Source organism: Triticum aestivum, chromosome 5B (genome assembly GCF_018294505.1).
Source record: "Triticum aestivum cultivar Chinese Spring chromosome 5B, IWGSC CS RefSeq v2.1, whole genome shotgun sequence".
Taxonomy (NCBI): domain Eukaryota; kingdom Viridiplantae; phylum Streptophyta; class Magnoliopsida; order Poales; family Poaceae; genus Triticum; species Triticum aestivum.
Genome location: NC_057807.1, coordinates 481,982,229 through 482,053,838, shown reverse-complemented (window position 1 = coordinate 482,053,838; position 71,610 = coordinate 481,982,229). Strand labels below are relative to the sequence as shown.

General features: G+C 44.8%; 2 protein-coding genes and 1 long non-coding RNA gene across 12 annotated transcripts; 2 read left to right on the top strand and 1 right to left on the bottom strand.

The window, feature by feature from the left end:
* Positions 1-16,288: 16,288 nt before the first annotated feature.
* Positions 16,289-20,051, bottom strand: LOC123112649 (uncharacterized). Of its 3 annotated transcripts, none has more exons than XR_006455623.1 (4): positions 19,701-20,051; positions 18,560-19,488; positions 17,650-17,849; positions 16,289-16,637 (listed from the first exon to the last, which is right to left on the bottom strand). It is a non-coding gene; the product is annotated as an uncharacterized lncRNA (long non-coding RNA). The 3 variants fall into 3 exon arrangements; XR_006455621.1 differs by lacking the exon at positions 19,701-20,051 and having other exon boundaries at positions 18,560-19,171; positions 19,357-19,609; XR_006455622.1 differs by lacking the exon at positions 19,701-20,051 and having other exon boundaries at positions 17,650-17,835; positions 18,560-19,171; positions 19,357-19,609.
* Positions 20,052-22,503: 2,452 nt separating this feature from the next.
* Positions 22,504-27,404, top strand: LOC123112648 (beta-glucosidase 32). 3 transcript variants are annotated; one of them, XM_044533699.1, is made up of 14 exons: positions 22,504-22,884; positions 23,151-23,472; positions 23,592-23,655; positions 23,811-23,869; positions 23,973-24,048; positions 24,280-24,351; positions 25,162-25,249; positions 25,369-25,621; positions 25,720-25,835; positions 25,932-26,149; positions 26,269-26,291; positions 26,404-26,497; positions 26,671-26,773; positions 26,960-27,404. In XM_044533699.1, exons 2-14 carry the CDS (start codon positions 23,347-23,349, stop codon positions 27,168-27,170), a joined length of 1,503 nt encoding a protein of 500 aa, XP_044389634.1. In that variant the 5' UTR covers positions 22,504-22,884; positions 23,151-23,346; the 3' UTR covers positions 27,171-27,404. The 3 variants fall into 3 exon arrangements, with proteins under 3 accessions (XP_044389634.1, XP_044389636.1, XP_044389635.1); XM_044533701.1 differs by lacking the exon at positions 22,504-22,884 and having other exon boundaries at positions 23,238-23,472; positions 23,583-23,655; positions 26,960-27,399; XM_044533700.1 differs by lacking the exon at positions 22,504-22,884 and having other exon boundaries at positions 23,314-23,472; positions 23,725-23,869; positions 26,960-27,402.
* A 243-nt stretch (positions 27,405-27,647) lies between these two features.
* Positions 27,648-36,359, top strand: LOC123112647 (beta-glucosidase 32). Of its 6 annotated transcripts, none has more exons than XM_044533692.1 (13): positions 27,648-28,095; positions 28,520-28,583; positions 28,804-28,862; positions 28,976-29,051; positions 29,124-29,195; positions 29,329-29,416; positions 29,518-29,773; positions 29,849-29,964; positions 34,990-35,222; positions 35,323-35,345; positions 35,428-35,486; positions 35,692-35,767; positions 35,955-36,359. In XM_044533692.1, exons 1-13 carry the CDS (start codon positions 27,940-27,942, stop codon positions 36,204-36,206), a joined length of 1,530 nt encoding a protein of 509 aa, XP_044389627.1. In that variant the 5' UTR covers positions 27,648-27,939; the 3' UTR covers positions 36,207-36,359. The 6 variants fall into 6 exon arrangements, with proteins under 6 accessions (XP_044389627.1, XP_044389632.1, XP_044389630.1 ...); XM_044533695.1 differs by having other exon boundaries at positions 27,650-28,095; positions 35,005-35,222; XM_044533693.1 differs by having other exon boundaries at positions 27,650-28,095; positions 35,428-35,521.
* Positions 36,360-71,610: the final 35,251 nt, after the last annotated feature.

The window sequence follows — 71,610 nt, the reverse complement described above, 5'->3', positions numbered from 1 at the left end:
ATCCATCTGCACCATTTTCATGCATGTTAGAACAACTTATAGCTGTTGTTTAGCACAAATCATATAAATGGCATTTAAACCTTCACATATGGAGTTTGAATTTGAATCCTGGATTCAAACCAACTTCATTTAACCTGCTACTAGTTGCATTAGCTCAAACCACATCATATTGCCATGTCATGAGCATGCATCATATTTTTGCATTGCATTGATTGTGTTCTTTTTCTGGTGCCCATGTTTGTCCCCCCCTCAGTAGACGTTGTTCCGACGATGAGTCCGATGGCACCGATGAAGAACTATACTATCTTCATAAGTGCCAGGCAAGCAAAACCCCCTTGTTCATTCCGATAAAATCCCACTCTCTCGCCCCTGCTCTCTTTTACTGCATTAGGACAACACCGATTCATCTGTTATTTGCTGCGGTAGCTGAACCCCTTTATCCTTTGCATGACCTGTCATTGCCACAGTAAATAGATGCAACCCACTAGCATGAGTAGGAATTGTTTGAGGCCTGATGTGCCTACTCATTCATGCTTGTTGTCATGCCTGCTATTGCTTAGAGTTGTGTCAGGTCTGATTCATCGGGGATGAATCGGAGGTGTGTGAACATGTCCTACTATTGAGAGCTAAGTGTGTGAACATGATTTGGTAAAGTTAGCGGTGAGAGGCCATGTAGGAGTACATGGTGGGTTGTCTCATTGCAGCCGTCCTCAGGAACTGAGTTCTGTGTTTGTGATCCATGAACAGCTACGACCACACATTGGGATCCTTAATTGACTCTCTCGACTTATTAATCAACTTGATCTCTGTCCAGGAGTTGCAACTAGTTTCTGGTGTTTGTAGGTAGTGTTAGTAGTCTACCAAGTGGCACCCGGTACAGGTGGGCTTGGGATAGACTAGGCACCGTGGCACGGTATACCAAGCGTAGATCCACCCATCGAGGTGGGCTTGGGAACCCTACACACATCGTTTGGGGCCGTGAGCGACACCCCGGCCGGATCTCCTTGCGGATGGAACCCGAATAGGTGATAAACCTGGACGAGACACTTGTGTGGTTAGTCAGGTCGTGGCCGACACCCTCTCTGGGCTTCCGCTTGAAGGTTGCCGAGTACATGTCGTGTAAACGGCGGTAAGTGGTGAGAGCGTGTGTGAAGAAGTACACCCCTGCAGGGTTAATATCATCTATTCGAATAGCCGTGTCCGCGGTAAAGGACTTCTGGGTTGCCTGTACAGTTCATAGACAAGTGAAAGTGGATACCCTAAAATACGCAAGATAAGTGTGAGTGCTATGGATGGCGTTCTCGTAGGGAGACGGGAGCGGATCCATAGTGGTGTATTGATATGGTGAATATGTGGACTCGTGTGCGCCACCTCAAAAGAGTTACTTGCAGTCATAGTTCAGGATAGCCACTGAGTCAAAGCTGGCTTGCTGCAGTTAAACCCCACCACCCCCTTTGTTGATAATGATGCATATGTAGTTAGTTCTGATGAAAGTCTTGTTGGGTACATTTGTACCCACGTTTGCCTATTTTATGTTTTTGCAGAGAGACTTCAGTCTCGCTAGTAGTTCCGCATGGACTTCGACGTTTAGCTTGTTACCCCAGCTACGATCTTGTGCCTTCGGCAGGATCTGGTAGATAGACAAGCTTGTCAGCCTTTTTCATTTGTAGATGTCTGTACTCAGACATGTTAAGCTTCCGCATGTGCTTTGACTTGTATGCTCTGATTGTTGGGTCATGAGACCCATGTTTGTAATATCTCGCCCCTCGGAGCCTAATGAATAAAATACTTGAGTTGTAGAGTCATGTTGTGATGCCATGTTGTATTTGCACATATCGAGCATATTGTGTGTATGTTATTGAAATGCTTGGTATGTGTGGGATCTGGCTATCTAGTTGTTTATCCTTAGTAGCCTCTCTTACCGGGAAATGTCTCCTAGTGCTTCCACTAAGCCATGGTAGCTTGCTACTGCTCCGGAACACTTAGGCTGGCCGGCATGTGTCCTTCTTCGTTCCTGTGTCTGTCCCTTCGGGGAAATGTCACGCAATGAATACCGGAGTCCTGTTAGCCCGCTACAGCCCGGTTCACCGGAGTCCTGCTAGCCCAGTGCTACAGCCTGGATTCACTTGCTGATGACCTACACGTTCGATGCTGGGTCATGGATGCCTGTCCCTGTAAGTTTGTGCCACTTGGGGTTTATGACTAGCCATGTCAGCCCGGGCTCCTTATCATATGGATGCTAGCGACACTATCATATACGTGTGCCAAAAGGCACAAACGGTCCCGGAAAAAGGTAAGGCGACACCCGTGGGAATACCGTGCGTGAGGCCGCAAAGTGATATGAGGTGTTACATGCTAGATCGATGTGGCTTTGAGTCGGGGTCCTAACAGGTTTTACCTACTGGATATTCATTGTGATTTATTTTATAAGCCCTTTATGTGGTGTCGATGAGACGCCCAACTGTGGCATTTATTTTATAAGCCCTTTATGTGGTGTCGCTGAGACGCCCGACTGTGGCATTTATTTTATAAGCCCTTTATGTGGTGTCGCTGAGACGCCCGACTGTGGCATTTATTTTATAAGCCCTTTATGTGGTGTCGCTGAGACGCCCGACTGTGGCATTTACTTTATAAGCCCTTTATGTGGTGTCGCTCAGACGCCCGACTGTGGCATGTTGCTATTTATTTATTTTATAAGCCCTTTATGTGGTGTCGCTCAGACACCCGATCGGTGCATTTTATTAATATGTTATTGCATATTCATAAATAACCTGCTTGCATGCATCAGAAATTTTACTATTTTTTTGTGACTGGCGTCATGATCATAAAATATTTCAGAACATCGTTGTTATATTATACCCGTGTTCATAATGTTTGCGAGTACATTCAAAGTACTCACTGGCTTGTCCCTGGCTATTGTCTTGGCCAGATTTCTTGCGCGGAGAGGAGCGACCGTGATGACAGCCCCGCAACCTAAGCAAAGGTGATAACAGCCTCGCGAAGATAGGAGTTAACCTGGTCAGCTGTTCCTGTGGGAAATGGAGTCCCATAGACGCTGATGATCCACAACCCGCTTCCGCCATCAACCACTAGGAACCATTTGTTGTACTCGCAGGACAGAATGGTCTTGTACTGCATATTTTGTATTTTGCTTGGAATTTCTGTATCAAGTCGGTGCCTCATCAGCTAACAGTAATCCTGGGGCTGGTGAGCACAAAGGCCATTTTTGGGAAATTAATACCCGGAAAACCGGTCGCCAAAAACTTGGTATCAGAGCTAGGCTGACCATTGGCTAATCCTATCTTAGCCAGGTCAAAAAACCTAGGTAAGCCAAACCACTAGACCTTAACCAAAACCCAGCCAAGCTTCTCGTGCAAGATAGCCACACAGTGACTCCGACACTTTTGACATTCCGTGCCCAACCTATCAACCTAGCATGTCGATCACGCGCTAGTGACTGATGCCTATAATGTCTCATTCGCAAGCGTGCGAAGGAAGACTCTGTTCCCTTTTTCTATAAAAAGGGCACGCTAGCCTCAACCCAGCACAACACAGCCTCTACCCCAAACCGAGCCATAATGCCTGGCCCCGTCATGCACAATGAAACCACAGCAACCAACCTTGGAGGTTTTGTGACCATACTCGCAAACCTCACCCATCGTGCCTATGCGTTAGAAGAGCCCCGAGAATATGTTGTGTACAAAGGACCCATGGGCAGTGAAAGCCGTCAATTCTGGGCCACTGTGCACATCTACGGTAGGGGTCTGTCGCTAGAAGGCCCCTACAGGTTCACTGGAAGGACAACTTCCTTCGAGCCACAAGCCATCCAGCTAGATGCTCGAGAGGCTATAGTTCAACTCCGGTAGTTGTCACCAGAGTTAACTATCGCTCGTTCTACTACTACCCCAGACAAGAAGGGTATGGTAGACCACCCCAAGTTTCTAACGGAGATCACGAGACGGACCCTGCATTGTTGCACCTAGTGTGCTATGTAGGTGCACTAGAGGCACTATTCGATCAAATCACCATTGATATGATCGCCGCTCGTGGAGAGTTGGTTTGTCGAGCCCCGGCGAGAGGAGAAGACGAGCCCGACGCCGACAACCCAGTCGTGCTGTTCGGACACCCGATCGAGACCCTGAGGTCAGCCCCAGCCATCAACCAAGATACTTTGATGACCCCAGAAGTGCTTCGTCGCCTTTTGGGAGCACACTCCAACGGGATTGTGGCCAACAATCCCCGCGATGGTCATCATCGCTACCCCGATCCTGTAGTCCCTCCAACATCGCCGGCTAATTCCAACGGTGAGACCCGTGGAGAAACCTCGACATCCACAAGGCACGCCCGTTTGGATATAAACGAGGTAGACTAAGTCACCCGAGTAGTGCCGAGTCTCAGTGTATCCTCGCTTTGTAATCGTGTGACCTTGTGTATTAACGCAGCCTGTTGTTGTGCCTCTGTTTTATATAGTAACATTGCATAATTATGTCAGCACGCAGTTGCATATCTTCCGAGCACAGCTACCAAGACAACCCCGACAACCCCCACAGTGATACGTCACTTTAGTGAGGTATGTAGCTGTGGCTTTGACCTCGACCCTTGGAGCTAAGCTGGCAAATTTATTACCTTTCACCATGATAAAATGACTCAGCTTCAGTGCTATAAAAAGGCCACCTTGTGACCTTACCCAGCACCCTCACCTCGTGCACCACCCTCACAACCATTTCTTGCCATGCCGAGCCCTAGTATTTATCTGAGAACCCCAGATGCAACCCCGGGTAGCTTTGTCAAAATATTGTGGGACTTTACCTGCAGTACCATGGGTTCTACCCAGCCACCCTAGTACGAGCTGTTCAAATCGAGAATCACCCCTTCCACCTTGATATATTGGGCAGCAGTACACATCTCTCCCGTAGACTCCAACCAAGACCCAACGGAGGTCTCCTTCGTGGGGAGATCTATGCCAACCCCACACATGGCCATAGAAGCTGCTGCGTACGAAGCGATTGCTCATCTTCGATTCGCAGTACCCTACGCCAGTGAACGAGGGTATTATTACTTTCCGAGCCGTGCAGCACCCGGAGGAGTAACATCTTTTCCTGGTGGACGATTTGAGAGAGACCCAATACTGGCCAACCTGGTCCAGTACGTCATCGCTCAAGAACGTTTGACCCAGCGAGTAATGGGTTACCTCCAGAGTCTCGCTGATTTGAATCCTCAGATTGCCATCGGCAGACCACTGAGGCCCGACCAGGAGAGACACATTCATCGGCTGATCAATCCACTTTCCCCGATAGAAGAGGAGTACATCCCAGCACCAAAGACGTTTTCTCGGGACCCCGTCCAGTTACCGTTTGCATTATAGACGTCGCTGTTGTGTTTATTATTGCAACATTTATTATTGCGTTGTAACTTATGCGTGGTACCCCGAGTTTGTGAGGCGAGTAAATTATTTAGTTTCTATTAATGTGAGTAGTTCTGTTGCAGTTTGACTCTAATATATTACTGTTTATCTCGCGAAAAATCCTGGAGTGAGATTTTTTTTCTTGAGTTGCTGCATCGTATATCTTCTCGCGACGTGGATTATTTTATTTCACACAGCACCTCGGCAGCAGATTCAACACCGCTCGAACACATACCCTGCTTGCAAAGACACGTAAACGTGGGGTATTTGTTTTTCAAAACCGCTCTTAGCAAATCTCGAGGACGAGATTTTTTCTTAAGGGGAGTAGTGTCGTGACACCCCAAAATTTTAACCTTGTTTTATTAATTAATTTTTTTCCTAGAAACTAAAACTTTTATTTTCTGTATTTCCTTCTGATTTCAGAACCACTCTTTTCTTCATTATTATGAAGTTTTACCCCAAGTGAAATCTTTTCAATCATTGTTGGACTTATTTTTCCTCTCAAGTAAAACAATTCTTTTATCAGTGGATTTATTTGCATAATTTTTCCCTGATGCCTTATTTCTTGAAAAATGATTTTTCTAAGCTTCAAGGCCTCTTTTACACTACAACCATTTGATAAATTTATTTAAAAATTCCACCAAAAATTGGAGATGTCATGTGATGGTTCTAAAACACTTCTATGCAAAAATATATTTCATTCCTTGGATATGTTGAGTTCTACACCAAGTTTTCAAATCTGGTCCAGAGGACAGTTTTGCACTACAACCTATTTAAATATTTATTAAAAACTTCTACCAAAATTTTGGGATGTCAGTGGTAGCATGCCATCCAACTTTATGCAAAAACCTAGTATTGTCCTTTGGAAAAATTGAGTGAAACAACCTCTTTTTCATTCTGGTCTAGCCTTGTGTTTTCTACTGCAACCCTACTTATTTTTGCTCTAGTGACCTTGTGCTTTCTCCTGCTTCTAGTAAACCCTGCAAAACCCCTAAGTCCAGGAGCATGCACCCTTTTGGATAGTTTTGGTTCATGTAATGATGCCATTTACCTTCTATCTAGAATTGAAGTTTTGCAAAACTTGCACTAGCAAGTTTCCTCTTTTGACAAACTAACCTCACCACCCTCTCTTGCATCTAAAGAGACCCCACTCTGGAAGTTTTGACCACCCCAAGAACTTCCTAAGTGCCTCTGGCATTTTGTCGAACACCCTGTTTGCATGAACAGATTTGGCATGGTTGAAGGTTTTGTGTTGTGAACTTTTCCCTTGCCCCAAACCAAGTTGTCCAGTAGCCTTATGCATGTCTCTAACCTAGTCTTGTGGTTTTGAAGTGGCTCTCTAGCAACCTTAGACGCCTTGGCATTTTGTCGAGCACGTCCCGTGTGTGCTCTGGGCGCGAGCAGAGCACGCGTTTTGCACGTGTCGCGCCCGAGCCGCCGCGCCCCTGGCCTGTTCCCCCGAGCTTATCCATTCACTCTGCCGCTCGCAGCGTAGGGCCAAGCCATCGTCACGTACACCCCCGCGAGCACCGCAGCCCTCGCCACGTCTCCGGCAAGCCAGCAGCTAGCCGCCACTGCCGCCCGACAGCCCTGCACTGGTCGGCGCCGCCCGAGCCATGCCCGCTCGCCAGCTCGCCCTTGGAGCAGTACCTGCTCGTCCGCTAGCTCCTGCCGCCATCCCTAGCCCTGCCACGATGCCCTGCAAGCTACAGAACGGCGGTCGCCGACGAACTCATCCACGGACGCCGCGAAACGACTTGGCAGCACTATAAAAGGAAGCCCCTCGAGCCCCTCCGAGCATACAGGCAGCCTCAGAATGCTCCCCTAGTTCTCCCGTGGCAGCCAATCGACCCGGGGAGGTCTTCTTCCCCACCTCCGGCAACCGCAGCCGCCGCCACTGTCCCGGCCATTCTAGCGCCACCAAAGCCCCCCCCCCCTCTCCACTCTCTTCACCAGGAGCTTCCTCTCCCCCTCGTGAGTCCATCCCCCTACTCAATTTTGATCGGGACTCGCCGCGGGAGAAAACTCACTCTTCCTGACGGCCACCATCCGCTGCGGAGCTCGCCGCCGGCAGCTCCGTCCACCCCAGAGACCAAAGCGACCACCGGAGTGACCGCCTCGACCCCCTGAGCCCGCGGGTGACCTCTGTTTCTCGAACGGTGCCGCTGTTCGCCGGCGAGCATCGCCGGAGTCCCGCCCCCTCTCGGGCAGAGGAAGAGGAGGGAAGGTGGACTAGTCAAAACTGACCAGTGGGCCAGGCGGGCCCACTGTCAGTGATTCACGCGTCGTCCACGCTGGAGTAAGTGGAAGCGTAATTTCAGAATACGCCTTCGACGTGGTCAGTTCGAATCGTTTTTATTTTTCTGTTTTATTTAAAAAAACAGATTTTGACCACAGCTTTGACTGTCTATAACCTTTTAATGATAACTCCAAATGAATTGATTCTTTTTCCTACCTCTCTCAAATTTAATCTAGTTTAATTTAAGATTTATTTCAAAAAAATTCAAACAATTTTTTGTGATGTTTTGAATTTGTGTGTTAATTCAAATTTATTTAAAATAGGACTTTGGAGAGAGAGAAGAAAACTTTCAAAAGTTTTGGAGTGCACCTTGCCTTTCCACACATTGAAGGCAAGCATTCTGAACCCTGGCATAATATTTTGCATGCATTGTTTGACACGATCATGACACCACCTCAATATTTAGAACTCGTTATTTTATGTGGTGATGTGATCATTTGCATGAATGCTTATTGGAAATTTCCTTGCTGTTGGTAATGGACATGCTTGTGATAGTGATCATCCTCGTATACCTTTCGTGCCTACCGGAAGGAAAACGGGAAAGTCTCTGTCTTGGGTAGACCCGAGCTTGTCCCTAGTTCCTCGTTGAGATGAGTGTGTCCGGCATGGCATGAGGGGTATGATGAGTGGTGATTCTATCTCTTGGATGAAATATACTCGTTATGCTAATCTTGTAGGGAATACTTAAACCTCCTGAGTCGACTATAGATCGAGTCTTGTTCCAGTAACCCCCATACTTGTTTCGTACTACCACTCGTCTCTACAACAAGTAGGGTACGGTTCAGTAAGTCGTTAACCCCTTTCTAGCACACACCATACGGAGAGGCCATGGTGGAAGATACCGGTTGTAGCTGGTAGGCAGGCCACCTGGTCCGGGGGCATGGGTGTTTCCGGTTGAGATCGAGAGGGGAGGCCACCCCTTAGAGTGCGCGATATAAATTTGATCCCATGCTACGCGAGGTTGTAGCCTCCCCACTTAGAGTTTTGCTTGACAGGCGTCTTGGGTGATTCCAGACACCGGTAAGTTAAGCTGGTGTGTGCAAGTTAGGTGTGTTTTCAACTAAAAGGCCGTAGACGGAATTAGTCCCGATGGACTAAAGGAATCCGTTACTCGTGGGTAAAGAGTACACCCTCTGCAGAGATTAAACCTATTCGAATAGCCGTGTCCGTGGTTAAGGATTATAGTCTGGGATGGGTCAAGTGTCGGTCTTAGTGTCGGTCTTCGGAGGAGAAAACTGCTAAACCAGAACATGGATCGTGATTGGTGACATATGATAATTATGATTATTATGGTCTAACCCCTTTATAATATTTGAAGTATTGAGTAACCCTGGAACGGTTTTACCTCCTGGATATTCACTGTGATTTATTTTATAAGCCGTTTATGTGGTGTCGCTGAGACGCCCGACTGTGGCATTTATTTTATAATCCCTTTATGTGGTGTCACTGAGACGCCCGACTGTGACATTTATTTTATAAGCCCTTTATGTGGTGTCGCTGAGACGCCCGACTGTGGCATTTATTTTATAAGCCCTTTATGTGGTGTCGCTGAGACGCCCGACTGTGGCATTTTTTTATAAGCCCTTTATGTGGTGTCGCTAAGACGCCCGACTGTGGCATGTTGCTATTTATTTATTTTATAAGCCCTTTATGTGGTGTCGCTCAGACACCCGATCGGTGTATTTTATTAATATGTTATTGCATATTCATAAATAACCTGCTTGCATGCATCAGAGATTTTACTATTTTTTTGTGACTGACGTCATGATCATAAAATATTTCAGAACATCGTTGTTATATTATACCCGTGTTCATAATGTTTGCGAGTACATTCAAAGTACTCACTGGCTTGTCCCTGGCTATTGTCTTGGCCAGATTTCTTGTGCGGAGAGGAGCGACCGTGATGACAGCCCCGGAACCTAAGCAACGGTGATAGCAGCCTCGCCAAGATAGGAGTTAACCTGGTCAGCTGTTCCTGTGGGAAATGGAGTCCCATAGACGCTGATTATCCACAACCCGCTTCCGCCATCAACCACTAGGAACCATTTGTTGTACTCGCAGACCAGAACGGTCTTGTACTGCATATTTTGTATTTTGCTTGGAATTTCTGTATCAAGTCGGTGCCTCATCAGCTAACAGTAATCCTGGGGCTGGTGAGCACAAAGGCCATTTTCTGGGAAATTAATACCCGGAAAACCGGTCGCCACACGCGAGCGGGTGGGGGTTAAAAGCGGGACAGGGGAGTTCTAACTTCCCCATACCCATTCATCTCTATTCCCCACCTCATCTCTCTCTCTCTCTCCTGCCCAAGAACGGCGCCGGAGGTCTTCGCCGGATCTCCGTCTCCAGCCGCTCTCCTCGGATTCCGACCGGTGGGATCGTTCCCCACCTCGCCCTATTGCCATGGACCAAGGTTTTTCCCCAAGTTCCTCTCCTTTTTGTCACTTCTTGTGCTTTTAGGTTTTGGGGAGATACATGTGGTGTTCTTGAGATTTTTGGCTAAATCTTTGCAACTGGGATTCGTAGGAGAGTGGTAGTGTAGTTTGCATGCTCTTTGGACAGTCAAAATTGTTCCGTTTGATCAACGGTAGTACCAAAGTTGTCGTGCGGAGGTTCTAGATCCAGATCCGCATCCTCTGTTGCGGTTTTCGATCCGTGCGGTACTACCGCTCCTCCTGGAGCAGTACTACCGCAACCTCACCTGGTTCTGACGCCCTGCGGTACTTCTGCACCTTGGTGCGGTACTACCGCTTGGTGTCCGGAAGTAAAAAATTACTTGCGCCCCAAGCGCGGTACTACCGTGCCACCCTGGCACGGTACTACCGCGACTGGAGCGGATGTAATTTTTTACATCCGTAACCCCACCCGGTACTACCGTAGATTCATCCTGCGCCCTTTTGTTCTGTCCAGATCTCATGCTTTGTGTTTCTTTCGATTTGGTTTTGATCCGTCTTGTTCCTGTGCGTGTTTTTGTGTCTTTGTGTCTAGGTGGTGGCTCCGGTTCCTTTGCTCGTCGCTCGAATCCTAGCCGCGACACAGGGTCAAAGCAGCTGCGCAACCCAGATGATGTTCCAGAGGGGTCCTCTATTGCTCCCCAACGCAGGACCAAGCACACCGCCAGCAAGCAGAAGGAGACCGTCATGGGCATGGATGAGATGCCCCAGGACGAGTTTGTCATTCGAAGGAAAATCAATCCCTATGTGTCTCCCCGGACTAGCTCGCGAGGCAATGATCTCTTCTGGAACAAGCAGCAGAATCTGATCTATATGGATGTGATCAAGGCCAAGCAGAATCACTATGTTGAAGTTCACTGGATTGACATGCATAACATGAGGCAGGAGAAGCACCGTGGGTACTTTGGAGAGGCTTTGGATCTTGTGGAGCAGTTCAATATTGAAAGCATGCTCACCTTCCACAAGGATTTTGATCCGGAGATCATAGCACAGTTCTTTGCTTCGGTTCACTTCGGCGTCGATGAAGCAAGGACCATGACTTGGATGACCAATGGTCGACGGATGTCTGCTACCTGGAAGGAGTTCATGGAGTTGCTTCAGGTTCCCAATGATGGGCTCGACTCGCCGGTTGTAGTTCGCCTTCATGCCAATGCTGAGTCCGCCAACAAGAACAAACTCATGCCATTCCTTGTTCAGAAGACTCTTCCAAGCATGAAGAAGGTGTGGGTGCTTAATCCCTTCCTTGACATCATGCATAGGCTCTTCCGGAACACACTCTTCCCGCGTATTGGTGACATGGGACAGGTGCATGCTTACCTCGTTGACATGATGCTCCTTTGTGAGGAGGCCCGTCAGGCTCAGACTCAGCCACTCGATGTCTCACATATCATGTGGTGTGAGCTTCAGTTTGCCGTGTTCAACCGTAAGGTCCCCATCTATGGGCCTTACCTATTTCACCTGATCTCCATGACTTGGGAGCAACTCTTCCCAACTGATGAGTTTGAAGCTCCAGGCTGGATCCATCATGAGCCCATCAAGCTCCGCATCAAGCCCCAATGGGCTAACACCACCACTGTTGCTGAGGCTGCCAGGATAGCTGTGGATGAGGAGGAGATTGAGGAGGAAGAGGCTGCTGAGGACTGTACTGCTTTCACTCCGCCCTCTGCTGAGCCTTCTTGGGCGAAGAAGCTGAAAACAAGATGAAGAGGCTGTTCTGCATGCAGGTTTAGGGTCAGTACAAGGCCCATGTTGCTCAGAAGGAGAGTCGCCGTCGCAACATTAGGATCTTAAGGGCATGCGGGGAGGACGTGGCCAGCGGCTCTGAGAAGCACATCACCCCCGAGACTGCCTGGATGGGGAAGCAGGGCTACCAGTGGACCGATTTAGAGGAGTATGTTCCTGTTGCGGAGTCTGGCGATGACGAGTCGTTTTCTGCCTGAGCTACCACCTGTGTTGTAGGTGACTCTCTGCCTTTTTGGTGTCTGGATGCCAAAGGGGGAGAGAGTGTAGGATTTGCGTGTCGTGTGTCGTGTGTTTCGTCGTTTGCTTTGCTTTCCGTCGTTGAACTTGTTTGCTTTGGTTTGGTTGTGCTCGTTAGACTAAGTTTGTCATATGGTGTAAGACATATGCACTCTATCGTACCTTATTACCTTATTGAGCTTATGCTATATCATGCTATTCATGTTATGCTCATATCTACTATCTTGTTTAGTGTTAGCCTTACCATTGCAAGATATGCTTTGTTTCTAAAATATAGGGGGAGTGGTGATCCTAGTATTCGTGCCGTGCAGTCGAAAGCACTTTACTCTCTAGCACGAATCTAGGGGGAGCTCATCTACATTTTAGAGATGTGGGGTTTGCTTATGCTTTATTCATTTCCTTGTGCAAATCCCGTATTGTCATCAATCCACCAAAAAGGGGGAGACTGTAAGGGCATTCATGTCCCTCAGTAGTTTTGGTGATTGATGACAATGCCTTTGCGGACTAATCATGTATTGAGCTTTACAGATATATCACGACTAAACACAAGACGATTTGATGCCCCTCGAAGACTATTGAAGACGGCGTTTTCTCTACGATTCGGTTCGGTGGAGTTGAGTCATAGGAAAGCCGTACTATCAAGAGGGGGTTCGCTTTGGAAAGGTTTGGGTGGAATCTCACATACACGTTCCCTTTGCACCGCCTTTCCTCGAGCTCTTTGGAGTGTTCCTCCGTCTCACCTTGTCTCTGCGAAATGAAGGTCTCGTGTTGCTCTTCTCAGGCTAGCGGTAGTACTGCTCTTCAGAGCGGTACTACCACAGGAGCCAGCGGTAGTACTGGGCTCCGGCACGGTAGTACCGTGGGCTCCCACGGTAGTACCGTGGGCTCCCACGGTAGTACCGCTCCTCAGAGCAGTAGTACCGTGAGCTCTGGACTGGCGCCGCTGCTCAAGCAGTAGTAGGCATGGATGTAATTTTTTTACATCCGCGCTCTACGCGGTAGTACCGTGCTGAGGCGCGGTAGTACCGTGGCGCCTGGCTAGGTACAGTAGCAGGAGCGAAGGTAGGGGCGGATGTAATTTTTTACATCCGCACCCTTCACAGTAGTACCACACCCTTGGTCGCGGTAGTCCCGTGTCGGATTTTCGCATGACAATTTCTCAGCGGAGGTAGTCACGGATGTAATTTTTTACATCTGTGCCTATCGGGCCTGGCCTGCGGCTGTCCTACGATAGTACCGCATGGGGCCGCGGTAGTACCGCTCCTGCGGATCTACCGCGCCCTGCCCGTGCTCCTTTATTCAGGTCTGGGCTCTGCCGCGACCATGGTAGTACCGCGGTCCGCCGCGGTAGCACCGCAGGCCCGTGCGGTAGTACCACGCCATGCCTATGCTGCGGTAGTTCCGTGGGTCGCAGGCTGAGTGGTGGGTAATGATAACCCACAAGTGTAGGGGACCGCAACAGCTTTCGAGGGTAAAGTATTCAACCCAAATTTATTGATTTGACACAAGCGGAGCCAAAGAATATTCTTGAGTATTATCAGTTGAGTTGTCAATTCAACCACACCTGGATAACTTAGTATCTGCAGCAAAGTATTTAGTAGCAAAATAGTATGATAGTAATGGTAATAGTAGCAAAAGTAAAGGTAATAGTTTTTGGGTTTTTGTAGCAGTTGTAACAGTAGCAACGGAAAAGTAAATAAACGAAGAACAATATGTGAAAAGCTCGTAGGCAATGGATCAGTGATGGATAATTATGCCGGATGTGATTCCTTGTGTAATAGCTATAACATAGGGTGACACAGAACTAGCTCCAGTTCATCAATGTAATGTAGGCATGTATTCCGTAAATAGTCATACGTGCTTAAGGAAAAGAACTTGCATGACATCTTTTGTCCTACCCTCCCGTGGCAGCGGGGTCCTAGTGGAAACTAAGGGATATTAAGGCCTCCTTTTAATAGAGAACCAGACCAAAGCATTAACACATAGTGAATACATGAACTCCTCAAACTACGGACATCACCGAGAAGTATCCCGATTATTGTCACTTCGGGGTTGTCGAATTATAACACATAATAGGTGACTATAGACTTGCAAGATAGGATCAAGAACACACATATATTAATGAAAACATAATAGGTTCAGATCTTGAATCATGGCACTCGGGCCCTGGTGACAAGCATTAAGCATAGCAAAGTCATAGCAACATCAATCTCAAAACATAATGGATACTAGGGATCAAACCCTAACAAAACTAACTTGATTACATGGTAAATCTCATCCAACCCATCACCGTCCAGCAAGCCTACGATGGAATTACTCACGCACGGCGGTGAGCATCATGAAATTGGTGATGGAGGATGGTTGATGATGACGACGGCAACGAATCCCCCTCTCCGGAGCCCCGAACGGACTCCAGATCAGCCCTCCCGAGAGAGATTAGGGCTTGGCGGCGGCTTCGTGTCGTAAAACACAATGAAACTTTCTCTCTGATTTTTTTCTCCCTGAGACGGAATATATAGAGTTGGAGTTGAGGTCGGCGGAGCCTCAGGGGGCCCACGAGATAGGGGGCGCGCCCTATAGGGGGGCGCCCCCTGTCTTGTGGACAGGGTGTGGCCCCCCTGGTGTATTTCTTTCGCCCAGAAATTCTTATTAATTCCAAAAAGTGCCTCCGTGTATTTTCAGGGCATTAGGAGAACTTTTCTTTTCTACACATAAAACAACATCATGGCAGTTTTGCTAAAAACAGCGCCAGTCCGGGTTAGTTTCATTCAAATCATGCAAGTTAAAGTCCAAAACAAGGGCAAAAGTGTTTGGAAAAGTAGATACATTGGAGACGTATCAAGTAACGGTTGGAATTGTCCCCCCACTATATAAGGGGGTCGTCTTCTCCAAGAAGACTTACCTCTTCCAACCCTAAACTCCATTGTTGCTCCAAGCTCCATTTTCGGCCGATCTCTCTCCCTAGCCAATCAAACTTGTTGATTTGCTCGGGATTGGGTGACAAGGCCCCGATCTACACTTCCACCAAGAGATATTCGATTCCCCCACTAATCCCTAGCGGATCTTGTTACTCTTGGGTGTTTGAGCACCCTAGATGGTTGAGGTCACCTCGGAACCATAGTCCATTGTGGTGAAGCTTTGTGGTGTCGTTGGGAGCCTCCAATTAAGTTGTGGATATTGCCCCAACCTTGTTTGTAAAGGTTCGGCCGCCACCTTCAAGGGCACCAATAGTGAAATCATGGCATCTCGCATTGTGTGAGGGCGTGAGAAGATTACGGTGGCCCTAGTGGCTTCTTGGGGACCATTGTGCCTCCACACCGCTCTAACGGAGACGTACTTTCCCTCAAAAGGAAGGAACTTCGGTAACACATCCTCGTCTCCACCGGCTCCACTCTTGGTTATCTCGTGCCTTTACTTGTGCAAGCTTATTTGTGTTGTTTCCCTTGCTTGCTTATGTACTAGTTGTTATTGCATCATATAGGTTGCTCACATAGTTGCATATCTAGACAACCTACTTTGATGCAAAGTTTAAATTGGTAAAAAAAAGATTAAAAAGTGTTAGTTGCCTATTCACCCCCCCCTCTAGTCAACTATATCGATCCTTTCACCTAGCATACAAGGACTTAACAGTAAATCGACCAGAAGCAGAATGGGCCACGCAAGCGGGTCCTCATTCTCCGAGAGCATAGGGATGAAGGCAACAAGACGCTGCCAATCATCAAACTCTTCAGGAGATAGAGAGCGTCGGAAAGCCAGGTCCCAATTATTAGCGGAGAGCTCAAAGATGGAGATTTTCGGGGTTCAGGCAGTAAGAAAAAAGTGTAGGGAAAGCCACAACTAGAGTAGTCTCACCACACACCAATCACGCCAAAATCGAATGGATTTACTGCTACCCACCACAAATTTAACATGTTTTTAAAAAATAGGTCGAACTTTAACAAGATCTTTTCAAAACTGGGAACCACCCAGGGACGATGCAAACATAGGGCTAGAGTTAGGGAAATACTTAGCTTTATTAAGGATGAAAAACCACAGGGAGCCATCCCATTGGTCATCATCTTCCATCACCATTTAATAATACTAGATGACCCGGTTGCGCCAATGGCGCAAGAAGCGAATTAGAAAGAATGTTAGTAGTGAGTAAGTAGGAGATATAACTCGAAATATAATGCAATGTGGATTGTATTACATCATGTATTATGAAATCAATACAAGAGAACCAAATAATGTTACCACCTCTGTACTAACAACCAACATTTTAGCATAAGGAGTGTCACAGGAGTGTTTACTTGCACATCAGGAGTATCACAATTACAACTAAAGAGGCATTGTCCTCACTGCTGTTAGAGTTCCAAGCCTCGCAACTTCTTCCTCCAGCTCTGCACATGACCCTCAGTTACGGACTCGTCCCTCAGCTATGATTATTTCAAGATGAAATCAACATGCTATTTCTCTCACATGGAACATGTTCAGAATTTAGTCAGTCTCACTAATCTTTCAGCTACAAAGGCAGAAAGAAAAATGGCATCATCAATAACTAAAAAAACCATGGAACAATAATAAGTGACTCAAGTTTGTACTAACTTCGTACTAAAGTTAGTACAAACTTGAGAACTTATTTTGAGATGGAGGGAAGAGTAGAAGATGGCACACATAAGGTGGGCTATGAAAGAACAAGTAGAATTGTTGTAAAGTGCAGCACCACAGGTAAGCAGGGCCATAATTTTAGTTCAGCAGATCAGCACTATGTTTACACAACAGAGGTTTGTAGACTGAACTTCATGGCAGCACTGCTACAGAAAAGTACATTAGACTAAAACTATGATAAATATTACCAGCTACGAAGCCTAGGTTATCTATTGTCCGAAACAATATCAAAATTTACTGATGAAAATAGAAATAGCAGTGGATATTTATGTTCTCTACTTGGACCCATATGGTCCATGTTCTACACTCCAAAATGTAGTGAAGGTAGATTTCCTAGTGATTTTTTTCATATGCATTTTCTGCGAATCCCTCCAGCTTTAGCATGGTTTTTTCTTGTCTTCTTACTCATGAGCTTCAAGCACAGCGCCTGTGTTATAGGTTGTCATGACTATCATCTCAACAACTTCTCCTTTTGGGTGTACTATTGTTTCACAAAACGTGGGTGGTCCATACACAAGTATAAACTAAGATGAAATCGCACCAAAAACCAAGCAAGAATTACACGGTAACCAATGATAAGCATTTGTAATTAGCAACTGTCAATGCCAAAATTATTTTCAAATGGCAAATAATGGGTTAAATAAAATAAGTAGCCTCGAAACATAGCAATTACATATAAAAACAAGCATGAAAATCCTAACCAAATATGCGCAAGCACGCGTTAAAATCAAATTCTAGGGTGAACCACACAATAATAATTGTGAAATATGAAGCCTCCAAACTGACCCACCATGAAATTTCAATTTTGCTAGATGCAAATCCACACAAAAGAAGAGAAGAAAACTGCAGAAGAAGCAAGGCCTCACCTCTGATTAAACCGAGCTCATATGTGTTGATGGTCATTGGGCAGCCGACGGCATCCACCAGTTGAGGCAGCCAGGGGCTAATACAGGACTGTTTAACCAAATCGGGGAATACATTTTTGGTCAGGATGGCATGGGAGGCCTGTTTTTCTACCAGCAATATTTCTCCCTGGCTCATTTCATCCTCATCTGCACCCAACGTGCTTCATCATTACACACGTTAATTAGGTTCAGTTTATACAACAAATATATAGGAAATCACGAAAAAGAAAACAAATACATAGGAAGAAATCAAGCACCACAATATCTCGGTTGTGACTATAAGAACAAAACAACGTATAAGACACATTTATCCCAGCAATACAACATAAACAATTTTTCTATGCTGGCAGTGGAGACAAAGTACATAAACTTGCTTTCTTTTGCAAACAGAAACCTCTTTACTACTGCATACTAATCGCAGATTCGGATTCCCAATAACCAATCGGTGATTAAAGAAACCACACATAAGGTAATCGGCTATGTACCCAGTGGAGCCAGCTACTCAAGGAGCCTGGGAAGGCCTACTCAATGGGACGTTGGCTAGCATTTGTCCTGGTTAATCCCTCAACATCACTATATAGTTTGATTATTATAACTTGTTGTGAGTTTGACAAGAAAGTATTAACAGATAAGGTTTCCTAATAAAATCAGTGAGTTGTCAAAGCAAGAGTAGTATTCAACGTCCAAAATTAAGTGCTGGGAGCACCAAATGTACATTATTCCTGAAATAATCTTAGTCACTGAACCAGTTGCAGCCATTCTTCAGTTACAAACTACTCTCATACACCAAACTAAGTATAATGTACTAAAAATTACATGGATGGCCTGGAAAATAATTCAGGATGGCAGATAACAAATTGTTTTTACTCACCTAGTTCCGAAAAAGAACTGAAAGTTCAGTACATGATTTAGGGCATATTACCTTTGAAACAAAACAAAGTAAATTTATGTCATGAAATGCACACACTTGATCGCCCACTACCTACATGGAAAGGTACTAAAACTTACATGGATGGCATGGGAAACAATTTAGGATGGCAGATAACAAATTGTTTATACTCGCCTGGTTCCAAAAAAGAACTGAAAGTTCAGTAAATGATTTAGGGCATATTACCTTTGAAACAAAACATATGATAATGCATAGTCGAACCCATGCATCTGTTAGGAACAAATGGTAAGATGACAGTACCAAAAGGACCTATTATTCAATTCCAGTCTCTAGAGAACAAAATCACATTACTCATATTTTCTTAAAATAATAAACAGTACTAAAGATCCGACATTCAGAATCTGAGCGCTCACCATTTAAACGAGAATCCTAAGCAAAAATTGGGAGTGTGGGAAGGTCACCATTCAAGTGAAACAGGTAAAATCAACCTTCATAATGATGAAAAATAAAGAGATCTCAAAAATAAATTCTGTTTGGAAAGGGTGTTTTCGGGAGCTTCCCACCACTTTGATCAATGAACCGGCTGATATTGTCCTGAATCATCAAATAAAACATTGTTAACTGGTCATTATTTGCTAACTCAAAAGAGAATTGAAGTAAATACATTGTATCTAGCCAGGCCAAATTGTAAGGGTGCAGTCAAAAAAATTGTACTATGTGTTAGTCTATCTCAGTAAGGACTAAACAACTAATATACTCTAAAGGGGAATTTTTGTCACCTCTTCCAATGAAGAAATACGCTGCTGACACTCATCTAGTTGGCCGGACTCAGTATCTCAGTGGTTCTAACCATCATTCTTCCTTTCTTTGTTCAATGCCTGTAGTGTTCCTTCACCATGCTATAGCTGTACCTAGGCACAGACGAGCATAGAGCCACAAAATGGAAAATAGGTTTCTGTAATGTGTGACGAGCTATCACTAAAATCGCAACCATGTTAATAATTATACACAGACCACACCAATAACATCAAACTAAAAAGGCCGGCCTAAGCAAGTTCAAAATGAGTATTGATATTTAGATACAAATGTTTGAAAGAAACAACATATGCATGAATAAGGTTACCTTAAATTTACGTCGGCAAAAAATTCAAGCTCTTCTTCTTCGAACACTTCAGTGCGTTCAATGCTTGCTTTATTGCAAAAAAAAACTTTCTTTCCTGCAGCAATCTGTGTTGAAGTAAAACACTTGCTAAAGTAGCAGCTTAGTGTTTTCATAAAGATAAGGTGCTATTTTAAAATGAGTCAGATTGTGTACTCTTAACAGAAAGAACGATCATCTTCATTAACTGTCATATTTAACATACCCTGAAGTTGACTAAAATACTATTGGTCTATTGCAGAAAGGAAAATAAAAGAGATCGCCTGCCTCATCTATCATTTAGGAGAGGGTTAGTATATATATATATATATATATATATATATATATATATATATATATATATATATATATATATATATATATGAAGAATGAGGCAACTACATGAGAGGAAATTATATCTTTGAAATTCTATAAAAGTAGACAAATGAAAATAGACCAGCAGAACACATACGGCCTGACTAAGAAATGAGGGAGAACAAAAAAATTACATTTAGAGTCCTCGCTTCAGCAATGTCAAGCAACCACCACATATATCCATGATATGTAAAGGGGAGAAGAAAAGTACCTTATTTGAGCACTAATTACCAGATTGCTATTGTAGCTGTGATACGTGCCACAGCTAAACAAATCTGCACGAATTCTGTGTGTGCAGATATTGGCACGTGGGTACAACGAAAATAGCTAGATTAATTGGCATTGGGTACAACGAAAATAGCTAGATTAATTGGCATTAATCAATAGGAGTGAAACGAAGAACAAAAGAAACTAAGAGAGGGTTCCTACAAATTATGCCATATACAAAACTACATCATTGCAGTGCTCGCCTCGAAGCTCCTTCATTGGGAACATCTCCGGAAGTAAAGCCCCATTTCCATATAACCAATCTGATACTTAGATCAATCATCACCACCGCAAATTTTTCTGTAGGTATAAACAAGAAAAAATACAGGCAAGAAAAATGAGCATGTATGGCCTACATGTATGAACAAGAACAATGAGCTGATTAGTACGAAAGGAAAGAGGACCATGGACACGAACTGTTGTTGCGAAGCACGAAGTCGCTCCTTCACCCTCCTCTGGTGGCGCTTGGCCCATCACCAGCCTTGCTGCTCCTTCCCTCGCCCGCCAGACCCCCGCCGGCCGCCACCATCGCCTGCATCCAGGCCGCCAACAACAGCCTTGACCCGACCCCCACCCTTGCCTGCGTGCTGCTCTATGGCACCACTCCACTCTGTTAATAAGACACACATTCACATTAGTAATTAGTCTACCATTTTCAGTTTTATGACCAAACAAATTAAAACCAAAAAAAAAACTTAGAATCCTTGTCATTTCCTTCTCATAGTTGTTGCCCGACTAACGGTCAAATTGAAGTCTCGTGTACTGCCTCGAGAAAGTGTGCATTGGACTGCTTGTCGCATGTATTTCTTCAGCATGCTCTTGCACTCTCGCTCCTTTGTGAGCTCGCTTCACCACATTTCAGTAGGATTATTAGCGTATTGATAGGTTTCCTCGAATGCACTAACCCAACCAGCACACGGCTTCCGGTCTGGTGGTGCACACCCTACCCCTAACCCAACCAAGAATGTGAACCCCGGAGCAGGCGTTGGAGATCGGGTTCGCCCGCGAAGTGCGTGTCCACGATGGCCTGCACACGAGCGATGGGAAGGCGGGGAGGAGGAAGAGGCGAGGCGGTGGAGGAGTAGCAAGCGGCGGCGGGGCTCCTATGGCGCAGAAGGAGGAGGAGGAGGAGGTGGGAGGGAGCGGCGGCGGATGAGGGAGGGAGGAGTGAGGGGCGTGGGGCTGTGGATTGGGGCTAGGGTTCGATGTCGTTTTCGTCCCTCGCGCGGTGCGGTGTTTTTTTCGCTCGCTCCCACGCGCAGTGCGGTGCTTTTTTTCCCTCGGGTGGTACCGTGCGCTGGAGGCATTGGTTGTGTCTAGCACTTCTTGAGGCTTTATATGTTAGAATCGAATCGAGCGCCGCAGCTCACTCCGGAGGCGTCGTCCTCGGCCGCGAGGAGGAGGATGCAGGGGAGCCCGTCCAGCGCGAACCCGGAGCAGGCGTTGGAGATCGGGTTCGCCCGCGAAGTACGTGTCCATGATGGCCTGCACACGAGCGATGGGAAGGCGGGGAGGAGGAAGAGGCGAGGCGGTGGAGGAGTAGCAAGCGGCGGCGGGGCTCCTATGGCGCGGAAGGAGGAGGAGGAGGAGGTGGGAGGGAGCGGCGGCGGATGAGGGAGGGAGGAGTGAGGGGCGTGGGGCTGTGGATTGGGGCTAGGGTTCGATGTCGTTTTCGTCCCTCGCGCGGTGCGGTGTTTTTTTCGCTCGCTCCCACGCGCAGTGCGGTGCTTTTTTTCCCTCGGGTGGTACCGTGCGCTGGAGGCATTGGTTGTGCCTAGCACTTCTTGAGGCTTTTATATGTTAGATGTGTGCGGTGCGCCCTCGCTCCCACGCGCAGTGCGGTGCTTTTTTTTCCCTCGGGTGGTACCGTGCGCTGGAGGCATTGGTTCTGCCTAGCACTTCTTGAGGCTTTATATGTTAGATGGTCTATTTGGCACACATCTAGATGTGACATAAACTGATTTCCACTCTTGTTTGTGGTCTATTTTTTTATCCTAATTTTTTAATTTCTTGTTACTGCATTGTATATTTGTTGGAGCTTAGATCTCACATCCTTAAAAAAACATCTAAATACGAATTAGACAAACTGTTAATAATAAGACACCACTGTTTAAAATGCCCACCCCCAAGGATTTTGGGCCTGCAAATCGATTTCCATTCTTCCTCTGGCGAGAAATGTGGCAACGAGCTTGCTCTGGTCAATGGCGGGAGCTCGCGACTAGCAAACATGACCATCCATAGCTGGATCCATTCCCAGTTTTCCCCTTCGGAACCCCCAACATCCTCCCCAAATCCCCAAATCAACGAGGCGACGCCGAGCTCCGGCAGAACCGAGTCGCCGCACTCGGGCTCGATCAGTGATCCACGAGCTCGTCCGCCCACCACGACGCCGACAAAGGTCGAGGAGTACGGGGATCTACCTCCGCCGGGCGTCGTCGCCGCGGTCGCGGTGATGGCTGCCGCCGCAGATCTATTCGCGAGGTCACGGTCGCCGCCCATCACACTGGCGCGCAGGTGGTTTCACATGGTAAGTGACAATTTGACATTGGTAACTTAAACAATTCCGCCGTACTATACCAAGTAACTACAGTACTAACCAGCCATTAGCACCCGTCTGTCTCGTTTCATGCGAGCATTTTAAAATGAATAGGAATTGATCGTGTCGTGTTCGTTACTAGTATATGGTGACGATGATCCATGTGAAATATATTCGATCATGCTTTTCGTCAACTCTGAATATCTCGCTGCTTAATTCTTTTTGTATTTTATTTATATATGCACAATCTGGATCAGGCGCCCACGTCCCTGAAGGAGTTCAACGACCCAAGTGGCATCCACAACTTAGATAAATCCCTGCAAGCAACTCGTGCGGCGGTGCAGCTCTTTTAAATTGGGTGCAGAAGTCTTCTTCCTCCTTTTCCATCTCCCTCTCGGCCCTTTTAAATGGCGCGCCGAGCAGTGATTGGCATTGCAGCTCCACACAGTGATCATGGCGCCGCGGCTCTTCGTTCTCCTCCTCTTCTGCCTTGCCACCTTGCCGAGAGATGCCGCTGCGCTGACCCGCCGTGACTTCCCCGACGGGTTCATCTTCGGCGCGGGCACCTCGGCCTTCCAGGTACTCGTGCTTCCACCTTTCACTCTGTCTCTGTATGTTGCACCTTGAGCAAAGTTTCATGGTTCAAAACATAAATAACGCTGCGGACAAGGAAGTAAGTAATGTTTTAGACGCTTTAGGTGGAAGGGGCTGCTGCAGAAGGTGGGAGGAAGCCCAGCATCTGGGACACCTTCACCCATCAAGGTCAATTTTCAGATTATGATTTGTACCATTACTCATCATACCAGCATCGCTCATTCATTTGCAATTCAGAATTCACTCAACGCCTGCAAAACATATCTTGCGATGGGGCCTCCAGGATCTAATTTCTGGAATTATTGTGCTGATGAGCATGGCAGGTTATTCCTTTGATAAATCTACCGCAGATATCTCAGCAGATCAGTATCACCATTATAAGGTTGTTTTCAAGATCTAGCACCAATTACTTGAAAATAAAACGCAAATGGGACACAGGCAAATGCTGACTAATCAAACAATTTAAATTTCTCTTTTGACATTAGGATGATGTAAAACTTATGCATGAGATGGGTTTAGACGCGTACAGATTCTCCATCGCATGGCCCCGGCTTATACCAGGTAACCATGTAGTAGTTGAGTAGTACATCTCTGAATTTTCTTTTATACTGAATGCCACCTGTGTAGATGGAAAAGGGGATTACCATATAGTACTCCCTCCTTCCCATAATATAAGAACATTTTTGACACTAGTGTAGTGTTGAAAACGTTCTTATATTTTGGGACAGAGGGAGTAGTTGAGTAGTGCACCTCTGTATTTTGTTGATACTGACCGAAGCCACGTTTATGTAGATGGAAGAGGAGAGATCAATCCGAAAGGCTTGGAGTACTACAACAACTTAATAGATGAATTGATACGTCATGGTAAAGATTGATTTCTCTATCTAAAGAGAGAAGTGCATATTTCAACCCCGAACTCTTGCCCTAATCTAATTTACAACCCCGAGCTTCAATACCGTCTAAATTACAACCCCCAAGTCTCAAAACCGGTCAAGATTCAACCCTCCCCTCCCTGTTGACCGGCTTTGATCAGGGGTGACCAGTTTTGACTAGTCAACGGGTCCAATCAGCATGCCATGTCAGATATTTTTTTCAAAATTTCAAGAAAAAGTAAATAAAAATCTATAAGATCAGGAAAAAATCAAGGGGAAAATATATAAAAAAGCAAAATTCCCAAAAAATTGTTCGCGAAAGAAGCTAGGGAAAATTTAAAAAATGATTTTTTTTTTCTGGAAATAATTTTTCGGGAATTTGAGTTTTTGGGTTTTTCCTGGAAATTATTGTTTTTCTGGAAATTCGGTTTTTTATTTTCCCTATTTTTCGGAAATTTGATTTCTTATTTCTTTTCCTGGATTTTCTTCGATTTTAGAGATTTTTTCCTTGGAAATTTTGCAATTTTGCTGACGTGGCATGCTGACTGGACCTGTTGACTGGTCAAAACCGGTCAACAGAAAGGGGAGGTTGAATCCTAGCCGGTTTTCAGAGTTGGGGGTTGTAATTTAGACGGTATTGAAATTCGGGGTTGTAAATTAGACTAGGGCAAAAGTTCAGGGTTGGAATATGCACTTCTCTCCTATCTAAAACTGACATAAACATGTTGCAGTAGTAGCAACCTTTCTTTTCCTTGTTGCAACCTTGGGAAATCCAGTCAATATCTTCTGGCATGTGTTGCAGGCATAGAACCTCATGTCACAATCTACCATTTCGATCTCCCTCAGTCCCTTCAGGACGAATACAACGGACTGCTCAGCCCCAGATTCATGTGAGTGCAACAACCGTTGGACCACCATCTCTGACACCCGCAAATTAAGGCGGCTGAATTAAGACGAAGATCCAGAGTTTTCAGATGCTCTGCATAAAACTGAATGTGTTGTGTTGCAGAGACGATTACACCGCGTATGCCGAAGCCTGCTTCAAGAGCTTCGGGGACAGGGTGAAGCACTGGGTCACCGTCAACGAGCCCAACATAGAGACCATAGGAGGCCTCGACAGTGGCGTGTTGCCGCCGCAGCGCTGCTCCCATCCCTTCGGGAACTGCACCTGGGGGGATTCTACAACGGAGCCCTACATAGCCGCCCACCACCTCCTGCTTGCACATGCCTCAGCAGTGTCCCTGTATAGAGCCAAGTACCAGGTAACTCTCATATCAGTGTTCTTGAGTAATAGATAGATGCAGTAGTTGACTGATACTAGAAATTAACATGACCATCCAATGCAATCCTCACTCCATAGGCAACTCAAAGAGGACAGATAGGAATTACTCTCCTGGGCTGGTGGCATGAGCCAGCTACCAATTCATCAGAGGATGCAGCTGCTGCAATGAGGATGAATGACTTCCACATTGGATGGTTAGTACTTGGTTAATGTTGAAATGCATCATAATTGAATTTTCAATGCTAATTTTGTGGATACAAGCAGCAAGAATTCATGCCATCTCTGGACAGGTTTATGCATCCTTTGGTGTATGGGGACTACCCTGCTGTGATGAGGAGCAGGGTAGGCGCACGGTTGCCGGATTTTACAGCGGAGCAGTCGAAGAAATTGCCCGGATCATTTGACTTCGTCGGCTTCAATCACTACCTTGTTGTTCGGGCTCGAGCCCATGATAACGCGTTCAATATGAAGCAGAGGGACTACTATGCTGATGCATACGCCATCGCAAGTAAGTACCAAGTACTCCGTATTAGATGTTCCCATCTATCTTTGTTTGAGAAATGTGTCATCACTGATGCAAGTCAACCTCACCTCACTAACATGCACCATTTTCTTGCCTGGGTTCAGATCCATTCGACGATATCCAAGAGGTATTTATACATAAATCACAAGCCTTCTCTGTTTCATTTCAAATGACTGAACTTTTCTTCTTTTCCTTCTGAACCATAAAAGGTGTGTAATTTGTATTGATATAACATGCAGGGCCGCCTTGAGTATGCTCCTTGGGCTCTAGGGAGGCTACTGGACCACCTGAAGCTCAAGTACGGGAATCCACCAGTCATGATCCATGAAAACGGTAAGCTGAAAAAGAAAAAGAAAAAACTGATCGCTGCATATGCTATCCTTCTTTCGGGAGATAAGCTGACACCATGAATACCTGTTAGGGTGGTTTGAGCTGAAATGCAAGATACACTGACCTCTGTAAAATCAAAATCAACGGCATGGGAAATCTTTTGTTTGATGTTTCAGGATACGCGGACGCCTCCGAACTCCCGCGGAAGGTCGAGTACGACGACGACGACAGATCAGAGTTCCTGCAAGACTATCTGGAAGTTCTCTATCTGTCCATAAGGTGATTTTTCTCTGTCTCTGTAGTGTTTTAGTATGCATCCTGAACGAAATGTCGAACCTCCAACCGAAGCCATGTCCGGAAGAGGATCTTAGCACAAATTCAGTCGAGACTCTTGGGATCAAGAAACATGCGTGGAATCCAATTGGCTTCTGATAGAGTGAGGGCGGCTGTGTACACTGGTTGCAGGAACGGATCAAACGCGCGGGGATACTTCGTGTGGTCTTTCCTCGACGTGTTCGAGTTCCTCTTCGGCTACCGGATGCGCTTCGGCCTGTGCGGCGTCGACATGGACGGCGAGGGGAGGACAAGATACGTGAGGAACTCTGGCCGCTGGTACTCCGGCTTCCTCAAAGGCGGCGAGCTGCGGCCGGCGGGGAAAGCCTACGTCGCCGCATGACCTGTGGGCTTCTTGGACACTGCCAGAGGAGGATTCGGTGTTATTCCATTTTAACATGACCTGCACAGGTTTTCGTCGTTGTTCAGGCTATGGCGCCAGTGCCACTTTGTTGTTTATATTCGCTGCTCTATCTGTACATTTCTACGTGAAACATGTAGCTGTCAAACATGTACTCCTACGATGACTTCGTAAATATCAAGATATACCAAGATGATATGAATGAAAGAGATTTGATCTCAAAAGAAAAGAAAAATCGAACAGAGATTTGCCGTTGTCAATATGCATCGTCATTAATGCAGTTCAGCCTCGATAACATGCAATGTTTTGCTTCTTCTTGCACCAAAAAGAAAGAAAATAAAAGAAAAAACATGCAATGTTTTGCTGCCTGGATTCATCCGATCCATTCAGAGGTACTCGTATGCATGCAAGAGGCAACAGCTTGAGCAGGCGCCAGTAGAGTGGTACCGTTTCCTTCTTCACTGAATCATAAGGGGTGTAAATTAAAGAAGAAAAAAGGTGCGTACATCTTATTGGTGTAACATCTGCAGCGGTGCCATCCCTTTGTCTGCTCGCTGGCCTCTACTGGACCACCTGAGAAGTGAGAACAGGGCTCGCGAAAGCGCCGCATGCACCAACCGCGTGGTCCGCGTGAAAGCGAGGAGACAAAGGAAGGAGTGGCCGAGTAGTAGATAGTATCTACTCTAGCTCACTCGGCAGCTCGCCCAACAAGGCCGCCTCAACAACAGAGCCGTGCAGAGGCGCTAACGCCATGGCGGTGCTCACGCCGATGATCTTTCCCTTCCCCGTTGCCGTCGCCGCCGCCCTCTTCGCCGCCGCAGCCTTGGTTCCGAGACACGCCTCCGCGCTCACCCGCCATGACTTCCCCGAGGGGTTCGTCTTCGGCGCAGGCACCTCGGCCTACCAGGTGCTGCCTACCTCTTTCTTCTCTTTTTTCTTGACGGAACGCGGTAGGGGAGATCCACGCTACTGGGGAAGGAGAAGAACGAAAATCTCAGCTATCAGCAACATGCTGTAGCAGCAAGCCAACTACAACAAACATAATAACAAAGTAGACTAACAAAGATGAAGTAGCCTACCGCTCAGCCTGGATCGATCGATGGCGTTCGCAGTTCGCTTGTCCAGAGTCGGCTCTCTTCAGCAATTTCTCTTGGAGGTGGAACAGCTGAGAGGTAGTACAAGGCAGGCAGCATTATGACTTTATGAGGCCCGTGACAAAATAAATGAAATAGTGTGTCTGTTAAATGGGAAACACAAATAATGCAGCCAAGGAATTAATCCTTTTTTACTTCTTTTTTTGAGGAATATCCTTTTGAACTTTGATGCCTTAGGTGGAAGGGGCTGTTGAGGAAGATGGAAGGAAACCAAGCATCTGGGACACCTTCACCCATCAAGGTCAATTCAGATTACCATATGTATTACTTGCACGTCATCACCAATGGCTGTGTGCATCACATGATGCAAAGGCCAGGATATTTTCCCTTTTGGGGGAAAAATTTACTCATCATCATCCGCGTCAAACATTCATTAACAATTCAACATCTGCAAAACATATCTTGCGATGGCCTCCAGGATCTAATAATTTCTGAAACTATTGTATCGATGAGCATGGCAGGTTACTCTTACAACAAATCCACCGCGGATGTTTCAGCAGATCAGTATCATCATTACAAGGTTAGTGCGCACCTCTAGTGCCAACTACCAATTAGTACTTCACAATAGAAACACAAATGGGACACAGGCAGATGCTAACCAATCAAGCTATTTCAATTCATTTTTGACATTAGGACGATGTAAAACTTATGCATGAGATGGGTTTAGACGCGTACAGGTTCTCCATTGCATGGCCCCGGCTTATTCCAGGTAACCATACAGTAGTTCAGTTCAGTGATACATCTCTGAATTTCTTTTATACTGAATGCCACCTGTGTATAGATGGAAGAGGAGAGATCAATCCGAAGGGCCTGGAGTACTACAATAACTTAATAGACGAACTGATACGACACGGTAAAGATTGGTTTCTCTACCTGAACATGACATAAACATGTTGTACTAGTGGCATAAGAAATCACAAATGCATGCATGGACATGTCCTCTGCTCTGATCTCTACCAGCCAACATGCTGGTTCATGTGTTGCAGGCATACAACCTCATGTCACAATCTACCATTTAGACCTCCCTCAGTCCCTTCAGGACGAATACAACGGACTGCTCAGCCCCAGATTCATGTGAGTGCTGCAACCTTTCGGCCACCATCTCTGACACCTGCAAAAAAGATTCATGTGAGTTCTCAGATGCTCTGCATAAAACTGAATGTGTCTTGTTGCAGAGACGATTACACCGCATATGCCGAAGCCTGCTTCGAGAGCTTCGGGGACAGGGTGAAGCACTGGGTCACCGTCAATGAGCCCAACATAGAGACCATCGGAGGCTTCGACAACGGCCGGCTTCCACCGCAGCGCTGCTCCCATCCCTTCGGCGAGAACTGCACCAGAGGGGATTCTACGACGGAGCCGTATGTAGCAGCCCACCACCTCCTGCTCGCACATGCCTCGGCAGTGCGCCTGTATAGAGACAAGTACCAGGTAAGTCCCATATCAAAACCATCATTTATCAATATCTTCCTAACCTGATCATGCGATGCAATGCTCACTGTGTAGGCAACTCAAAGAGGACAGATAGGAATCACTCTCTTGGGCTGGTGGCATGAGCCTGCTACCAACTCATCGCAGGATGCAGCTGCTGCAACGAGGATGAACGACTTCCACATTGGATGGTGAGTACTTGGCTTTTGTTTGGATTGAATTTTAGTTGATAATTCTGTGGATGCAATCAGCAACTGAAAGATATGAAGCGTTCCTACTCCATCGAGGGAGCCGCGTGGTAGTTTATATTGATGCGTGGCCGAAGCCTGGCTTGACGTACAAGGTTATGACAGAAAGAGTTTGGGTAGAATACAAGAGAAGGAACGAGGTTGAGATTACAACTCTATATTCTAACACCCTCCCTTAATCTCAACTAACCTAAGTTAAGATTACTCTTGAATTCTTCAAATGGTCTTGCTGGTAGTGCTTTTGTAAAACCGTCAGCCACTTGATCCTTAGAAGGAATAAATCGAATCTCAAGTTTCCTTGCCGCAACCCTTTCTCGTACAAAGTGAAAATCAATTTCTATGTGCTTTGTCCTGGCATGGAACACTGGATTTGCAGACAGATATGTTGCTCCTAAATTATCACACCATAAACATGAGATACGATTCTTCTTGATTCCCAATTCCTCAAGAAGTGATTCAACCCAAATGATCTCAGCAGTTGCATTAGCCAAAGACTTGTATTCAGCTTCTGTACTTGAGCGTGACACAGTAGCTTGCTTTCTAGCACTCCAGGAGATAAGATTAGATCCAAAGAACACTGCAAAACCTCCAGTTGATCTTCTGTCATCACTACATCCTGCCCAGTCAACATCAGAGAATGCACTCACAAGAGAAGAATTAGACCGTTTGAAATGAAGTCCTATTCCCATAGTATGTTTCACATATCTCACAATCCTCTTGACAGCTGACCAATGCGCAGAAGTAGGTGCATGAAGATATTGACAAACCTTGTTGACAGCAAATGAGATATCTGGACGTGTGAGAGTTAAATATTGTAGTGCTCCCACAGTACTCCTATACCTTGTACTCTCCTCCTCTTGAAGTGGCTCACCCTCATATGCTGAGAGACTTTCTGAGGAGGATAAAGGTGTAGACATTGGCTTGCAATTTTTCATCCCCATGCGAGACAGAAGCTCAAGAATATATTTTTCCTGATTTAACACAATACCATCTTGAGTTTTCTTGACTTCAATACCCAAGAAGAAATGCAAATCACCTAGGTCCTTCAAGGCAAACTCTGAGCTCAAATCATGCAAAAGAGCATTAGTAGCATTTTGTGAAGAACTTGCAACTATGATATCATCAACATATATAAGCACAAAAATGACTACTCCTGCCTTGTTATAAATAAACAAGGATGTGTCAGCCTTGGAAGCAACAAAGCCAAGATATTTTAACTGTGAGCTCAATCTGGAATACCATGCTCTGGGTGCTTGCTTTAGACCATAGAGTGCTTTATCAAGCTTGCAGACATACTGTGGCAATTTCTTACTCTCATACCCAGGTGGTTGTCTCATAAACACTTCCTCTTCTAGAACACCGTGCAGAAACGCATTCTGTACATCTAGCTGCCTTAAACTCCATCCTCTGGATACAGCAATGGCTAACACAAGTCTGATAGTTGCAGCTTTCACAACGGGACTAAAGGTGTCCTCATAGTCAATGCCATAACGTTGCTTAAAGCCCTTTGCAACTAGACGTGCCTTATATCTGTCAACGGAGCCATCTGCCTTCTTCTTAATTCTATACACCCATTTGCAATCAATAATATTTTTACCTCTCTGATTTGGTACAAGATGCCAAGTCTTATTCCTCATGAGCGCAGAATACTCCTCATCCATTGCCTTTTTCCATTTAGGATCATCAAGTGCATTCTTCAACGATGTTGGTTCTCCTGAAATACACAACATTCCATATGGTATAGTTCCATCTTTCCTAATTTTAGGATTCCGTATACCTTTCTGTAGCCGAGTCATAACACGTGAAGAAACCTCTCGCTGCACCGCTGGTATACTTGCCACAGAAGATCCAGGAGAATCTGCTGATGCAGTGGACTGATTTGTCGTCATATGCGCAGGGGATCCTGTGGCTTCTGGTGTGGCTGCCCCTCCTGCAGGCACTGGCGCAGAGGATCCGCCACCCGACCACGACTGGAGGCGCGCGTGGTGCGGAGAGGATCTGGTCCCGCCGCTGGTCCCGTCTGACGCTGGCGCGCGGGGCGAGGGGGATTCGGCCCCGCTGCTGGTCCCGCCTGAAGCTGACGCGGCAGCACGAGAGTGGCCCGCCCTGGATCCAGGACTGGAGCCATCAGGGGCTTGATCCGAGGCGGATGCGGTCGCGTGATCCGAGATCTGCGCGCGTGCAGGGGTGGCAGGCGCCGCCAGATCTTCTTCGTCATCTGTGCCAGCTTTGTCTCCTTCCTCAACATGAAATATAGGATTAAAACCAGCCATATTTTCGAGATCTTGATCATTTTGAGCACCGTTTTCTCCAGGGACCTGCACAGGCATAAGAGAAAGACTAGTACCAACAGGAATATCATCACATTGGTTAGTACAATTGTTGTCGCCCCCATGATCAAAAGACCGAAGATGTGAAGGAAGAAGAAGAATTTCTTTGCGGAGAAGTGCACCAGCATTAGGATGAAGGGATGCAAAGGGAAACACGGACTCATCAAATACAACATCTCTGGATATATACACCCGACCAGTAGGAACATCAAGGCACTTAACCCCTTTATGCATGGGGCTATAGCCTAAAAAGACACACCGTTTTGAGCGGAAAGCGAGTTTGCGTGTGTTGTAAGGCCTAAGATTGGGCCAACAGGCACAACCAAAAATACGAAGAGATGTATAGTTGGGTGTGACACCAAGAAGTCGTGTAATGGGTGTTTCAAATTTGATAACTTTACTTGGAAGCAAGTTGATGAGATATGTAGCAGTTAAGAATGCTTCATCCCAAAATTTAAGCGGCATGGAAGCATTTGCTAACAAGGCAAGCCCCATATCAACTATGTGACGGTGCTTTCTTTCAGCGGATCCATTTTGTTGGTGAGCATGAGGACAAGATACATGGTGTGATATGCCAAGCTTTTGAAAGAAAGAATTTAGTTTTTCATACTCACCACCCCAGTCACTTTGCATAGCAATGATTTTAGAGTTCAGTTTGCGTTCAACAAGATTTTGGAAATTGAGGAAAACTTGGAATACATCAGATCGCTTTTTCAACAGATAAATCCAAGTAAATTTACTATAGTCATCAATAAAACTTACATAATAGGAAAATCTACCAACTGAAATAGGAGCTGGCCCCCATACATCTGAAAAGATAAGTTGTAAAGGGGCAGTAGACACACTAGTAGAAATTGGGTAAGGTAATTGATGACTTTTTGCTTGTTGACACGGATCACAAACTAACTCACTACTAGGCTCATAAGAGAGTTTATTTTTGCTAAGAACATATCTAACTATGACTGAAGATGGATGACCTAAACGACTATGCCACCTTGATGTAGATAGCTTGGTGACAATATTTGCTTGTTTATTGGACCATGAAGATGATGATGATGATGATGATATGAGTGGGTAGAGTCCTCCCACGCACCGTCCTCTAAGAATGACTCTCCTTGTTTTCAAGTCCTTAACCAAGAAAAAATAAGGATAGAACTCAATAAGAACATTGTTATCAAGAGTGAATCGATGAACGGAAACAAGATTTTGAGAGGTTTGAGGAACATGCAAGACATTGGTCAAGTGTAAATTTTTCACGGGGGTTTTAACAATTGAACTGCCAATGTGTGTGATATCCATACCAGAACCGCTTGCCGTGCGAATTTGGTCGCCTCCATTATACTTCTCCCGCATCGTCAACTTGTCAAGTTCACCTGTGATGTGGTTTGTTGCTGCACTATCGGCGTACCAGTTGGTGTCCACGTCATAGGAGGCTGCATGCGCTTGCTTTTCTTCCTGGTCGTTTTCTTCATAACGCCACCAGCAAACTCGTGCACCTCCTAGATGGTGTCTGTAGCATATCTGACATTCTGGATAGTCATGCTGTTGCTCACGAGCCTGCTGTTGCTGTTGCTGTCGAGGACGGCCTCTGAATCCGCCGCCTCCATTGGAGGAAGACGACTGTCGGTCACCGCGGTCACCACGATCACCACGGCCACGGCCTCTTCCTCCACGCCCGCGAGATCTGCCACGGGACTGGCCACGGCCTCTGTAGACCGCATTAGCGGATGAATAGAACCCGCCTGAAGATGAGTCGCCTAGCATCTCCATCCTTTGATCAAAGGCAGCAATCTGGGCAAAAAGATCGTCGGCTGTGATGATGTTTTTGACAGCGCCGATCGCCGCCACCACGGGGTCGTAGTCGCGGTCCAGTCCGGCCAGAATATAGTCCACCATCTCCGGATCAGATACGGGACGACCTGCAGCAGCTAGTTCATCCCCAAGACTTTTCATCTTCGCCATATACGCCGAGCTTGACATCGAGCCCTTCTTGGTATTGGTGATGGCGATTCTCAGATTAGTAATCCGAGACTGAGATTGTGAGGCGAAGAGATTTGTCACCGTCGTCCAGAGCTCAAAGGTGGAATCTTTCCCAACAACTTGTGCAAGAATTTCTGGAGACATGGAATTGAGAAGGTATGATAGAACCTGCTGATCTTTGGCGATCCAGGGTCCGTATAGGGGATTCGGCTCTAGGGCCGTGGTCTTGTCTGCCTTCGTGATCTCCACCATCTTGGGTGGAGCGGCATCGGTGTTGTCCAGGAGCCCCGTCACCTGCGCGCCTCGCAGGGCTGGGAGGACCTGCGTCTTCCAGAGGATGAAATTACCTCTTGCGAGCTTCTCAGACGGCGGCGATCCAAGGTTGAGGGAGACGCCGGCGGAGGAAGCCATGGAGACGATGATGTGTGGTTTCTAGGGTTTTGGATTGTGGCTAGATGTATGAGAAGAGGTGGCTCTGATTACCATGAAAGATATGAAGCGTTCCTTCTCCATCAAGGAAGCCGCGTGGTAGTTTATATTGATGCGTGGCTGAAGCCTGGCTTGACGTACAAGGTTATGACAGAAAGAGTTTGGGTAGAATACAAGAGAAGGAAGGAGGTTGAGATTACAACTCTATATTCTAACAGCAACAACTCAGGCCTTCTCTGCACAGGTTTATGCATCCTCTGGTGTATGGGGACTACCCTACTGTGATGAGGAGCAGGGCAGGAGCACGGTTGCCGAATTTAACTGCAGAGCAGTCTAAGAAATTGCGCGGAGCATTCGACTTCATCGGCTTCAATCACTACCTCGTTGTTCGCGCACGAGCCGACGACAGCGCTTTCAATCTGAAGCAGAGAGACTACTATGCTGACGCATCTGCCATTGCAGGTAAGTAAATTAATTGTTAGTCATTCCAATCTAACTATGTTCCTCAAATGAACTTGAGCTAGCATCATCATTAATGCAACATCTTCTTGCCTGGATTCAGATCCATTCGAAGATATACAAGCGGTATGTATATATACATCTGTGAAGTTTTCTTCCTTCTTTTCTGAATCATAAGGTGTGTAAATTTTATTGATATAACATGCAGGGAGGTCTTGAGTATGCTCCTTGGGCTCTAGGGAAGCTACTGGACCACCTGAAACTCAAGTACGGAAATCCTCCAATCTTGATCCATGAAAACGGTATGCTAAAAAAAACCTACACACTGATGCTGACGATGTAAATACTAAGCAAAACATATTGACCTCTGGAAAACAAAATCAACGACACGTACAATATTTTCTTTAATGACTCAGGATACTCAGACCCCCCCCCCCCCCCCCCCCCCCCCCCCCCCCCCCCAAAATCTCAGGAAAGATCGTATACGAGGACGACAACAGATCAGAGTTCCTGCAAGATTATCTGGAAGTTCTCTATCTGTCCATAAGGTTTATTTCATCTTCCTACATATATTATCGTGTTTACTTATCCTGTTTCAGAAAAATAATGTACTAGCACAAATTCAATCGAAACTTTTGGGGTTCAAGACAAGGAATTCAACTACAATCAAGTGATTCCTAGCTAATCTGGATGCTAGTAGCTTCTGATATGGAGAGGGCTGTGTACTGGTTGCAGGAACGGATCGGACGCGCGGGGATACTTCGTGTGGTCTTTCCTCGACGTTTTCGAGTTCCTCTTCGGCTACCGTTCGCGTTTCGGTCTGTGTGGCGTCGACATGAACATCAAGGGGAGGACAAGGTACGTGAGGAACTCTGCCCGCTGGTACTCCGGCTTCCTCAATGGCGGCGAGCTGCGGCCTTCCGGGAAAGCCTATACAGCTGCATGACCTGGCTTTTTGGGTACTCCCAGGGGAGGATTTCGGTGTGATTTCATTTTAGCATAGCAATGCTAACATTCTTGCTAGTTCAAGCTATTGTTTCAATTCTATCCTCTATCTGTGTATTTCTCTACCGGATTAAACTGCGGACCTAAATCATACGTTTGGCAACTTGAAAAAAACATGCGACCCGGATTTTAGTATTCTAAACGCTCTTATATTAGTTTACGGAGGGAGTATGTAACTTTCCCTTGTATTTTCGCTGTTTGGAGATACCGTTGCCCCTTGTAATTTCAATGTGCACGTCTGCCGTGGAACATTCCACCGCCGCGCCGCCGCACGCCCGCACCGGAATCAGGTCTCCGCGCTGCCGCTCGAGGAAACCAAGAGCTTCTGCCCGAGCTCCTAGGCTATGGGGGCGGTCGATGGCGCTGGAGTGAGCGCGAGCAGGCGCAGGCACCGGCGCCTTGGATGAAACGCGAATCGAGTGGAACGGAACCGCAGCCGGCGAGGAGCCAGAGGGTGCGCGCCCGCCTCCGCGTCCTACCATCGGCGCCCCGCACCGGCCGTACGCCTGGTGCTAGTTGCCGCCGCTGCGGTAGCGCAATAACCGGTCAGGGGGTGGTGGTGGTGAACAGGATGGGATGGGACAGACAGCTCCTACAGGCGTCCCATGTTGCAGGTTGTCGCGGCAAGGTCACGCCGGCCGGCGGCGGCAGACACGCAGAGCATCTAGGAGGAGAAGGGAAGGAGCAAGAAGACGGCGGTATTGGATAAGAAAATGGGAGTATTTCTTTCGGAAATGATAAAATAAAATATATATGGTCTGAATCATGGCATGTTTCTAGTGCCACGTAGGACTGGCCTGTTGTGTGGGCGTTCACCCGGCCGCCCACACAGCCGTTTCACCACACGGGAGGGGCTGGTGTGTGGGCGAGATGCAGTTCGCCCACACGCCACTTTGCACGCACGCACAAGGGCTAGTGTGTGGGTATTTACCATCTCGCCCACACGCCGGTCTCGTCTCCTCATACCCAAACTGCTAGTTGTCATGTGTTTTGCAGTGCACATGGCAACTGCCCCTAGTGTGCTTTATAAGAAGGTGGCAACTCTGTTTTTTACCCGAGTTGCCATGTGTTTTGCAGGGTACACGACAACTACCTAATGTGCACGTAAGCAGATGACAACTCTCTTTTATCCGAGTTGCCATCTATTTTTGCATGGTACATGGCAACTGCCCTAACGTGCACGTACATGGCAACTGCCCTAACGCGCACGTAAGCAGATGGCAACTCTTTCTTTTACATGGCAACTGCACTAGCATGCTTGTGAGCACATGACAACTCTCTCAACTGCCTAGTGTTAGTATGTGGCAACTCCTAAAGTTTTGAAATCATGGCAACTACATTAGACCAGACCATACATGGCAACTGCAGTTGAGCAACCATGGCAACTGAGTTGTCCGACATGGCAACCGTAGTTCAGCGACATGGCAACTGCAGTTAAACGAACATGGACGAGGGTCTGGACCATGACAACTGCGGGCGCGCGGTGATTGTCACGCGTGGCGTGCGAGACCAGGAGGTACGAGGCCTGACATACGTGCGTGTGGGCGTTATCAACTTCGCCCACACGCACGCGTGTGAGAGGGGTCGGGAGGAAAAAAAGAAATGTGTGGGCATTACTTGTGTTTTCCCACACGTAGGTGTGTGGGCTGTTTCTTTTATACACCACACAAAATATGTGGGCAGACTCCCTAACGTCCACACGTGTGGTACTTATCGGCGTCCGATCTTTTTTAGTAAACGAGTCTGGCTTTTTTTAACCTTCCGATCTACCTCTCTGAGCAGTTCCGGGAGCCCTCAACGGAAACGTAGTCTTATTGAGCGCACATCCTACCTTAGAAGGACCTTCGAGAGACTAAACTGTCACATCATTTTTTCTATTACTATAAAAAGCTGAGTGGATGATGATAATGTGCATGTCATCCTTCATTTATATCCATTCGATTTACATCCAACGCATTGACAAATTATGTCAGTTTTGCAAAAAGACCCCTGTACTCCACCTCTCTCTCACCTCATCTAGCCATCTCAGGAAAAAATAAGAAGAATCTGAAGAGGTTCCTGCTTTCGGCGCCCGTCTGCCCCCCGAGGCCCCAACTCCTCTCATGCCTTCTCTCAGGATGCATTGCCGACCACCACCACAACTCCCTTTCTCTCGCCATCTCCTCTGTCCCCTTCCAAGTCATCCTGAGTTACATTCATGCTAGTCTAGAAAAAATAAACAAAATCGATACTCAAAAATAATTCCTAAAGATCATTTTTTGCAAAGCACAGTAAGTGTTATTTGTTCAAAAAATTTGGATGCAGGTTGAACACTTGAACGCTTTTGTTTGCAAAAGATATTCTTTTATCTATTTCGTATACATTTACTATTCACCCGGATGCTTGTGAGCTCTAGAGAAGAAATAATATCCGAAGAGACATATCGATATTTGTTACACATGAGATGACCTCCACATACTTTGTCAAATAAACAACTCTTGGATAAATGCATTTCAATGTTCCGTGCAATGCACGGGCATCTTACTTGTAGATTGACAAAGTCGCCACACACGCCTTCGTAGTAGACAGGAACGTCTTCTCTCATTAAGCGCACATCGCTGAAAGGCCTAAAATAAATACAGAAAAAATGCGAGTACTCATGCCAAGTCTACAACTTGAACCCAATGGGTTGGTTCCACCACAGAAAAACCTAATAGCAACTCTAACGCGCCGACTCAATTTGTCCGCGCGTGTCCGTTTGGGTCGAAATGGACACAAAAGTCGTCCCAACAAGGTGACACAAACGGACGCGTGTCTGCTTTTTGTCCCCCGCGCCACCCATTCCCGGTCCAAATTTGGGCCTCGTTTGCGTCGGCGCGAACACGAAACCGACGCGCACGACACCCGCCTACTCCACCCCCTGGCCCGCCAATCGGTGGCACATTGTCATTCCATCTTCCTCCCATCGCAGCTAGCACACCCGGACGCCCCACCCCCGCGCCACCGGCGCCCAAATCTGGTGCCCCAGACCAGCCGTTGATAACCCACAAGTACATGTGATCACAACAGTTTTCAAGGGTAGAGTATTCAACCCAAATTTATTGATTCGACATAAGGGGGGCCAAAGAATATTCTCAAGTATTAGCAGTTGAGTTGTCAATTTAACCACACCTGAATAACTTAGTATCTGCAGCAAAGTATTTAGTGGCAAAGTAGTATGGAAGTAACGGTAACAGTAGTAAAAGTAACAGTAGCAATTTTGTAGTAATTGTAACAGTAGCAACGGTAAAGTAAATAATGTAATGCGAGGGAGATGAGTTTGTGATGGGTACTTGGTATGTCTTGACTTGAGCAAAGACCTCCCCGGCAATGGCACCAGAAATCCTTCTTGCTACCTTTTGAGCACTGCGTTGGTTTTCCCTTGAAGAGGAAAGGGTGATGCAGCAAAGTAGCATAAGTATTTCCCTCAGTTTTTGAGAACCAAGGTATCAATCCAGTAGGAGGCTCCTCAAAAGTCCCATGCACCTACACAAACAAATAAGAACCTCGCAACCAACGCGATAAAGGGGTTGTCAATCCCTTCTCGGTAACTTGCAAAAGTGAGATCTGATAGAGATAATAAGATAAGATAAATATTTTTGGTATTTTTATGATATAGATTGGAAAGTAAAAGATGCAAATAAAAGTAGATGGGAAACTTATATGATAAAAGATAGACCCGGGGGCCATAGGTTTCACTAGTGGCTTCTCTCAAGATAGCATAAGTATTATGGTGGGCGAACAAATTATTGTCGAGCAATTGATAGAAAAGTGCATAGTTATGAGAATATCCAGGCATGATCATGTATATATGCATCACGTCCGTGACAAGTAGATCGAAACGATTCTTCATCTACTACTATTACTCCACACATCGAACGACTCCTGCCTGCATCTAGAGTATTAAGTTCATAAGAACAGAGTAACGCATTAAGAAAGATGACATGATGTAGAGGGATAAACTCAAGCAATATGATATAAATCCCATCTTTTTATCCTCGATGGCAACAATACAATACGTGCCTTGCTGCCCCTGCTGTCACTGGGAAAGGACATCGCAAGATTGAACCCAAAGCTAAGCACTTCTCCTATTGCAAGAAAGATCAATCTAGTAGGCCAAACCAAACTGATAATTCGCAGAGACTTGCAAAGATAATCAATCATACATAAAAGAATTCAGAGGAGATTCAAATATTTCTCATAGATAAACTTGATCATAAACCCACAATTCATCGTACCTCGACAAACACACCGCAAAAAGAGTTGCATCGAATAGATCTCCAAGAAGATCGAGGAGAACTTTGTATTGAGATTCAAAGAGAGAGAAGAAGCCATCTAGCTAATAACTATGGACCCGAAGGTCTGTTGTAAACTACTCACAAGTCATCAGAGAGGCCTTGGAGATGATGTAGAGGCCCTCCATGGTCGATTCCCCCTCTGGCGGAGCGCCGGTGAAGGCTCCAAGATGGGATCTCGCGGATACAGAAGGTTGCAGCGGTGGAAATAGTTTTTCGTGGTGCTCCTGGATGTTTTCAGGGTACATGGATATATATAGGAGGAAGAAGTAGGTCGGTTGAGCCACGAGGGTCCCACGAGGGTGGGGGGCGCGCTGGGCATCCTCGTGGCCGCCTCGTTTGCTGCTTGATGTCCACTCCAAGTCTCCTGGATTGCGTTTGTTCCAAAAAGATCTCTCCCAAAGGTTTCATTCCGTTTGGACTCCTTTTGATATTTCTTTTCTTCAAAACACTGAAATAGGCAAAAAGCAGCAATTCGGGTTGGGCCTCCGGTTAGTAGGTTTGTCCCAAAAATGATATAAAAGTGTAAAGTAAAGCCCATAAACATCCAAAACGGGTAATATAATAGCATGAAACAATAAAAAATTATATATATGTTGGAGACGTATCAAGCATCCCCAAGCTTAATTCCTGCTCGTCCTCGAGTAGGTAAATGATAAAAGCAAATTTTTTGATGTGGAATGCTACCTAGCATAATTCTCAATGTAATTTTCTTTATTGTGGCATGAATGTTCAGATCCAAATGATTCAAAATAAAAGTTCATATTGACATAAGAAATAGTAATACTTCAAGCATACTAACTAAGCAATCATGTCTTCTCAAAATAACATGGCCAAAGAAAGTTCATCCCTACAAAATCATATAGTTAGGCTATGTTTCATTTTCATCACACAAAATACTCCCATCAAGAACAACCCCGGTTTCAGTCAAGCAATTGGTTCATACTTTTTAACGTGCTTCAGCTTTTTTCAACTCTCACGCAATACATGAGCATGAGCCATGGATATAGCACTATGGGTGGAATAGAATATGATGATGGAGGTTGTGTGGAGAAAAAAAAAGAAAGTCTCACATTAACGAGGCTAATCAACGGGCTATGGAGATGCCCATCAATTGATGTCAACATGAGGAGTAGGGATTGCCATGCAACAGATGCACTAGAGCTATATATGTATGGAAGCTCAACAAAAGAAACTAAGTGGGTGTGCATCCAACTTGCTTGCTCACGAAGACCTAGGGCATTTTGAGGTAGCCCATCATTGGAATATACAAGCCAAGTTCTATAATGAAAAATTCCCACTAGTATATGAAAGTGACAACATAAGAGACTTTCTATATGAAGAACATGGTGCTACTTTGAAGCACAAGTGTGGAAAATGATAGTAACATTGTCCCCCTTTTTTGGGCCTTTCTTTTTTTTATTTCGCCTTTTTTCCTTTTTTTTTCTTTGGCCTTTTTTGGCCTTTCTTTTTTTATAAGGGACAATGCTCAAATAATCATGATCATCACACTTCTATTTATTTACAACACATGAATTACAACTCAAAACTAGAACACGATATGACTCTATATGAATGCCTCCGGTGGTGTACCGGGATGGGCAATGAATCAAGAGTGACATGTATGAAAAATTGTGCATGGTGGCTTTGCCACAAATACGATGTCAACTACATGATCATGCAAGGCAATATGACAATGATGATGCGTGTCATGATAAATGGAATGGTGGAAAGTTGCATGGCAATATATCTAGGAATGGCTATGGAAATGCCATAATAGGTAGGTATGGTGGCTGTTTTGAGGAAGATATAAGGAGGTTTATGTGTGATAGAGCATATCACATCACGGGGTTTGGATGCACCGGCGAAGTTTTCACCAACTCTCAAGGTGAGAAAGGGCAATGCACGGTACCGAAGAGGCTAGCAATGATGGAAAGGTAAGAGTGTGTATAATCCATGGACTCAATTAGTCATAAAGAACTCATATACTTATTGCAAAAGTTTTATTAGCCCTCAAAGCAAAATACTACTACGCATGCTCCTAGGGGGGAGGTTGGTAGGAGTTAACCATCGCGCGCCCCCGACCTCCACACAAGGGAAGGCAATCAAAAGAGCACTCCATGCAATAAATTTGTTACACAACTTTTACCATACGTGCATGCTACGGGACTTGCCAACTTCAACACAAGTATTCTTTAAATTCACAATTACCCAACTAGCATGACTCTAATATCACCACCTCTATATCTCAAAACAATTATCTAGCATCAAATTGATCATAGCATCCAATTCACTTCCTATGATTGTTTTTATTATACCCAACTTGGATGCCCATCATTCTAGGACCAATTTATAACCATAGCAAACACCATGCTGTTATAAAATACTCTCAAAATAATATAAGTGAAGCATGATAGATCAAAAATTTCTACAAAATCAAGCCACCGCCGTGCTCTAAAAAGTATAAGTGAAGCACTAGAGCAAAAACTATCTAGCACAAAAGATATAAGTGAAGCACATAGAGTATTCTAATAAATTCCAAATCATGTGAGTCTCTCCCAAAAGGTGTGTATAGAAAGGATGATTGTGGTAAACTAAAAGGCAAAGACTCATATCATACAAGACGCTCCAAGCAAAACACATATCATGTGGTGAATAAAAATATAGCTCCAAGTAAAGTTACCGATAAACGGAGACGAAAGAGGGGATGCCTTTCGGGGCATCCCCAAGCTTAGGATCTTGCCACTCCTTATTCCATAGTCCATCAAATCTTTACCCAAAACTTGAAAACTTCACAACACAAAACTCAACAGGAAATCTCATAAGCTCCATTAGTGCAAGAAAGAAAAACCATCACATAAGGTATTGTAATGAACTCATTCTTTATTTATATTGGTGTTAAACCTACTGTATTCCAACTTATCTATGGTTCATACCCCCCGATACTAGCTATAGATGCATTAAAATAAGCAAACAACACACGAAAAACAGAATCTGTCAAAAACAGAACAGTCTATAGCAATCTGTAACTTTCGAATACTTCCGGAACTCTAAAAATCCTACAAAAATAGGAAGTCATGGGAAACTTTCCTATTGATCTACTGCAATAAGAATAAACTCAAAATCACATTTATCTGATTTATTAAAATTATTATCGTGCGCGCAAAAGTTTCTGTTTTTCAGCAGAATCAAATTAACTTTCACTGTAGGTTATCCTATAGGTTCTACTTGGCAAAAATGCTAATTAAAACATAAAACCACATCTAAACAGATGCTAGATGAAATATTTATTACTAAACAGAAGCAAAAAGCAAGGAACTAAAATAAAATTGGGTTGCCTCCCAACAAGTGCTATCGTTTAACGCCCCTAGCTAGACATAAAAGCGGGAATAGATCTAAGTATTGCCATCTTTGGTATTGGGAAAGAAAAGAGAAAATTTCCTTTCTATAGCATTCATTCTTCTATTTTGGGAAAGCACATTGCCATTAATGGAGGAAGAAAGGTTAAGCACGTTACGGAAATTTGCATCTAAGCTAGCCTTCATCTCTTTGATAATTTCGTTTTGATAAAAGCATAAGAGAGTGGTAGATTCAACCTTATCATTCATGGGGTGCCCAAGTATAGTTTTCATTTTTTTTCATAGGTATCTATAGCATCCCCTTCAAGAAAACCCCCTTCAAAAATAGAATCTAGAACTTGCTTGAAAGAAGCAAAGCCAACATAAAAGCTTTTTAAGTATATCTCAATTTGATATTGTGGCACATAGCTAGCTTGAATCCTTAATAGCCTATCCCAAGCATCTTTTAAAGTCTCATCAAGTAAATAACAAAAAACTCCGGAGTCATCTTCATCGAAATTACTCAAACTTTAATTGATAACCCGGGCAGGTCTTTCCATAACATCATTATTTATGAGCTTAGAGAGGACAGAGGCACTACCCAAAGTACTAAAACCCTGGAAAGAACCATTAGTTCTTTTTGATTCGGCCATGGCAAAGGGAAGGCAAACGGTAAAGAGAGGGCAAATAAAACGGCAAGGGTGAAGTGGGGGAGAGGAAAACGAGAGGTAAATGGCAAATAATGTAATGCGAGGGAGATGAGTTTGTGATGGGTACTTGGTATGTCTTGACTTGAGCGAAGACCTCCCCGGCAACGGTGCCAGAAATCCTTCTTGCTACCTCTTGAGCACTGCGTTGGTTTTCCCTTGAAGAGGAAGCGTGATGCAGCAAAGTAGCGTAAGTATTTCCCTCAGTTTTTGAGAACTAAGGTATCAATCTAGTAGGAGGCTCCTCAAAAGTCTCACGCACCTACACAAACAAACAAGAACCTTGCAACCAACGCGATAAAGGGGTTGTCAATCCCTTCACAGTAACTTGCGAAAGTGAGATTTGATAGAGATAATAAGATAAGATAAATATTTTTGGTATTTTTATGATATATATTGGAAATTAAAAGATGCAAATAAAAGTAGATGGGAAACTTATATGATAAAAGATAGACCCGGGGGCCGTAGGTTTCACTAGTGGCTTCTCTCAAGATAGCATAAGTATTATGGTGGGTGAACAAATTACTGTCAAACAATTGATAGAAAAGTGCATAGTTATGAGAATATCTAGGCATGATCATGTATATAGGCATCATGTCCGTGACAAGTAGATTGAAACGATTCTGCATCTACTACTATTACTCCACACATCGACCGACACCTGCCTGCAGCTAGAGTATTAAGTTCATAAGAACAGAGTAATGCATTAAGAAAGATGACATGATGTAGAGGGATAAACTCAAGTAATATGATATAAACCCCATCTTTTTATCCTCGATGGCAACAATACAATACATGCCTTGCTGCCCCTGTTGTCACTAGGAAAGGATACCGCAAGATTGAACCCAAAGCTAAGCACTTCTCCTATTGCAAGAAAGATCAATCTAGTAGGCGAAACCAAACTGAAATTCGAAGAGACTTGCAAAGATAACCAATCATACATAAAATAATTCAAAGGAGATTCAAATATTTCTCATAGATAAACTTGATCATAAATCCACAATTCATCGGACCTCGACAAACACACCGCAAAAAGAGTTACATTGAATAGATCTCCAAGAAGATCAAGGAGAACTTTGTATTGAGATTCAAAGAGAGAGAAGAAGACATCTAGCTAATAACTATGGACCCAAAGGTCTGTGGTAAACTACTCACAACTCATCAGAGAGGCCTTGGAGATGATGTAGAGGCCCTCCGTGGTTGATTCCCCCTCCGGCGGAGCGCCGACGAAGGCTCCAAGATGTGATCTCGCGGATGCAGAAGGTTGCGGCGGTGGAAATAGTTTTTCGTGATGCTCCTGGATGTTTTCAAGGTATGTGGATATATATAGGAGGAAGAAGTAGGTCGGCTGAGCCAAGAGGGGCCCACGAGGGTGGGGGGCGCGCCCACCCCCTTAGGGCGTGCCGGGCACCCTCGTGGCCACCTCGTTTGCTGCTTGACGTCCACTCCAAGTCCCCTGGATTGCGTTTGTTCCAAAAAGATCGCTCCCGAAGGTTTCATTCCGTTTGGACTCCGTTTGATATTCCTTTTCTTCGAAACACTGAAATAGGCAAAAAAACAGCAATTCGGGTTGGGCCTCCGGTTAGTAGGTTAGTCCCAAGAATGATATAAAAGTGTAAAGTAAAGCCCATAAACATCCAAAATAGGTAATATAATAGCATGGAACAATCAAAAATTATAGATACGTTGGAAACGTATCATATCTTGCTAGCCCTTTCTTAGACCGCAAAACATAAATGCAGATCACCTTTAAGATCAAGAACTGACTAAACATTGTAATTCATGGTAAAAGAGATCCCATCATAGTCATACCCAATATAAATTAATAGTAATGCATGCAAATGACAGTGGTGCTCTCCAGCGGGTTCTTTTTAATAAGAGGGTGATGGCTCAACATAAAAGTAAATAGATAGGCCCTTCGCAGAGGGAAGCAGACATTTGTAGAGGTGCCAGAGCTCGATTTTGAAATAGAGATAAATAACATTTTGAGCGGTATACTTTCATTGTCAACATAACAACTGAGAGATCTCGATATCTTCCATGCTACACACATTATAGGCAGTTCCCAAACAGAATGGTAAAGTTTATACTCCCCCACCACCAACAAGCATCAATCCATGGCTTGCCCGAAACAACGGGTGCCTCCAACTAACAACAACCCTGGGGGAGTTTTGTTTGCAATTATTTTGATTTGATTTGAGCATGGGACTGGGCATCCCGGTGACCAGCCATTTTCTCGTGAATGAGGAGCGAAGTCCACTCCTCTTGAGAATAACCTGCCTAACATGGAAGATACAAACAACCCTAGTTGATACATGAGCTGTTCGTGCATACAAAACAGAATTTCATTTGAAGGTTTGGAGGTTGGCTCATACAAATTTACTTGGAATGGCAGGTAGATACCGCATATAGGAAGGTACGATGGACTCATATGGAATAACTTTGGGGTTTATGGAGTTTGGATGCACAAGCAGTATTCCCTCTTAGTACAAGTGAAGGCTAGAAAGAGACTGGGAAGCGACCAACTAGAGAGCAACAACAACCATGAACATGCATTAAAATTAATCAACACCAAGTGCAAGCATGAGTAGGATATAATCCACCATGAACATAAATATTGTGAAGGCTATGTTGATATTGTTTCAACTACATGCGTGAACATGTGCCAAGTCAAGTCACTCGAATCATTCAAAGGAGGATACCACCCTATCATACCACATCACAACCATTTTAATAGCATGTTGGCACGCAAGGTAAACCATTATAGACCCCTAGCTAATTAAGCATGGCATGAGCAACTATAATCTCTAATTGTCATCGCAAACATGTTTCATTCATAACAGGCTGAATCGGGAATGATGAACTAATCATATTTACAAAAACAAGATAGGTCGAGTTCATACCAACTTCTCTCATCTCAATCAGTCCATCATATATCGTCATTATTGCCTTTCACTTGCACGACCGAGCGGTGTGGATAATAATAGTAGTGCACGTGCATTGGACTAAGCTGGAATCTGCAAGCATTTAATATAAGGGAGGAGACAAGGTAATATGAGCTCTTGGTTAAATCAACAATAATGCATATGAGAACCACTCAACAATTTTCATCATGGTCTTCTCCTCTCGACCTCGAAAGAAAAGAAAAGAAATAAAACTATTTACACGGGAAAGCTCCCAACAAGAAAAAGAAGAACGGGAAAACTTTTTGGGTTTTCTTTAATTACTACTACTATAGGCATGGAAAGTAAACTAACTAATTTTTTTTGGTTTTTCTTAAGGTTGTTCAAACACACAAGAAGAAAACTAGAAAAAGAAAATAAACTAGCATGGATAGTACAATGAAAAAGTAAGAGCACCGACAACTAGAATGAGTGTGTGAACATGAATGCAATGTCAGTGAGAAATACGCACTCCGCCAAGCTTAGGCTTTTGACCTAAGCTAGCCTATGCCCACGGATCACGGCTACTCTCTCCGGTGTACTGAGGAGTGTCGTCTGGGTACCACTGGCTGGCGATCTCCTCCGGACCCCATTGATAAAAGGACGGTCGTTAAGGGTCAAGTGGTGGTTCCGGCTCAGGCTCTGGAGCTGATGTCTGGCCCAGGTGCGCGTAAACAGCCTCCGACAAGACGAGGTATGTGCCTGCAGTTAAATCAAACAAAGAGGGTGCAGGCAAGATAATAGTCTCATTGTGTTTCTTATGAAATCTCAAATTATACTTAAGGATCTTCTCATCATTTTTAACAATAAACTCATGTGCTACCATGCTCTTATAATCTAGAAAGGTAGGGGACAGCAGCTTTTCTTCTTTCTCATAATGCCTAATAGGTATCCTGAAGTATTTAGCAAGGCGTGAAGCATAAATGCCTCCAAAGATGGGGCCCTTTGTATGGTTCAGGCTTAATCTTTTAGCAACAATAGCACCCATACTAACAGAGTTACCACGAAATAAAGTATGGAACAAAATAATAATATCAGGAACATTGAGGTTTCTGCAGTTTCCGCGACCAATTAAGCATCTACTAGCAAATATTGCAAAGTAACGTAGAATAGGGAAGTGTATACTAGTAATTCTTGCATCGGAAGTCTTCCTCATTTACCCTACAGTGATCGTATCAATAAATCCATCCACATCTTTACGATGTGGTTCCTCTAGGCTGCCCTCGAAGGGTATCTTGCAAACCACACAAAATTCACATAGTGACATCTCCCTAGCCTCATCATATAAATGAAACTCTACTGAAGGAGGTGATTTCTTAGGATGAAAGTAAAAAATTTGCACGAAAGTATTGGTGAGTAAGAGATACTGTTCGAGCTGGTCGTGGAGGAAGTCTGTGAGGCCCGCATCATTAGCCAAAGAATAAAAATCATCATGAATCCCGGCTGCTCTCAAGAACTCATCACAAGGCCATTCACACGGCCGAACTTCCGCGACACGAGGGAGATTATACTTGGGCTTTTTATTCTCCTTGGCTTGTTTCTCCTTCGAGCTTTGGCTAGAAGAGCCCCTCAAAAATCTCTTCATCATTTTCTGAAAATTTCTGAAATTTTTAGTAACACAAAATAAAAGTGAACCAAACTCAACAAAATTGATAGCAACTACTCCCACAAGTGCCTCGAGACTATATCATGCATTAAAACTACTTGGGACCATATAAATTTGACATGCAAGCTCAACAACAGGGTCACCTAGGCAGCAAAAATATGCAATGAATAAATCACTAGAACAAAAACTAATTGGACCATTGCAGGAGTCACATACCAAAGAACAATCCCTTAGAGCAGTTTTGTGAATGGAGCTTTGAGTAAGGAGATCGAAAATGGCAGCAAAATGAGCTAGAACTCGTGCTTGAGCTGGATAGTGATTTTTTTGGGAGGAAGAAGAGCATGGGTGCAGGAATAAGTGGAGGGGGCCCACCATGGGCCCACGAGGTAGGGGGGCGCGCACTATAGGGGTGGGCATGCCCTGGACCCTCGTGGCCAGGTGCTTACTCCCCCTGATGTGTTCTCAGTGCCAGATATTCTCAAATATTCCAGAAAAAATAATACTAAATTTTCAGGGCATTTGGAGAACTTTTATTTTCGGGGTATTTTTATTGCATGGATAATTCAGAAAATAGACAGAAAATACTATTTTTGCTTTATTTAATATAAATAATAGAAAGTAAAAGGAAGGTACAGAAGGTTGTGTCTTCTAACTTCATTCATCTCATGCTCATAAAAAGGAATCCACTAACAAGGTTGATCAAGTCTTCTTAACAAACTCATTCTGAATAACATGGAACCGGAGAAATTTCGAATAACACTAGGTTACCTCAACGGGGATATGCACATCCCCAATAATAAGAATATCATATTTCTTCTTGATAGTAGGAACAAGAAATTCAAAACCTCCAATAATAATAGTTGGAATTTTTCAATAGAGTTGATACTATGAACTTGAGGTTGTTTCCTCGGAAAGTGTACCGTATGCTCATTACCATTAACATGAAAAGTGATATTGCCTTTGTGCAATCAATAACAGCCCCTGCAGTATTCAAAAAGGGTCTACCAAGGATAATCGACATACTATCGTCCTTGGGAATATCAAGAATAACAAAGTCCGTTAAGATAGTAACGTTTGCAACCACAATAGGCACATCCTCACAAATACCGACATGTATAGCAGTTGATTTATCAGCCATTTGCAAAGATATTTCAGTAGGTGTCAACTTATTCAATTCAAGTCTACGATATAAAGAGAGAGGCATAACACTAACACCGGCTCCAAGATGACATAAAGCAGTTTTAACATAGTTTCTTTTAATGGAGCATGGTATAGTTCGTACTCCTGGATCTTCAAGTTTCTTAGGTATTCCACCCTTAAAAGTATAATTAGCAAGCATGGTGGAAATTTCAGCTTCCAGTATCTTTCTTTTATTTGTAATAATATCTTTCATGTACTTAGCATAAGGATTTACTTTGAGCATATCAGTCAAACGCATACGCAAAAAGGTAGGTCTAATCATTTCAGTAAAGCGCTCAAAATCCTCATCATCCTTTTTCTTGGATGGCTTAGGAGGAAAAGGCATGGGTTTCTGAACCCATGGTTCTCTTTCCTTACCGTGCTTCCTAGCAACAAAGTCTCTCTTATCATAACGTTGATTCTTTGATTGTGGGTTATCAAGATCAACAGCAGGTTCAATCTCTACATCATTATTAATTCTAGGTTGAACATCAACATGAACATCATCATTAACATTATTGCTAGGCTCATGTTCATCACCAGATTGTGTTTCAACATCAGAAATAGAAATATCATTGGGATTCTCAAGTGTGTCTACGACTAGTTCACTAGAAGCATGCAAAGCCTTATCAATTTTCTTTTTCTTCTTTTTAGAAGGACTAGGTGCATCAACATTATTTCTCTGAGAATCTTGCTCAATTCTCTTAGGGTGGCCTTCAAGATACAAAGGTTCCTGAGTCATTTTACCCGTTCTAGTAGCCACTCTAACAGCAAAGTCATGTTTATTATTTAATTCATCAAGCAAATCATTTTGAGCCTTAAGCACTTCTTCTACTTGAGTGGTAACCATAGAAGCATGTTTACTAATGAGTTTAAGTTCACCTTTAACTCTAGACATATAATCACTCAAGTGTCAAATCATATAAGCATTACTTTTCAATTGTCTACCAACATAAGCATTGAAGTTTTCTTGTCTAGCCATAAAGTCATCAAATTCATCCAAGCATTGGCTAGCAAACTTAGTAGACGGGATTTCAACTTTATCATATCTATAGAGAGAATTTACCTTTACTACTTGTGTCGGGTTATTAAGACCATGTATTTCTTCAACAAGAGGTAAATTCTTAACATCTTCAGCTTTAATACCTTTTTATTTCATAGATTTCTTCGCCTCTTGCATATCTTCAGGACTGAGAAATAGAACACCCCTTTTCTTTGGAGTTGGTTTAGGATTTGGCTCAGGAGTTGGCTCAGTAGTTGGCTCAGGAAGTGTCCAATTATTTTCATTAGTCAACATATTATTCAATAGCAATTCAGCTTGATCGACTGTTCTTTCCCTGAAAACACAACCAGCACAACTATCCAAGTGGTCTTTGGAAGCATCAGCTAGTCCATTATAAAAGATATCAAGTATTTCATTTTTCTTAAGAGGATGATCAGACAAAGCACTAAGTAATTGGAGAAGCCTCCCCCAAGCTTGTGGGAGACTCTCTTCTTCAATTTGCACAAAACTATATATTTCCCTCAAGGCAGCTTGTTTCTTATGAGCAGGGAAATATTTAGCAGAGAAGTAATAAATCATATCCTGGGGACTACGCACACAACAGGATCAAGAGAATTAAACCTATTTTTAGCATCACCCTTTAATGAGAATGGAAATATATTAAGGATATAGTAGTAGAGAGATTTCTCATCATTAGTGAATAGGGTGGCTATATCATTCAACTTAATAAGATGTGCCACAACAGTTTCAGATTCATAGCCATAAAAAGGATCAGATTCAACCAAAGTAATTATCTCAGGATCAACAGAGAAATCATAATCCTTATCAGTAACAAAGATAGGTGAAGTAGCAAAAGCAGGGTCATATTTCATTCTAGCATTCAGAGATTTCTGTTTCAGTTTAGCTAATAATTTCTTAAGATCAGATCTATCGTTGCACGCAAGAAAATCTCTAGCAGTTTCTTCATCCATAACATAACCCTCGAGAACAACAGGCAATTCATATTTAGGGGGAGAACCTTCATCATCATTATCATCAATAATATCAGTTTCAAGAATTTCATTCTCTCTAACCCTAGCAAGTTGTTCATCAAGATATTCACCTAATGGCACAGTAGCATCAAGCATAGAAGTAGTTTCATCATAAATATCATGCATAGTAGAAGTGGAATCATCAAGAACATGCGACATATCAGAATTAATAGCAGAAGCAGGTTTAGGTGTCGCAAGTTTACTCATAACAGAAGGGGAATCAAGTGTAGAGCTAATGGTTGTTCCTTACCTCCCCTCGTAGTTGAGGGATAAATCTTAGTTCTTTCATATTTCAAGTTCCTCATAGTGACCAGCAGATATAAATCCCAAGTGACTCAAAGAATAGAGCTATGCTCCCCAGCAACGGCGCCAAAAAATAGTCTCGATAACCCACAAGTATAGGGGATCCAACATTTTTCGAGGGTAGAGTATTCAACCCATATTTACTGATTCAACATAAGGGGAGCCAAAGAATATTCTCAAGTATTAGCAGTTGAGTTGTCAATTCAACCACACCTGGATAACTTAGTATCTGCAGCAAAGTATTTAGTATCAAAGCAGTATGGAAGTAACGGTAACAGTAGCAAAAGTAAAAGTAGCAGTTTTGTAGTAATTGTAACAGTAGCAACGGTAAAGTAAATAAGCAAAGAGCAATATGTGAAAAGCTCGTAGGCATTGGATCAGTGATGGATAATTATGTCGGATGCAGTTCATCATGTAACAGTTATAACATAGGGTGACACAAAACTAGCTCCAGTTCATCAATGTAATGTAGGCATGTATTCCGAATATAGTCATATGTGCTTATGGAAAAGAACTTGCATGACATCTTTTGTCCTACCCTCCCGTGGCAGCGGGGTCCTAATGGAAACTAAGGGATATTAAGGCCTCCTTTTAATAGAGTACCGGACCAAAGCATTAACACTTAGTGAATACATGAACTCCTCAAACTACGGTCATCATCGGTAAGTATCCCGATTATTGTCACTTCGGGGTTAACGGATCATAACACATAATAGGTGACTATAGACTTGCAAGATAGGATCAAGAACTCACATATATTCATGAAAACATAATAGGTTCAGATCTGAAATCATGGCACTCGGGCCCTAGTGACAAGCATTAAGCATAGCAAAGTCATAGCAACATCAATCTTAGAACATAGTGGATACTAGGGATCAAACCCTAACAAAACTAACTCGATTACATGGTAAATCTCATCCAACCCATCACCGTCCAGCAAGCCTACAAAGAAATTACTCACACACGGCGGTGAGCATCATAAAATTGGTGATGGAGGATGGTTGATGATGATGACGGCGATGAATTCCCCTCTCCGGAGCCCCAAACGGACTCCAGATCAGCCCTCCCGAGAGAGTTTAGGGCTTGGCGGCGGCTCCATATCGTAAAACATGAAGAATCTTTCTCCCTAATTTTTTTCTCCCCGAACGGGAATATATGGAGTTGGAGTTGAGGTCGGTGGAGGTCTAGGGGGCGCGCCCTGGGGGGGGGGCGCCCCCACCCTCGTGGACAGGGTGTGGGCCCCCTGATGCTAATTCTTTCGCCAATATTTTTTATCAATTCCAAAAAGTTTCTCCGTGGATTTTCAAGTCATTCCGAGAACTTTTATTTCTGCACAAAAATAACACCATAAAAACAACATCAGTCCGGGTTAGTTCCATTCAGATCATGCAAGTTAGAGTCCAAAAACAAGGGCAAAAGTGTTTGGAAAAGTAGATACGACGGAGACATATCAGCCTATTGCACCCACGCCCCGACTACCTTGCCACCGCGGCCGCAACACCCCCGACGTCGTCGCCACCACGGTCACAGCACCCCCGACGTCGTCGCCACCACCAGCCACTCCGCCGTCTGCAGTACCCAAATGTGGGGACTGAGGGAGTCCTGAATTAGGGGGTCCTTGGACAGCCAGACTATATAGTTTGGCCGGACTGTTGGACTATGAAGATACAAGATTGAAGACTTCATCCCGTGTCCGGGTGGGACTCTCCTTTGCGTGGAAGGCAAGCTTGGCAATTCAGATATGTAGATCTCCTTCTCTGTAACCAACTCTGTGTAACCCTAGCCCCCTCCGGTATCTATATAAACCGGAGGGTTTAGTCCGTAGGACAAGGACAATCATAATCATAGGCTAGCTTCTAGGGTTTAACCTCTACGATCTCGTGGTAGATCAACTCTTGTAATACTCAGATCATCAAGATCAATCAAGCAGGAAGTAGGGTATTACCTCCATCGAGAGGGCCCAAACCTGGGTAAACATTGTGTCCCCCGCCTCCTATTACCATTAGCCTTAAACGCACAGTTCGGGACCCCCTACCCGAGATCCGCCGGTTTTGACACCGACATTGGTGCTTTCATTGAGAGTTCACCTATGTCGTCACGATAAGGCTTGATGGATCCTTCAATCATCTGCAACGATGCGATCCAGGGTGAGGTCTTCCTCCCCGGACAGATCGTATTCGGCGGCTTCGTACTACGGACCAACTCGCTTGGCCATCTAGAGCAGATCGATAGCTATGCCCCTGGCCATCAGGTCAGGTTTGGAAACTTGAACTACACTGCCGACATCCGCGGAGACTTGATCTTTAACGGATTCGAGCCCATGTCAGGTGCGCCGAACAGTCACGGCGAGCATGACTTAGATCTGCCATCGGACGGTCTTCGGGAGGTCGCACCTGCGGCGGCCCCGACCCTTAATCCGGAGCAAATCATGCCATCCGAGGACGGGTGGATGGACCCCACCATGGAGGCCGCACACTCATCGGCATTAGAGCCGAACACAGACTTCACCGCCAAAGAGATCTGTGTCATCGGACCCTCGAACTCGCCTCGGGTCATAGGTTCGGAACCACGCGCATCCGTGCCTATCGAATATGATTGGGCACCGATCATGGAGTTTACCTCCTCTAATTTCTTTCAGCACTCACCCTTGGGCGACGTGCTAAATTCACTAAAATCTCTCTCCCTGTCAGGAGACTCCTGGCCGAACTATGTCCGACTTGAGTGGGAAGCGGACGACGAAGGAATTCGCTCCCCACCCACCACCCAATTAATAGCCACTGTCGATGACTTAACTGACATGCTTGACTTCGACTCCGAAGACATCGACGGTATGGACGACGATGCAGGAGAAGAACAGGAACCACCGCCCACAGGGCGCTAGACAGCCACCTCATCATATGATATATATATATATATATATATATATATATGGTGGACACCCCCAAAGAAGGCGATGGCGATCATGCAATGGAGGATAATCCCCTTGAGAAGCAATCTAAGCACCAGCATCATAGGCGCCGCTCTAAGCCCCTCCATAGCAAAAATAGCGGTACCGACACAAGAGATGATAGCAATCCGGATGGTGTCGAAGACGAAAACAATCCCGCCCAGCCAAGCCTCGAGCAAGCCGGACAGGAGGATGGGCAAGCTAGCCCTGAGAAACAGGCAATGGTGGAGACTCGGAGGATGACAATTACATTCCCCTCTCCGAAGATGAGGTGAGCCTCGGCGATGAAGAATTCATCGTTCCTGAGGATCCCGTCAAGCAGGAGTGCTTCAAGCGCCGGCTTATAGCCACTACAAAAAGCCTGAAGAAGAAGTAGCAGCAGCTTCAAGCTGATCAAGATCTGCTAACTGATAGATGGACCGAGGTCCTGGCAGCCGAGGAATACAGACTCGAGCGCCCAACCAAAAGTTACCCAAAGCGCAAGTTGCTACCTCAACTCGAGGAGGAGGCATTAAAGCCAACACTACCAGTGCATGATGCGGCTGACCGGCCACCTCGTGGCCAAGACAAAGCGGCGTATCAGCCCGAAGTCCAGCTCGCACCCCGTCACCAAACAAGCAAAAACACGAAGGCCCGGGGCTACACGCAGGACCTGCGAGACATATTAGAAAACAAAGCAGGACAGTCAAGATCGATCTACGGATCACGGGGGCGCGCCCCAACACGTGATGATGACCGTCACGCCGGATATACTAAAAACAAATCCGGCCGGGCCGAATACAACAATGTAGCCCGGCATAAAGGCGCCGCACACCCTCTATGCTTCACTGACGAAGTAATGGATCATGAATTTCCAGAAGGGTTTAAACCCGTGAATATTCAATCATACGATGGTACAACAGACCCCGTAGTATGGATTGAAGATTTCATTCTTCACATTTATATGGCCTGCGGTGATGATCTACATGCCATCAAGTACCTCCCACTAAAACTCAAGGGACCGACTCGGCATTGGCTGAATAGCATGCCGACAAACTCCATTGGCAGTTGGGAGAACCTGGAAGACGCATTCCTTGACAACTTCCAGGGCACTTACATGCGACCATCGGATGCTGATGACTTAAGTCACATAACCCAACAGCCCGGTGAGTCAGCCAGGAAATTCTGGACTCGGTTCCTAACTAAAAAGAACCAAATTGTCGACTATCCGGATGCCGAAGCCCTAGTGGCCTTTAAGCATAATATCCGTGACGAGTGGCTTGCCCGACATCTCGGCCAAGAAAAGGCTAAGTCCATGGCAGCCCTCATGACACTCATGACCCGCTTTTGTGCGGGCGAGGACAGCTGGCTGGCTCGCAGCAATAGCACGTCAACAAATCCTGGCACTTCAGATACCAGAGACAATAACGGCAAGCCCTGACGCAACAGACACAAGCGTCGCAACAATGGCGACAACGCCGAAGACACAACAGTCAATGCCGGATTCAGTGGCTCTAAATCCGGTCAGTGGAAAAGCCATTCAAAAGAAACAACCCGGGCCCGTCTAGTCTAGACCGCATACTCGACCACTCATGTCAAGTTGACGGTACCCCCGATAAACCACCCAACCACACCAACAGACAATGTTGGGTGTTTAAATAGAACGGCAAGTTGAATGCCGAAAAAAAGGAAAAGGGGCCGCATAGTGATGACGACGAGGAGCCCCGACTGCTGAACATAGGAGGATAGAAGAAATTTCCTCCCCAAGTGAAAACGGTAAATATGATATACGCCACCCATATTCCCAAGCGGGAGCGGAAGCGTGCACTACGGGACGTCTACGTGATGGAGCCAGTCGCCCCAAAGTTCAATCCATGGTCTTCCTGTCCAATCACTTTCGATCGCAGCGACCATCCTACCAGTATCCGTCATGGCGGTTCGGTCGCATTGGTCCTCGACCCCATCATTGACGGATTCCACCTCACACGAGTCCTTATGGACGGTGGCAGCAGCCTGAACCTGCTTTATTAGGATACAGTGTGCAAAATGGGCATCGATCCCTCAAGGATCAAACCCACCAAAACCACCTTTAAAGGTGTCATACCAAGTGTAGGGGCCTGTTGTACGGGCTCAATCACACTGGAAGTAGTCTTCGGATCTCCGGACAACTTCCAAAGCGAGGAGTTAATCTTCGATATCGTCCCTTTCCGTAGTGGTTATCATGCACTACTAGGACGATCCGCATTTGCTCGATTCAATGCGGTACCACACTATTCATACCTCAAGCTCAAGATGCCAGGACCTCACGGGGTTATAACAGTCAATGGAAACACAGAGCGCTCCCTCCGTACAGAAGAGCACATTGCGGCCCTCGCAGCATAAGTACAGAGAAACCTTCTTAGGCAGTCCTCTAATTCGGCAATAAAGCCTCTGGACACCAATAAGCGAGTCCGGAGTACTCTGCAACAGGATCATATGGCACACCTTGAGCTCGCCTAGCAATTTGGCCTCCGCCCTAGTCCCAGTAAAGCGGAGAAATTCGTGTCGTGCATACATAATTATGCACTTAAAATACCATGGGCATAGGCGGAGGCACAGCTATAATGCGGTCCACAATGCGGCTCAACCACCCCAGGACCTTCATCATTTTGTTTCTTTCAGGACCCTATTCTCTGGAAGCTCTTTCCGATAGCCTGATTATTGAACCTATCACGGGAAGGAAACACCAAGGAGGCAAGAAGCTTTGACGTATGAGGGAATCCCCAGGTGGTCTCTGATAAATGATCGTTATACCTGTTTTACATACCCACACGCAGCTTGCCCTTGGCTAGGACATGTCAAATAGTCCTATTTTTGCTTATCGCACTACTTGTATACATACGCTTTGACGTATTATTTAAATAACAATGGAAAATAATGTACATCGTCAGCTTATTATTACATTTCTTTATCCTTATTCCTCGACTGCTTATTTATTATAAATTGCACCCGTACATTTTGGTACGTCCAGCTCGCCAGGGGCTTCAGTGTACCCCATAACACGGCAAGAAAAGTCCGAACACTTCCGATAGTGCGGCACCCCGAACTTATAGCATTATATGCATCAGCTCTGAATCATGTCTTGGGTCAATAGTTGGGTTTGCCCGGCTCCCATGTTTTGGTGCCTTACGTTTCACTATATCGGCTAAGGTAGCACATGGAGAACTACTGCGATTGTGTCCCGGTTCTTTCGGATGAGCACCTCAGTAGAGAAAGCCGAAAAGTGACTGTCATGATGCGGCGAGAGTTGTTCGCTGTTCGAGAGGTCTCAAATCCTTAAAGATTTTTTCCGCTTCGGGCGAGGAATTGGCCTTGTCCAATTTAGGCATGTATAGCACCCCAAGTTCGGCCTTCCGAATACTAGGGGCTTCGCCAGAATTTAAAATTGTAGACTTCTATGGCTAAGTGAGAGTGATAAAGCTGTATAGTCCGATTGCCTTGTTCGCTGCGCTAAACACCTTCTTAAAGGACCAAAAATTTGGATAAAGAGTGTTTATATTTATCCCGAACACCCTAGTACTAGTTATATGGGGGCAGAAGCCGACGACTGGCCAACTCTCATATTTCATAAACGTCCACACAGAAGGTAGTATTTTAAATCAACAAGCGTTATATAGCACACATGAACTCATTTTCATATTACAGGATCACATGAGTACATTCATTCAAATATTACATCCTTAGCACATTCCTCCGCCACAAGGCGGGCACCCTTCAGGACACTGTCATAATACTTCTCGGGGTGGAGATGCTCCTTGCCCTCCGACGGCCCCTCTGTCACCAGCTTCTCGACATCCATCCTTGCCCAGTGCACTTTTGTGCGGGCGAAGGCCCTGCGCGCACCTTCAATGCAGACTGACCGCTTAATGGCTTCAAGCCGTGGACAGGCACTCACCAGCCGCCTCACAAGGCCGAAGTAGCTGCTGGGCAGGGGCTCAGCAGGCCATAGCCGGCCTATGAAGCCCTTCATGGCCAGTTTGCCCGCCTTGTGCAATTCGACCAGTTGCTTCAGCTGGTCGCTCTGTTCGGTCCCAGTATATTGAGACCAGAACAACTTCTCCGTGGAGCTCCCTTCTTCAGCCTGGTAGAACTCCGCGGCATCCGATATACCGTGTGGCAGATCTGCGAACGTTCCTGGAGAGCTCCGAATTCGGGTAAGTAAAAGGAAAGTCTCCTTCACATGCTTGCTTTGCATAATGAATGCCTTACCCGCCGCTATCTTCTTGGCCGCCTGAATCTCCTGAAGGGCCTTTTGGGCTTCGGCCTTGGCATCTTGTGCACTCTAGAGGGCCTTCACAAGCTCGGACTCTTGCGTCTTCGAGTCATGCTCCAAGGACTTGTATTTCTTGACGAAATCCTGGAGGTCTTGCTGGACCTCGTCGACTCGGGCCTCTTGCTTTTCGCGCTCGATGCGCTCCTTGGCTGCTTTGTCTTCGGCCTCGGACAACGCCTTCTTCAGGGCCGCCACTTCGGTCATGGCCCCTATTCAAGTTCATGACGATTCTATGAGTTAAAACCACTTTTTCTTTATCAATATACAGACGGGGTATCACTTACCTTTGTTCTCCTCGAGCTGCCTCTTCGAGAGGCTGAGCTCTTCTCGGACCGCTCCAGGTCCCGCTTCAGTCCAGAGACCTCCGCAGTACGAGCGGCAGCGGCTGATACGTCTCCAACGTATCTATAATTTTTGATTGCTCCATGCTACTTTATCTACTATATTGGGCTTTATTTTCCACTTTTATATTATTTTTGGGACTAATCTATTAACCGGAGGCCCAGCCTAGAATTGCTGTTTTTTGCCTATTTCAGTGTTTCGAAGAAACGGAATATCAAACAGAGTCCAAACGGAATGAAACCTTCGGGAACATGATTTTCTCATCGAACGTGATCCAGGAGACTTGGACCCTGCTCCAAGGAACAACCGAGGCGGTCATAAGTGTGGGGGGCGCCCCCCTAGGGCACGCCCCCCTACCTCGTGGGCCCCCTGTTGCTCCACCGACGTACTCATTCCTCCTATATATACCTACGTACCCCCGACAGATCAAATACGGAGCCAAAAACCTAATTCAACCATCGCAACATTCTGTATCCACGAGATCCCATCTTGGGGCCTGTTCCGGAGGGGGCATCTACCACGGAGGGCTTCTATATCAACACCATAGCCTCTCCGATGAAGTGTGAGTAGTTTACTTCAGACCTTCGGGTCCATAGTTAGTAGCTAGATGGCTTCTTCTCTCTTTTTGGATCTCAATACAATGTTCTCCCCCTCTCTTGTGGAGATCTATTCGATGTAATCTTCTTTTTGCGGTGTGTTTGTTGAGACCGATGAATTGTGGGTTTATGATCCAGCTTATCTATGAATAATATTTGAATCTTCTCTGAATTCTTTTATGTATGATTGAGTTATCTTTGCAAGTCTCTTCGAATTAACCATTTGGTTTGGCCAACTAGATTGGTAGTTTTTGCAATGGGAGAAGTGCTTAGCTTTGGGTTCGATCTTGCGGTGTCCTTACCCAGTGACAGAAAGGGTTGCAAGGCACGTATTGTATTTTTGCCATCGAGGATAACAAGATGGGGTTTTTATCATATTGCATGAATTTATCCCTCTACATCATGTCATCTTGCTTAAGGCGTTACTCTGTTTTTAAATTAATACTCTAGATACATGCTGGATAGCGGTCGATGAGTGGAGTAATAGTAGTAGATGCAGAATCGTTTCGATCTACTTGTCTCGGACGTGATGCCTATATACATGATCATACCTACATATACTCATAATTATGCTCAATTTTGTCAATTGCTCAACAGTAATTTGTTCACCCACCATAGAATATCTATGCTCTTGAGAGAAGCCACTCGTGAAACCTATGGCCCCCGGGTCTATTCTCATCATATCAATCTCCATTACTTTAATACTTGCTTTGTTTTTACTTTCTTTTTTACTATTCACTTTGCATCTCTATATCAAAAATACCAAAAATATTATTTATCATCTCTATCAGATCTCACCCTCGTAAGTGACCGTGAAGGGATTGACAACCCCTAATCGCATTGGTTGCGAGTAGCTATCGTTTTGTGTAGGTACGAGGGACTTGTGCGTGGTCTCCTACTGGATTGATACCTTGGTTCTCAAAAACTGAGGGAAATACTTACGCTACTTTGCTGCATCATCCATTCCTCTTCGGGGAAATCCAACCAGTGCTCAAGAGGTAGCAAGAAGAATTTCTGGCGCCGTTGCCGGGGAGGCTCACGCAAGCAAGTCAACCATACCAAGTACCCATCACAATCCCTATCTCTCGCATTACATTATTTGCCTCTCGTTTTCCTCTCCCCCACTTCACCCTTGCTGTTTTATTCGCCCTATCTTTCCCAATCTCCTCCTCTCTTTCCCTTTTGCCTTTTCCCGTTGCCTTTCTGTTTGTTTGTGTGTTGGATTACTTGTTGCCATGGCGCAAGATAATACCAAATTGTGTGACTTCTCGAATACCAATAATAATGATTTCCTTAGTACTCCGATTGCTCCTCTTAATAATGATGAGTCTTGTGAAATCAATACCACTTTGCTGAATCTTGTTATGGAAGATCAATTCATCGGCCTTCCTAGTGAAGATGCCGCTACTCATCTAAATTTTTTGTTGATTTGTGTGATATGCAAAAGTAGAAAGATACGGATAATAATATTGTCAAATTGAAGTTATTTCCGTTTTCACTTAGAGATCGTGCTAAAGTTTGGTTTTCGTCTTTGCCTAAAAATAGTATTAATTCTTGGAACAAGTGCAAAGATGCTTTTATCTCTAAGTATTTTCCTCCCGCTAAGATCATCACTCTTAGGAACGATATTATGAATTTTAAACAACTTGATCATGAGCATGTTGCCCAATCTTGGGAAAGAATGAAATTGATGCTTCGCAATTTCCCTACTCATGGTTTGAATTTATGGATGATCATACGAATTTTTTATGCCGGATTGAATTTTTTTCTAGAAATCTTTTAGATTCGGCCGCGTGAGGCACGTTTATGGAAATTACGTTAGGAGATGCTAAAAAATTACTTGATAATATTATGGCTAATTATTATCAATGGCACACCGAAAGATCTTCTAGTAAAAAAGTGCATGCCATAGAAGAAATCAATGTTTTGAGTGAAAAGATGGATGAACTTATGAAGATGTTTGCTACTAAAAATACTTCTCTTGATCCCAATGATATGCCTTTATCTACTTTGATTGAGAATAATAATGAATCTATGGATGTAAATTTTGTTGGTAGGAATAGTTTTGGAAATAACGCGTATAGAGGGAATTTTAATCCTAGGCCTTATCCTAGTAATCCTTCTAATAATTATGGAAATTCCTACAACAACTCTTATGGAAATTTTAATAAGATGCCCTTTGAATTTGAGAGTAGTGTTAAGGACTTTATGAATTCACAAAAGAATTTCAATGCTTTGCTTGAAGAGAAATTGCTTAAAGTTGATGATTTGGCTAGGAACATTGATAGAATTTCTCTTGAAATTGATTCTTTAAAGCTTAGATCTATTCCTCCTAAGCATGATATCAATGAGTCCCTCAAAGCCATGAGAATTTCCATTGATGAGTGCAAAGAAAGAACCACTAGGATGTGTGCTTCCAAAGATAACTTTATTAAAGCATGTTCTTCCAATTCCTATGAAAATCAAGATGAAGATCTAAAAGCTATTGATGTGTCCCCCATTAAATCTTTGTTTTGCAATATGAATCTTGATGAAACTGAATATGATCTTCCCTTACCTAGAAGGCTTTCTAAGAATTCGGCTAGATCTTGATGATGAAATTGCTGAAAGTGGAATTGAAAGAAATAAAAACCTAGATGTTGCTAAACCCACTATTTTGGATCTCAATGAACTTAATTATCTTTGATTGGTTGTATTTCCTTGTTGCAATCCATGCTAGATTCTCCTCATTCTTATAGTCAAAATAAGGCCTTTACCGAACACATTGTTGATGCCTTTATGCAATCTTATGAAGAAAAACTTGAGTTGAAAGTTTCTATCCCTAGAAAACTCTATGATGAGTGGGAACCTACTATTAAAATTAAAATTAAAGATTATGAGTTTCATGCTTTGTGTGATTTGGGTGCTAGTGTCTCTACTATTCCCAAAAAACTTTATGTGATTTGCTAGATTTCCATGACTTTGATGATTGCTCTCTAAACTTGCATCTTGCGAATTCCACTATTAAAAATCCTATGGGAAGAATTAATGATGTTCTTATTGTTGCAAATAGGATTTTTTTGCTCGTGGATTTTTATTGTTCTTGATATAGATTGCAATCCTTCATGTCCTATTATTCTTGGTAGACCTTTCCTTAGAACGATTGGTGCGATTATTGATATGAAGGAAGGGAATATTAGATTCCAATTTCCCTTGAGAAAGGGCATGGAACACTTCCCTAGAAAGAAAATAAAATTACCATATGAATCTATCATGAGAGCCGCTTATGGATTGCCTACCAAAGATGGCAAAACCTAGATCTATCCTTGCTTTTATGCCTAGCTAGGGGCGTTAAACGATAGCGCTTGTTGGGAGGCAACCCAATTTTATTTTTTGTTTTTACTTATGTTTAGGAATAAATAATCCATATAGCCTCTGGTTAGATGTGGTTTTATGTTTTAATTAGTGTTTGTGCCAAGTAGAACCTATAGGATAACCTACGATGATAGTTGATTTGATTCTGCTGAAAAACAGAAACTTTGCACTCACGAGAAAAAATTCAATAAATCACAGAAACGTGCTTTTGCATTGATTCTTTTTTCTGCTGATCATTAGACAAATTTTCCAGTACGTCCTATTTTGGTAGAATTTTTTAGAGTTCCAGCAGTTTGCGTTAGTTACAGATTGTTACAGACTGTTCTGTTTTTGACAGATTCTGTTTTTCGTGTGTTGTTTGCTTATTTCAATGCATCTATGGCTAATAAATTAGTTTATAAACCATAAGGAAGTTGGAATACAGTAAGTTTAACACCAATATAAATAAAGAATGAGTTCATTACAGTACCTTAAAGTAGTCTTTTGTTTTCTTTCACTAACGGAGCTCACGAGATTTCTATTGAGTTTTGTGTTGTGAAGTTTTCAAGTTTTGGGTGAATTCTTTTGATGGATTATGGAACAAGGAGTGGCAAGAGCCTAATCTTGGGGATTCCTATGGAACCCCCAAGATAATCCAAGGACACCAAAAAGTCAAAGCTTGGGGATGCCCCGGAAGGCATCCCCTCTTTCGTCTACTTCCATCAGTAATTTACTTGGAGCTATATTTTTATTCACCACATGTTATGTGTTTTGCTTGGAGCATCTTGTATTACTTGCGTATTTGCTTGTTAGTTTACCACAATCATCCTTGCTGTAAACACCTTTTTAGAGAACCATACACAAATTGGAATTTGCTAGAATACTCTATATCTCTTGAGCTTGATAGTTTTGCTCATAGTGCTTCACTTATACCTTTTGAGCGTGATAATTTTGCTCTAGTGCTTCACTTAGATCTTTTAAAGCACGGTGGTGGATTTGTTTTAAAGAAACTATTGATCTCTCATGCTTCACTTAGATTATTTTGAGAGTTGTTAATATCATGGTAATTTGCTTAAATGTTAATATACTTGGTATTCAAGATATGTGAAACTTTCTTTTGAGTACATTGAATACTAAGATAAGTTTGATGCTTGATAATTGTTTTGAGATATGAAGGTGATAATATCAAAGTGATGCTAGTTGGGTGATTATGAATTTAAAGAATTCTTGTGTTGAAGTTTGTGACTCCCGTAGCATGCACGTATGGTGAACTGCTTTGTGATGAAGTTGTAGCACAATTTTATTTATTGATTGTCTTCCTTATGAGTGGCGGTCGGGGACGAACGATGGTCTTTTCCTACCAATCTATCCCCCCAGGAGTATGCGTGTAGTGCTTTGGTTTTTGATGACTTCCAAATTTTTGCAACAAGTGCATGAGTTCTTTTGATTAATGTTGAGTCCATGGACTATACGCACCCTTTCACCCTTCCACCATTGCTAGCCTCTCTAATACCGCGCACTTTTCGCCGGTATCATACACCCACCATATACCTTCCTCAAAACAGCCACCATAGCTACCTATCATGGCATTTCCATAGCCATTCTGAGATATATTGCCATGCAACTTTCCACCGTTTCGTTCATATGACACACATTACTTTTGTCATATTGCTTTTTGCATGAACATGTAGTTGACATTGTATTTGTGGCAAGGCCACCTTTATAATTTTCATACATGTCGCTCTTGATTCATTGCATATCCCGGTACACCGCCGGAGGCATTCATATAGAGTCATATTTTGTTCTAAGTATCGAGTTGTAATTGTTGAGTTGTAAGAAAAAAGTGTGATGATCATCATTATTAGAGCATTGTCCCAGTGAGGAAAGGATGATGGAGACTATGATTCCCCCATAAGTCGGGATGAGACTCTGGACGAATAAAAAAAATAAAAAAAGAGGCCATAAAAAAAGAGAAAAGGCCCAAATAAAAAAATGAGAGAAAAAGAGAGAAGGGACAATGCTACTATCCTTTTACCACACTTGTGCTTCAAAGTAGAACCATGATCCTCATGATAGAGAGTCTCATATGTTGTCACTTTCATATACTAGTGGGAATTTTTCATTATAGAACTTGGCTTGTATATTCCAATGATGGGCTTCCTCAAAAGTGCCCTAGGTCTTCATGAGCAAGCAAGTGGGATGCACACCCACTTAGTTTCTTTTGTTGAGCTTTCATATATAGCTAGTGCATCCGTTGCATGGCAATCCCTACTCACTCACATTGATATCTATTGATGGGCATCTCCATAGCCCATTGATACGCCTAGTTGATGTGAGACTATCTTCTCCTTTTTGTCTTCTCCACAACCACCATTCTATTCCACCTATAGTGCTATGTCCATGGCTCATGCTCATGTATTGCGTGAAAGTTGAAAGAGTTTGAGATTACTAAAGTATGAAACAATTGCTTGGCTTGTCATCAGGGTTGTGCATGATTAAATACTTTGTGTGATGAAGATAGAGCAACAGCCAGACTATATGATTTTGTAGGGATAACTTTCTTTACCCATGCTATTTTGAGAAGACATGATTGCTTTGATTAGTATGCTTGAAGTATTATTACTTTTATGTCAGTATGAACTTTTGTCTTGAATCTTTCGGATCTGAATATTCATACTACAATTAAGAAGATTTACATTGAAATTATGCCAAAGTATCACTCCGCATCAAAAGTTCTTTTTTATCATTTACCTACTCGAGGATGAGCAGGAATTAAGCTTGGGGATGCCTGATACGTCTCCAACGTATCTATAATTTTTCATTGCTCCATGCTACTTTATCTACTGTTTTGGACTATATTGGGCTTTATTTTACACTTTTACATTATTTTTGGGACTAACCTATTAACCGGAGGCCCAGCCCAGAGTTGATGTTTTTTGCCTATTTCAGTGTTTCGAAGAAATGAAATATCAAACGGAGTCCAAATGGAATGAAACCTTCGGGAACGTGATTTTCTCACCGAACGTGATCCAGGAGACTTGGACCCTGCTCCAAGGAACAACCAAGGTGGTCACGAGGGTGGGGGGCGCCCCCCCTAGGGCGTGCCCCCCTAGGGCGCGCCCCCTACCTCGTGGGCCCCCTGTTGCTCCACCGACGTACTCCTTCCTCCTATATATACCTACGTACCCCCGACAGATCAAATACGGAGCCAAAAACCTAATTCCACCGCCGCAACCTTCTGTATCCACGAGATCCCATCTTGGGGCGTATTCCGGAGCTCCGCCGGAGGGGGCATCTACCACGGAGGGCTTCTATATCAACACCATAGCCTCTCCGATGAAGTGTGAGTAGTTTACTTCAGACCTTCGGGTCCATGGTTAGTAGCTAGATGGCTTCTTCTCTCTTTTTGGATCTCAATACAATGTTCTCCCCCTCTCTTGTGGAGATCTATTCGATGTAATCTTCTTTTTGCAGTGTGTTTGTTGAGACCGATGAATTGTGGGTTTATGATCCAGGTTATCTATGAATAATATTTGAATCTTCTCTGAATTCTTTTATGTATGATTGAGTTATCTTTGCAAGTCTCTTCGAATTAACTGTTTGGTTTGGCCAACTAGATTGGTAGTTTTTGCAATGGGAGAAGTGCTTAGCTTTGGGTTCGATCTTGCGGTGTCCTTACCCAGTGACAGAAAGGGTTGCAAGGCACGTATTGTATTGTTGCCATCGAGGATAACAAGATGTTTTTTTTATCATATTGCATGAATTTATCCCTCTACATCATGTCATCTTGCTTAAGGCGTTACTCTGTTTTTAACTTAATACTCTAGATGCATGCTGGATAGCGGTCGATGAGTGGAGTAATAGTAGTAGATGCAGAATTGTTTCGATCTACTTGTCTCGGGCGTGATGCCTATATACATGATCATACCTAGATATACTCATAATTATGCTCAATTCTGTCAATTGCTCAACAGTAATTTGTTCACCCACCGTAGAATATCTATGCTCTTGAGAGAAGCCACTAGTGAAACCTATGGCCCCCGGGTCTATTCTCATCATATCAATCTCCATTACTTTAATAATTGCTTTGTTTTTACTTTGATTTTTTACTTTTCACTTTGCATCTCTATATCAAAAATACCAAAAATATTATTTATCATCTTTATCAGATCTCACCCTCGTAAGTGACCATGAAGGGATTGACAACCCCTAATCGCGTTGGTTGCGAGTAGCTATCGTTTTGTGTAGGTACGAGGGACTTGTGCATGGTCTCCTACTGGATTGATACCTTGGTTCTCAAAAACTGAGGGAAATACTTACGCTACTTTGATGCATCATCCTCTCCTCTTCGTGGAAATCCAACGCAGTGCTCAAGAGGTAGCAGCGGCCATCAGGGACGCCTGCTTATTCACATAGACATATTATGATTAGACTCATGTGGACGTTATTTGATCCTCTGTTCGGCCTTTCTTTCCGAACACCAAACAGAGCATCAGGGGCTACTGTCTATACTGTGACATTCTCTCACAATTTGATTACTTACCCCAAAGCCTGTTAGGAGGCTAGCGCAGGCTTCGGTCAATCCGCTTTTGGCGGACTGAACCTTCTCGATCACCGCACTCATGATGGTGCAGTGCTCTTCGTCAATGGAAGCGCCGCGAAGCGCTTCCAGCAAGTTGTCCGATGCCTCTGGATGGATAGAGGTCATTGGCACACGCGGCTTGCCCCCCTTAGTAAGGGGCTGCCTACCTAAATCCGGAACCACTAGAGGTTCCGGCGCTGTATCCGGCTGGTGTCCAGACTTGCTGCGGCCCCCGTCATCAGAATCCATGGGGGTCTTCCCCCCCATGTGCCCGTCGTCTGGGATTTTGCCTTGGGGCGTCTCCAGAACCGTCTCCCCCTGGTCCAGTATCCTTTGAGACAACACCTCTGTGTCGTCCGCGGGCTTGGGGGTGGTGGCCGTCGGGAGTGAATCGTTGTTCATCGTCGACTAGCTCAAAGACCCATCCGAGGAGGATACGTCGATGTGGGCTTTGGATGGACTGCACAATCATATTCGACATGATAATAAGCAATAAAGCAAAACATACTGGAAGTATTATAGTGTCCGGATACTTACGACTTTGCCAGGGGCCTGTCCCTGGGCAACCACTCCTCGTCGCTATAGGCGGTTGTTGTGGAGTGGTTCGGAGGGAGGGTCTTTCCCTTCTTGGACCTTTCAGCCTCCCGAGACGGGGCGGCCTTCCTTTTCTTCTCCCCCCCCCCTCGGTTGGGGGGGAGGGCTTTCCTCTTCCTCCTCCTCATTTTCGTTGGAGGAGCGCACCTCGGTGTCTTCGGACGATGAGTCCAACACAACCTTGCACCGGAGACCTTTCCTGGTCCCTGTGGCCTTCTTCTTGGCCTTCTTCTCCGGCACCTCGATCGTAGGGCACCGGAAACAGCATCTCCGTTAAGAGAGCCGTTGCTGGATCCTCAGGTAGTGGAGCTGGACAGTCGATCTGCTCCGCTGTCACTACCCAATCCTGTTAAATTGGCGTGGGGGCTTAGATTCCTCCCAAGAATATACTGGGGAAAGGAACATTTTGTAAAGTATAGAGAGCTTACTGGATTAGCGGGGCGCTTTGCGCTGAGTCTGCGATCCTCGGTAATGGGAGGAGGTACCTCGGCGGCCTTGAACAGCACCTTCCAGAAGTCTTTGTGCGTCGTGTCGAAGAGCTCTCACAGTGTCTGGTGTTCGGCCGGGTCGAACTCCCACATATTAAATGCCCGTCTTTGACACGGAAGGATCCGGCGGAAGAGCATGACCTAGACCATGTTGACAAGCTTGATTTTCTTGCTTATCATATTTTTGACACAGTTCTGGAGTCCGGTCAGCTCCACCAGCGAACCCCAGGCTAAGCCCTTCTCTTTCCAGGAGGTGAGCCGCATGGGGATGCCGGATCGAAATTCGGGGACCGCCGCCCAATTGGCGTCGCGCGGCTCGGTGATGTAGAACCACCCCGATTGCCACCCCTTCACGGTCTCCACATAGGAGCCTCCGAGCCAGGTAACATTGGGCATCTTGCCCACCATGGCGCCTCCGCACTCCGCTTGCTGGCTGACCACCACCTTCGACTTCACATTGAAGGTCTTCAGCCACAGGCCGAAGTGGGGCTCGATGCGGAGGAAGGCCTCGCACACGACGATAAACGCCAAGATGTTGAGGATGAAATTGGGGGCTAGATCATGGAAGTCCAGCCCGTAGTAAAACATGAGCCCGCGGACAAATGGGTGGAGGGGAATCCCAGTCCGCGGACAAAGTGAGAGAGAAAGACTACCCTCTCCTAGGGCTTCGGGGTAGGGACGATCTGCCCTTCGGTAGGGAGCCGGTGCGTGATGTCTACGGCCAGGTATCCGGCCTCCCGGAGCTTCGTGATGTCCTCCTCCTTAACGGAGGAGGCCATCCACTTGCCTCCCGCTCCGGACATGCTTGGAATGGCTTAGCGAATAAGGTGAGAACTTGGGTGCTGGAGCTCGAGCGAGGAAGAATGGATGAGCAGAGAAAGGAGAAGGCGTGGGTGAAAAAGGGGAATCCTTATCTCTTTATAAAGGCGGTAGAAACTATGCGCCTCCCCACTTGCCCCGTAAAATCACTTATTCCCCAAGCGCCACGATTGATGGCGCGGTTGGGTTACCCTCACCCGTATTGATGAGAATCCCATGATAAGGGGACACGATATCTGCTTCGACAAGACGTGCGAAGGAAACCACCTCGCGATATGTGCAGCAGCTGGTTGAGAAAAACGGTTCGAAAAATGACCGGACCGCAGCGTATGTCACGCTGTGAAAAGTTGTCAACAGATTAGATTTGTGGAATATTGTGCTCTCTACGGTGCTATGTGGAAATTGTTTTGCAGAGCCGGACACAATCCTTGTGTTCAAGATCTTCTATGGAGTATTCGGAGAAGGAACCCGCCTTGCAATGCCGAAGAAAATCTGCGCGCCGGACTCATCGTCATTGTAGCCTGGTTCAGGGGCTACTGAGGGAGTCCTGGATTAGGGGGTCCTTGGACAACCGGACTATATACTTTGGCCAGACTGTTGGACTATGAAGATACAAGATTGAAGACTTCGTCCCGTGTCCGGGTGGGACTCCCCTTTGCGTGGAAGGCAAGCTTGGCAATTCGGATATGTAGATATCCTTCTCTGTAACCGACTTTGTGTAACCCTAGCCCCCTCTGGTGTCTATATAAACCGGAGGGTCTAGTTTGTAGGACAAGGACAATCATAATCATAGGCTAGCTTCTAGGGTTTAGCCTCTATGATCTCGTGGTAGATCAACTCTTGTAATACTCATATAAGCAAGATCAATCAAGCAGGAAGTAGGGTATTACCTCCATCGTGAGGGCCTGAATCTGGGTAAACATTGTGTCCCCCGCCTCCTGTTACCATTAGCCTTAGACACATAGTTCGGAA

What these genes read in the sequence shown, in the direction of transcription:
- LOC123112648 (XM_044533699.1), top strand. Translation starts at nt 23,347, where the DNA reads ATGGCGCCGCGGCTCTTCGTTCTCCTCCTCTTCTGCCTTGCCACCTTG. An exon ending in TGATGCATACGCCATCGCAA is followed by an intron (nt 26,150 to 26,268) that starts GTAAGTACCAAG and finishes GCCTGGGTTCAG; the next exon opens with ATCCATTCGACGATATCCAA. An exon ending in CATTCGACGATATCCAAGAG is followed by an intron (nt 26,292 to 26,403) that starts GTATTTATACAT and finishes TATAACATGCAG; the next exon opens with GGCCGCCTTGAGTATGCTCC.
- LOC123112647 (XM_044533692.1), top strand. Translation starts at nt 27,940, where the DNA reads ATGGCGGTGCTCACGCCGATGATCTTTCCCTTCCCCGTTGCCGTCGCC. An exon ending in CAGGCACCTCGGCCTACCAG is followed by an intron (nt 28,096 to 28,519) that starts GTGCTGCCTACC and finishes TTGATGCCTTAG; the next exon opens with GTGGAAGGGGCTGTTGAGGA. An exon ending in CTGCTCAGCCCCAGATTCAT is followed by an intron (nt 29,417 to 29,517) that starts GTGAGTGCTGCA and finishes GTCTTGTTGCAG; the next exon opens with AGACGATTACACCGCATATG.